The sequence below is a fragment of the Rutidosis leptorrhynchoides genome, chromosome 3 (genome assembly GCF_046630445.1).
Source record: "Rutidosis leptorrhynchoides isolate AG116_Rl617_1_P2 chromosome 3, CSIRO_AGI_Rlap_v1, whole genome shotgun sequence".
Lineage (NCBI taxonomy): Eukaryota > Viridiplantae > Streptophyta > Magnoliopsida > Asterales > Asteraceae > Rutidosis > Rutidosis leptorrhynchoides.
This window is the reverse complement of record NC_092335.1, coordinates 610,441,331-610,513,419: the sequence shown is the minus strand read 5'-3', so window position 1 is coordinate 610,513,419 and position 72,089 is coordinate 610,441,331. Positions and strand designations below refer to the sequence as shown.

The 72,089-nt window shown below is 34.3% G+C and overlaps 1 protein-coding gene across 1 annotated transcript; it reads left to right on the top strand.

The window, feature by feature from the left end:
- Positions 1-49,799: 49,799 nt before the first annotated feature.
- Positions 49,800-52,700, top strand: LOC139902248 (protein NRT1/ PTR FAMILY 5.5-like). Its single transcript, XM_071884892.1, has 5 exons — positions 49,800-49,827; positions 49,978-50,177; positions 50,449-50,966; positions 52,088-52,289; positions 52,578-52,700. Exons 1-5 carry the CDS (start codon positions 49,800-49,802, stop codon positions 52,698-52,700), a joined length of 1,071 nt encoding a protein of 356 aa, XP_071740993.1.
- The last annotated feature ends 19,389 nt before the right edge of the window (positions 52,701-72,089 follow it).

The following is a 72,089-nucleotide window of genomic DNA, read 5'->3' as shown; positions in this document are numbered from 1 at the left end:
TTTGACCAAAATTATGTCGCATTCGTTTGAAACGTACAAGATTTACAAAGTTTAGTTTACCACACGGTTCGACAACAAGTTTAAATTTACAAAAGTAGTAATGTATAAATGAAATAACTTGCGACAAAATTAGTTGAAAATAACGGTTGCTATAAATAGCGTAATTATGTAAACATTTGTTTAAATCCAAAGGTGCTATCACTAACGTATGCATGTATGCTTGACTCCAAGCAAGTAATCAAAGTGTATGCATGTATGCTTGACCCCAAGCAAGTATGAGTGTACGCGGAAGCATGTATCAAATAGCCATTCATGAACCTGAGAAACATATAGAAAACTGTCAACGAAAAACGTTGGTGAAATCATAGGTGTATTTGTAAACGTATGTTTTTGAACCACAAGATTTTGTATTTACATAACGTTGATTATCTGAATTGTTTGCATTCCAAAAGTATGATTGCGAGCACCCAATTATCAAGACTTAACTGTTTTGTACCCTGTTACGTAGTGTTAGAACATACACTAAACCCGAAAATATATTTCATCCGCTGACGGTAGTGAACCGTCCGAATGAGGATCGTCAAGCCCATGTGATCACATAATATAAGTTCTCGCTTACACCCTGCAAGTGTAACTAATGATAATTGAATTGAGGCTTTTTGTTTTAACTCGCTGTGGAATGTTTTTTTCGTACTTGTGTTCAAAGTATAAAAGTATGTAGTATAAAACTGTATATGTTTCTCATCCCATGATTTAAAAGTATAAAAGTTGTTGAAAGATGGGACTATGATCTCACCTCGAGTGCATAAGTATAAATGTACTTCACAAAGTAAACGTGTGCATGAAAGTTGCTTGGCCTTGACCTAAACAAGTAAGTTGTATCAATTAACCGGTTACGACACAAGGTCGGGCGAAATGTGTTCAATTAGTCCTACGGCTCGTTACGACTCGAATAGTATAGCATGTGAATCACGTTGTCAAGTTTCATGCAAGAATCAAGTATAAAGGCACGTTAGAACGATTGCATAAGTGTTTGGTTAAGTTTGACTAAAAGTCAAACTTGGTCATTGCATAAGTGTTTGGTTAAGTTTGACTAAAAGTCAAACTTGGTCAAAGTCAAAGTCAATGAAAAAGTCTACACGTTCGGGTCGGGTCCCGAACTATTTTCCTAAGCTTAGAAATCATATATGAGCATGTTGGCCAAGTTTCATGTCAATCGGGGGTGCGTAGCATAGCTAGAATTAAACGAAAACGGACATTTTTAGGAAGTCTGCCTCAGATGCGCCGCATCCAAGGCAGATGCGCCACATCTGTGTCTGGTTCAGCAATTCTGGGGCAGTTTAACACTTTGACAAATCCAACTTCAAACAACCATAACTTATGAACCGTGAACATTCAAAACACGTATCTTATATCGTTGGAAAGGTATTTTGACGAGGAATACAACATTTCATCAAACAAAAACATCATTTACAAAAACAAAAACTTCGTCGAATGATCGTTAAACGTTCAAAATCAAAGTTTCAAGTTCATAATATGTATTTCTTGACTCGGAATCCAATCTACACATACGATAGGCCGTTTCGAAGGTAATTAAACATACAATACAACTAAACACTTACTAATAACATTTCATGGCATTCAAAGCATAAAAAGTTCATCTTAAAAGCTATCAAACCCTTACCAAGAATCACAAAATCAATAATCATGTTAGTGATGTTTTCCAAATCAACTTACACATCAAATTGAAGCTTATGGTGCTAGTAACACATTTAATACATGAACTTTAGCATTTAAACAATATTTAATCATCCAAAATTCAAGATTAAATAAACCCATTTCAAGTTCATGCTAGTTTATGCAAAACAACAAGATCGAGCAATTAAATCATATATTCATGTTAGACACGAGCCATAGACACTAACTAACACCATTTCAAGTCAAAAACACGAATTAGAGAAATCTAGAGTTTTAGAAATGTTACCCAAACGAGATGAAATTGGTACCAAAATATAGAGGATGATGAGAGGATCACGAATATGTAATTTGTTTTGATGTTTGCTTGCTTGAATTGATTTAGATGAAGATTCTTTGAAGATGTTAAAAATGGGTTCTTGAGTTAGAGAGGAAAAAGAAGGAGGGAGGTGGAAGTATGAATGAATGGATGAGATGGGGTTGACTAGTTGACCTAGTCAACTAGTTTGGCCCCTTGGCAACTTCGGTCCCTCGAGTTTGAAAGCGGGTGCGTGAATTAACCGAATGAATATTTTAAAAAAATGCTAGAGTAACTGGGAGATGTTATAATCAAATAATGGAAATATTTAGAATGTTAGTCAACGAAAGGTACGAATTTAGATAACGAAAGATGTTATCTAAAAAAAAAGACGGGCGTTAAAATAATTTAACGGAAAAATGCGGGATGTTACATTACCTACACCTTAAAAGAAATTTCGTCCCGAAATTTAGTTAGAAGTAGTATCGTTGTTTCTCCCTCGAGATCTTGCGTTGTCAATTCTACAAATAAGTGAAGGTACTTCCTTGGGTATTTCAACAAACTTCGAAAATCGGGGTTTTACTTTGTTTCAAAATTTGGTTTCACGATTCATAGTTTCTACCGGTCCTCCTAGGAAGTGAAGTTTATCATCGATAGTAAGTTCATCGAAGAGGATAACAAGTTCTTGTTTCGCAAGGCACGTCTTTAAGTTTGATACACAGAATGTAGGGTGAACGGAATTTGTTTGAATTGGGAATTCGAAACGGTAAGTAACGGGTCCAATACGCCCCAAGATTTCAAAAGGATTAATGTATCGCGGATTTAGCTTCCTACGTTTCCCGAAACGGATTACACCTCCTCAAGGTGCGACTTTTAACGTTACGCGGTTTCCCACTTGGAATTCGAGAGGTTTACGTCTAACAATTGCATGGCTCTTTTGGCGACTACGGATCGTCTTGGGCCTCTCTTGGATTTGAACGATCTTAACGGTTATTTCATGAATGAGTTTGATTCCGGTGTTTTGATTGTTGCCTACGTCGGCCCAACTAATTGTAGAATGATAATTGCGGTCATATAAAGTTTAGAAAAGGTGCCACGCTAATACACGAAAGAAAATTTTTGTAGTAAGAGAATTTGACTAAAGGCAAGTACTTTTCCTCAAGTATTTTTGAAGTCGATAACACGAACTCGTATTATGGTTTCCAAGGTTTGAATCATATGTTTGTTTGGTCCTTCGGGTTGTGGTTGATGTGTTGTACTCAGGTCTAAACGTGGTCCCGAGGCTTTTTATAAGGCACCCCGAAATTTAGAAGTGAAACGAGGTACAGTTCTTTTAAGATACATTTGAACAAGCTTGTTAGGACCTGAAAACGTTTGTTGGAACAAGTTTCTTTTTCTCAAGAATTTCGCGCTGCGGAAGATTTATCGGTTTTCGAAAACGTTTGTTAGGACTATTCTCCCTCGTGGTGAATACTAGTATAATGTGAAGAGTCTCTCTCTCAATTGAGAATTTAGATAAAATATTTCCTTATACGGAAGTACGAGTGTAATGCGAGAGAAGTTTTAGCCTCGATATGAGCATACCAAGCATTCTGTAGCTCGTCGATAAAATTGCGCGAAGACGAGATAGTATACACGTATAACGTATGTTTTGAAGTTGAAAGAATTTGTCATTCATTCGGAAGCATAAATATGGTTAGACAATAATCGACGATGTGTCCCGGGTATGGTTGTTATCAGTATTCTCGGAGTTTTCGGATGTCCAACAAGAAAAATGAAGTCATGTACATGGCACATGGTGGTGATTAGGTTGATCGAGTCCAATCACCATCACGTGTCATTAGAACTTTGGTATGACTTACTATAATATAATCACGTTGATCGAGTGTCGTTATATTATACTAACTCATACCTCTATTCCCACATCACTCCATAGATTCAAGTTCGTGTAATCGTGAAGATTTATAAATGAACAAAGTGTAACGACGTCTCTAACGTGACTCGTATCCAATCGAAAGAATCAGTGCAATCCTGAAGATGCGTTTCCCGAGGGAAATGTATAAATGATGGTTCACGTCAATGCGGTTCAAGTCAAACAATAATGTCCTAAGGTATGAAAAGAGCATCGAATTATGATAATGAGTAGTACGAAACTATAGTGATAAGTAGTGATGACGATACTCTCCTAAAGTAGTGATAGTAGTAACAAGAAATGGTAGATAGTGAAGAACACCGGTGTGACACCTATAGTGAGTTGAAACGGTGGAGAATAACAATCTGGGAGACAGAGTTCCCGAACAAGTGTGACTAATGAAATCGTCGTCATCCTTACGCGTATGAATCTTGAATTTACGTGTGTTACCAGAAAGTGGTAGAATACGGATTCGTATGATGAAAAACTTGGTACCATTAAGAAGTTTGCCTAAGAATGATTCAAGTATAATGCACAAATAGTCAAGTAAGTGCTATCTATAGCAATTATATGTCAGTATGCAATGATTAACTATCCGGTTGTAGTCTAGATTCACTAATTCGTCCTAACGACTCTGTCAGACACACTAATGCATATCCTAGTTCCCTACAACCAACGCTCTGATACCATCTGTAACAACAGATGGGGTAGAAACCCACCCAGTGCCTTTCCAGCTAACCGCTTGGTGACCACTGAGCGTACCTCAGACACTGATTTTACGGCCCTCATTTCTGCCAAACTGCCAACCCTCCTACAAAGGGACCGCAAGGGGTAAGAGCCAATGATTTGTCACAGGTTACACTGTAAGAACACCCTCTACAATTAACCCGCCAAAAATCATAGTCCGTTCGGGTGCCCGGCGTGACATCCGGCGCGCGTGACTACCTTTACGGCTAAGGTTAAACCAGCTCTGATACCATCTGTAACGACCCGACAAAATCGTCATTGACGGCGCCATTAACTTAGGTCCCGTTGCGTAGTCACAGTCCCTAAATGAGACGCGTTTGACCAAAATTATGTCGTACTCGTTTGAAACGTACAAGATTTACAAAGTTTAGTTTACCACACGGTTCGACAACAAGTTTAAATTTACAAAAGTAGTAATGTATAAATGAAATAACTTGTGACATAATTAGTTGAAAATCACGGTTGCTATAAATAGTATAAGTATGTAAACATTTATTTGAATCCAAAGGTGCTATCACTAGCGTACGCATGTATGCTTGACTCCAAGCAAGTAATAAAAGTGTATGCATGTATGTTTGACCCCAAGTGAGACGACCCGACCTTAACCATAAGGACGAATACAATAACATATGATTTCATCGCGAGGTATTGACCTCTATATGCGACATTTTTCAAATACTGCATTTGTTTTTACAATACAAACCATAGCTTTTATTACAAATACAAGGTTTAATTAACTTAATAATGATTATCGTTTAGCGATAATCTTAGACTTACAAACTTTACATGTGATAATAACAATACGACCTCCAACATATTTTACATTACAAATCCTCCGATATGCAGTTTTATTTTTGACACAAATATGCATACTCAAGATCTTGCTTAAATTCAACATGTTGCAGCGGAAGCTTTTAGTTATCACCTGAGAATAAACATGCTTAAAACGTCAACATAAAGTTGGTGAGATATAGGTTTAATGCCGGCAGCGTTATAAATATAGACCACAAGATTTCATATGTAAACATTTTAATAAAAATATTCTAAGTTGTTGAGCACTTGGTAACCATACTTAACATTTAATCAACGTCGCATATTCTCTTTATTATGAAATCTCCCTACACCGTACCAAGTGTAGTAACGAAACGAAGTACTGTGCAACCGTTAAATACTGGTCGTCCAGTCCGGTTGGGGTTGTCAGGCCCGATAGATCTATCAACAGGATTCGCGTTTACAATACCCATGTAAATTGTAGTTACCAAGCTACAGAGAAATATGCCAGTGGTACAACTCAACGTAGAATATATATTTTTAGTCACTTGTGTCTATAACGTAAATCATAAAATGCATGTATTCTCATCCCGAAATATTTAAAGTTTAAAAGTGGGACTATATACTCACTTTTGTCTTGAAGATAATAACACGACTTGGTCTCCGATTGATATCACGAACCTAACCATATGTAATATATCAATATATTTTCTTTTTAAGAAATAAACGTTTCATATATATACTTTTAATACTTTTAATATTTTCTTGGTCCGTAGTTAGCAGTCCAATGTTAGTAATCCTCAATTAGTTGCTTAATAAAATAAATAAAGACCCCATCGTATTCATATTGATCGAAATTAATCTTGACCCACGGTACCGTGTTGTCAAATGACGTGTTGCGTACATAAAGTACCGGTGTTGTCAAATGACGTGTTGCGTACGTACATGAGGTCTTATGATTAATCTTTTCGTGTTGTTTACGGGTGGTCCTGAAATATATAAAATTAAATCATGAGTAAATATATATGAAATATCATATTAATTAGGAAAGATATGATTTATTTAATTTTTCTCCAATTATTTTCGTTGTTAAACAAGCTTTGGACACCCGATCTTATTTTAGTCGTAGTTTCTTCGTTACAACTCTGTTTTTGTTGATTCAACTTGCCATCTCCTTAGATCGAGTCAAAATTTAAGAATATGAACTGTAAATATCATGGTTTATATTCGGAATCACAGGTTATAGTCCAAACTCTAGGTGAATCTTATGAAAGTAATCATTTTTGTTACAAAAACATCATTTAATGTTTTTCTAAAAATACTTATACTTTGAATTAAACCATGAAATTTTTATGTGTTAACATATTTATAAGAAATATCATTTTTCCAGAACATGAACTTCTAATTCAAAGTTCAAGATGGTTTTTAATTATCCAACCCAAAACAGCCCCCGGTTACACTCCGACGACATAGATTCAGTTTTAAGATATTCTTTGTAAAAACAAGTTGTATCTTGTTAAGTTAACATATCATTATGATATATTACAGGTCTTGAAGTGTTTTAAAAGTTAAGTTAGAAGGATCTATTTAGTTTGCGAACAAGTTTGAAATCATTCAAACTATGTTCTTGTTGTTAAAATTTTATATCTCAAAATAAGATAGCTATATAAATTTGAATCGAAAAAGATTTTTAACAAAGTTACTACCTCAAGTTACTTGGACAAGATTTCTGTAAAAGATGAGTAAAATCCTAGAACCAAAAGAGTGGTGAAGTTGGATTAAAAGGTTGGTAGTAAACTTATAAATTTGGAAGGATTTTTGAAGTGTTTTTGGAAGGATTTTCTTATGGTATTTAAGTGTTGTTTTTATGGCTAGATCTTCATGGATACTAGCTGAATGGTTATGGGTTCCTTATGACTTGTAAGTAGGTGTTTTTAGAGAGTAATTTGGAAGTGAGATGATGAGCTAAAAATGAAATGATGGAGAGCCTTTAAAAACATGAATGGTAAAAACAAGGACAAATTTTTATGTTGTAATCTTGTGAAATTAGTCAACAAACTTCCAAATTCCAATTACCTTATACATAAGGCAATAACATGGCTGATTAAAAAGGTTGATTTGATGTGTATATACCAATAGTAAATACATCTAGAAGATGGGTATGATACGGGTACCTATACCCTAGGTGTACGTATAGAAATCTTTGAGAAAACGGAACGAGGATTCAAATATAGCTATCTTTTGTAAATATACTTATATTGTTTTATGTATGTAAGCCCTTTAAAAGTGATAAAATACATATCTATACAATGCATGTATAAATATTATAGGTTATAAGTATTATTTCGAAAAACGTTACGTATAGTTATCATTTTGAAAACTTAAGTTAGTAGTTTCAAAATATACTTATAACTCATTGTTATTAATACACAATGGGATGTTAAAACATTCTTAGATCATGTTGAATATATATAAATACATATATATACACAAACGTATAATTATCGTATGTTATATAGTTCGTGATATCATCGGTCAAATTGGACGGTCAAACGTTGTGTAAAACTCTTTTCAAAAACATAAATCTCAACAATTTAGATTGCTTATCATGTTGGTAAGGTTTAATTTATCTAAATATTAATCTTATAAGTGTAAAACGATCGGAAAAATCCGGGTCGTTACACCAAGCAAGTATGAGTGTACGCAGAAGCATGTATCAAATAGCCATTCATGAACCTGAGAAACATATAGAAAACTGTCAACGAAAAATGTTGGTGAAATCATAGGTGTATTTGTAAACGTATGTTTTTGAACCACAAGATTTTGTATTTCCATAACGTTGATTATCTGAATCATTTGCATTCCAAAAGTATGATCGCGAGCACCCAATTATCAAGACTTAACTGTTTTGTACCCTGTTACGTAGTGTTAGAACATACACTAAACTCGAAAATATATTTCATCCGCTAACGGTAGCGAACCGTTTAATGAGGCTCGTCAAGCCCATGTGATCACATAATATAAGTTCTCGCTTACACCCTGCAAGTGTAACTAATGATAATTGAATGGAGGCTTTTTGTTCTAACTCGCTGTGGAATGTTTGTTTTCATACTTGTGTTCAAAGTATAAAAGTATGTAGTATAAAACTGTATATGTTTCTCATCCCATGATTTAAAAGTATAAAAGTTGTTGAAAGATGAGACTATGATCTCATCTCGAGTGCACGAGTATAAATGTACTTCACAAAGTAAACATGTGCATGAAAGTTGCTTAGCCTTGACCAAAACAAGTAAGTTGTATCAATTAACCGGTTACGACACAAGGTCGGGCAAAATGTGTTCAATTAGTCCTATGGCTCGTTACGACTCGAATAGTATAGCATGTGAATCACGTTGTCAAGTTTCATGCAAGAATCAAGTATAAAGGCACGTTAGAACGATTGCATAAGTGTTTGGTTAAGTTTGACTAAAAGTCAAACTTGGTCAAAGTTAAAGTCAACTAAAAAGTCAACACGTTCGGGTCGGGTCCCGAACTATTTTCCTAAGCTTAGAAATCATATATGAGCATGTTGGCCAAGTTTCATGTCAATCGGGGGTGCGTAGCATAGCTAGAATTAAAAGAAAATGGACATTTTTTGGCAGTCTGCCTCAGATGCGCCGCATTTGTGTCTGGTTCAGCAATTCTGGGGCAGTTGAACACTTTGACGAATCCAACTTCAAACAACCATAACTTATGAACTGTAAACATTCAAAACACGTATCTTATATCGTTGGAAAGGTATTTTGACGAGGAATACAACTAAACACATTTCATCAAACAAAAACATCATTTACAAAAACAAAAACCTCATCGAATGATCGTTAAACGTTCAAAATCAAAGTTTCAAGTTCATAATATGCATTTCTTGACTCGGGAATCCAATCTACACATACGATAGGCCGTTTTGAAGGTAATTAAACATACAATAGAACTAAATACTTACTAATAACATTTCATAGCATTCAAAGCATCAAAAGTTTATTTTAAAAGCTATCAAACCCTAACCAAGAATCACAAAATCAATAATCATGTTAGTGATGTTTTCCAAATCAACCTAAACATCAAATTGAAGCTAATGATGCTAGTAACACATTTAATACATGAACTTTAGCATTTAAACAACATTTAATCATCCAAAATTCAAGATTAAACAAACCCATTTCAAGTTCATGCTAGTTTATGCAAAACAACAAGATCGAGCAATTAAATCATATATTCATGCTAGACACGAGCCATAGACACTAACTAACACCATTTCAAGTGAAAAACACGAATTAGAGAAATCTAGAGTTTTAGAAATGTTACCCAAACGAGATGAAATTGGTACTAAAATGTAGAGGATGATGAGAGAATCACGAATATGTAATTTGTTTTGATGTTTGCTTGCTTGAATTGATTTAGATGATGATTATTTGAAGATGTTAAAAATGGGTTCTTGAGTTAGAGAGGAAAAAGAAGGAGGGAGGTGGAAGTATGAATGAATGGATGAGATGGGGTTGACTAGTTGACCTAGTCAACTAGTTTGGACGCTTGGTAACTTCGGTCCCTCGAGTTTGAAAGCGGGTGCGTGAATTAACCGAACGAATATTTTAAAAAAACGCTAGAGTAACCGGGAGATGTTATAACAAAATAACGGAAATATTTACAACGTTAGTCAACGAAAGGTACGAATTTAGATAACGGAAGATATTATCTAAAAAAAAAAAGACGGGCGTTAAAACAATTTAACGGAAAAATCCCGGATGTTACAGAAAGATAACTTTTGCACAAAGGGAACGACATCTCATTACCTTCATTGAGGTCTTAAAGCCTGAAAATGGTTCCTTCAAAGAATGATCATTAGTCTGATAAAAAAGACCTGCACATTTACATATAATTATTGTCCGTTTATTTCGATAGAATTAGTATGCAGTTAATCAGTGAGTATTTCTGCTTTTTTTTTTTTTTTTTAAGTATGAAGTTATTCAGAGAACGTTTACATTGATGAAAACATGTAATGAAGTAAACTATTATGTTATGTTTGTGTTTGTTTCTGGATATTGAAATGTCCCGTTCATATCGATTTATAAACGTTCCATATTAATTGATTTCGTTACGAGGTTTTGACCTCTATATGAGACGTTTTCAAAGACTGCATTCGATTTTAAAACAAACCATAACCTTTATTTTATCGATAAAGGTTTAAAAATATTACGATGATTATCAAATAATGATAATCTAAAATACAGCGTTTTCACACGATTATTACATAATGGTTTACAATAATATTACACATCAATTTAAGTCTTCGAATGCAGTTTTTAAACAATATTATACAAGCATGCTGACTCTAATTCTTGTCCATAAATTAGCATGCAACAGCGGAAGCTCTTAATAATCACCTGAGAATAAACATGCTTTAAACGTCAACAAAAATGTTGGTGAGTTAAAGGTTTAACCTATATATTTATCAAATCGAAATAATAGACCACAAGATTTCATATTTCCATTTCTCATAAACAACATGCAATCTGCATAAAAATCATTCATATGATGAACACCTGGTAACCAACCTTAACAGGATGCATATAGAATATCCCCATCATTCCGGGACTCTCATCGGACATGATAAATTGAAGTGCTAAAGCATCCGTAACTCGGATGAGGCTTGTTGGGCCAAATAGATCTATCTTTAGGATTCGCGTCAATTGGTGGCAATTATAATAAACACCAATTCTTAGGCTACCAAGCTAAAAAGGGGCACATTCGGTTCGATAATTCAACATAGAATGTAATTTTGATCACTTGTGTCTATTTTGTAAAACATTTATAAAACTGCATGTATTCTCATCCCAAAAATAATAGATTTTAAAAGTGGGACTATAACTCACTTTCACAGATTTTTCCTTCGTTGGAAATAAGACTTGGCCACTAGTCGATTCACGAACCTATTGAAAGGACCCGTTCATATACATTATAAACGATTCACAATAGTTGATTACATTGCGAGGTATTGACCTCTATATGATACATTTTACAAACATTGCATTCGTTTTTAAAAGACAAACTTTCTTTACATCGAAAATTGACAGACATGCATACCATTTCATAATATCGACTATCCAACTATAAATTGATTTAATAATAATCTTTGATGAACTCAATGACTCGAATGCAACGTTCTTCGAAATATGCTATGAAAGACTCCAAGTAATATCTTTAAAATGAGCAAATGCAAAGCGGAAGATTTCTTTAACACCTGAGAATAAACATGCTTTAAAGTGTCAACCAAAAGGTTGGTGAGTTCATTAGTTTATCATAATCATTTATTTCCATCATTTTAATAGACCACAAGAATTTCATTTCCAGTTCTCATAAATATACGTCCCATGCATAGAGACAAAAATAATCATTCATATGGTGAACACCTAGTAACCGACATTAACTAGATACATATAAGAATATCCCCTATCATTCCGGGATCCTCCTTCGGACATGATATAAATTTTGAATTACTAAAGCATTCGGTACTTTGGATGGGGTTTGTTAGGCCCAATAGATCTATCTTTAGGATTCGCGTCAATTAGGGTGTTTGTTCCCTAATTCTTAGATTACCATACTTTAATAAAAAGGGGCATATTCGATTTCGATAATTCAACCATAGAATGTAGTTTCAATTACTTGTGTTTATTTCGTCAAACATTTATAAAAGCGCATGTATTCTCAGTCCCAAAAATATAAAGGGTAAAAAGGTAAATGAAACTCACTATACTGTATTTCGTAGTAAAAATACATATAACGTCATTGAACAAGTGCAAGGTTGGCCTTGGATTCGCGAACCTAAATTAATTATATATATTTATGTGTTGGTCAATATTTGTCTAAAAAATTAGGTCAAGTCATAGTGTACCACAATCCTAATGCTCGAGACTAATATACAAAAGTCAACAAAAGTAAATTTGACTCAAAATAATTTCCAAAAATCTATACATGATTAATATATAGTTTAAATATCGTTGTTTTATATTTTTAAATATTTTTAAAAGATTTATTAGAGTAAATAATATAATTTATTTATTAATAAATAAAATTTTATATTAAATTTATATAATAAAATATACTTTTATATATATTAAGTAATAAAATTTATAGGGTTCATTTAATATCATAAAGATAATATGATATGTATTATTAAAGTAAGTTATTACACGTAGTAAAATATGTTTGTATCACATATTTATTTGATAAAATAATATCTATAATGATAGTAAGTAAATGTTGTATTATTTTGTAATAATAATTATTATTATAAAAATATCAATATTTATAATTACTAAGATGACATTATGATAAAACGATAATTCTAATTATGATAACTTTAATATTTACGATAATTTTTAATATTATCTTTAAAATAATAATTCTATTTAAAATAGTAATAATAATAATGATATTTTATAGTAACAATGACATTTCTATTAAAATGATCATTTTTGTTAAAATGATAGTTTTAATACTAACGATAATAACGATAGTAATAAAAAAATAACAATTTTTAATGATAAATCCCTTTTATTGATAAAGATAATAATAATGATAATAATAAGATAAAACTAGAACGACGATAAAAACGACGATAATAATAATCATTTTTAATAAAAATATCAAAAATTCAATTGATTATAACTTCTAATCCGTTCATCGAAACCATTCGATATCTAAAGGAAAAGTTCTTAATTTTTCGCTAGCTTTCCAAGGACATTCATATCTTATACCTTATCTCAACCGCAAGTGTAACTAATTCAAGATTCAACCTAACCTGTCTAAGGGCAATATCAAAAGTACAAGCATGCATAATCCTAAATACTTGAGCACTAGTCAGGGATACACTATTAGTATGTAAAAGTTAAATTATGAGTACTCACGTATCAATATTGAGATTCAATATTGCAGGAAAGGTACGTAGACCCAACGGAAATGATAAACACTATATTGACCTCACGAGCATACCCATGAACCATACTCAATCACCTCCATAGCTATAACCCATAATTTCCTTAATCCTATCCTACTCGAAAAACAATTTTGAAATCACTCGGACAGCACTCCGTCGTAATATTTTATGTATACTAATAATATCTTGAAGTAATACAGAGTAAATATATATATGTAAATCGATTGAGAGAGTTTAGAGAAAAATATTTTCAAGTTTCTATGAAATAATGAAACATATTGAATTCTATTTATAATCGATTTTTGAATTATTAAAGTGAATTATTAAAGTATGAATTATTAAAGTAAATTATTAAAGTATAAATTATTAAAGTGAATTATTAAAGTATGAATTATTAAAGTGAATTATTAAAGTATGAATTATTAAAATGAATTATAAAAGTGAATTATTAAAGTTAAAGTAAAGTAAAAATAAAGTAAAGATAAAGTTTAAGTATAGTAAAAGTATAAAACTATGTACGTATAATACGCGTATAAATATATATAATATTAATTTAAATCGTTTATATATATTTAATAAAATAAAATATAAATATCGTTATCTTTATCATACTAGTTAAGTAATGAGTTATTCCAAGTGGTTCTAGATATTTATAAATTTTTATACGTTTTAATAATAAAGTTCTTTTTAAACTGAAAACGTTTTTGTACGTTTGAAACTAAATAGATCAATCGAGTCTTTATGAGATTCAATCTTCCACTATCCTTTGTCTAGTTTTCAATGATTGACAATTTGTTCTTATTTATAAATCACTTTACCATTTTCCGAATATTGTTAAAATGGAAAGATTTCTCAAATCAACGTGGGCCTTTCAACAGAGACTTGTAATCATAATTCAATATATCTGATAATTCAATCATTTGATCTTATCTTCTAATTCCATTGATAAACATTTTGAAACAGATACAATCATATAAAGTATTTAATCTAATATTTTGTTTACGTTTCAAGTTATAATATATATACACATATACATATATAATCATATTCGTTTAATGGTTCGTGAATCGTTGGAACTTGGTCGAGGTTGAATGAATGTATGAACATAGTTTAAAATTCTTGAAATTTAACTTAACAAATATTGGTTATCGTGTCGGAAACATATAAAGATTAAAGTTTAAATTTGGTTGGAAATTTCCGGTGTCGGAAACATATAAAGATTAAAGTTTAAATTTGGTTGGAAATTTTCGGGTTGTCACAGTACCTACCTGTTAAAGAAATTTCGTCCCGAAATTTGAGTGGAAAGGTCGTGAATGATAATAAGTATGTTTTCATGATGCATACGGGCTGAAAATTAGAGTTTTATCATCAGCGAATAATTTGGATAAACAATCCATTTATATGAAGAGTACGAATGAAGCTAACATAGAAGAGTGAAATGAGTAAGTGTAGATTCATCTTATCATTTGACATAGATATGATTGATTCCCAGATTTCAAGGGATTTGAAGAAAATCTTCTTAATAAGATTTGACTCTCCGATAATCAAGGGAATTAGGATCCGCTTTAAATGTGATAGTCCATTTTAATTATTCTGTCGGAGATTTTCTTATAAATTCACCTCCTTCGTTTCCTTACAACTCACACCTTCTGTTGATGCATTTTATGCAAGTCCCTAAACATCTACCCACGTCCATTGTAGGTACAACAGTTTACAGGCCACCATGATTGCTCGTTATTATCCTATCCGTGTTTGTATGTGGTTACCGGAACTGCAGGAATGAGATTTAGATGTTTGACTATGTTAGACTTAGTCAGATGTACGAGTGAAGCCTCACTAGTACAGCTGACAGGCTCATACGCACGGTTGATGCTGAGCTAAGTCACAATTACAACCTAAATGAGAAGACACGAGTGAGTGATAACCCGTACGGCTGATGAAGCCAACTCGTACGTGTGATGAATGAATCGTATGGGTGAGTCAACAGCAGGGGTATATAAAGTCTTATGTTCTTCATTTTAGGTTAAGCCTCTCATTTGTTACACACACTCAGATCTAGTGAGCTCCTTCGATTCTCTCTCAGTCCAAATCACCCAGGTGGTGAATAATAGCTCTAGGTGTTGATCTAATCACACTTGATTTAGTTGTGGTTTGACTAAATTAATCAAAAAAAAAAAAAAAAAAAAAAACTTAACCTATTCACTAGAGGGTTTGATTCACTTATTCTGCCATTGTGTGAGTTAAATCTATTGATTTCTAAGTTCCTAGTCATGTTTCATCACCTTCTATTCTTTCCCCCTCAACTCATATTTTAAAGTATTCATCAATATGCTCCATCCAGTTCTGATTCTTGATATACTTCTAACTTTCATATCGGTCATTCTTCTTTTTCATCTACCGCCAGAAGAATCTATTTACTTCTACTATACTCTTGGGTTTATAGTGTTTCTAGTTCTCCCGTGTCTTTATATTGCTATATGCATCGATATATATGGTTTATAATTTCTGGTTTGTCGTTGGGCTTTATATGTTCCCTTATATTTCAAAGTCTCTGCTTCTATCTTCTATAATCATTATCATTCACAGTTAATGCTCTCTTTTATTTGCTGCAATTTATACCCCCAATTTCTATTTCGGAGTTTTGTCATTTCGTTTCTTCTTCTTGTGATTAAGCACCGCTTGTAATGGTCCAGAATTCACAGATATGAATTTCGGAATGAACATTGTTAATGTTCTAGGAAGGAAATTGTGATGGCACGATCTTGACTTGTCAAATTACTAGAATACCTTGGAAAAGGCCGAATCATCAAGAAATATTTTCTTGATATTTTAGAGGTTAAATAAAATACAAGAGTCGTATAACATGGCACATGATGATGTTATGATCTGTGAATCATCACGTTCCATTTAGAAACTTAGCATGACTTACTGTAATATAATCACATTGATCAAGTGTCATTATATTATACTAATTCATGCTTCAGTTCCCAACACTACTTCAAAATATTCCTATTTTAAACTTGAATGTTTCAGAATTTAAAAACTAAAATAGTTTCTTTTATGATGTAATACAGATAGCGCGAAGAGGTAAATGATTTCAAATAAGAAAAATTAAGAAAATATCTTCAGAAATATGGAGGATATTTATAATGAAAGATATGATGATATTTTAGAATTTCTAATATCAGAGGATGATGAAGAATATTGTCCGCAGGGGTTTAGAGTCAGGAGCAAGGTATTCGTTAATGACTTCAGTAGGTACTGAATTATTTGGATCCTTTGAAGTCAGGTTCAGTCTTTGTAATTTGTCCACAGCCTCCTTCCTACTTTGCTCAATCCGTTTTCCAGTTCCAAAACTTCTCTTTTTCTGCGCTTTGCCAGCACACTTCATCATTATCATCCAGATTTTACCGTTTAAAGTCGTTTATAGTTTTTGCTGCTTCATCAGCATTTTTTCCATTTTCGGAGAACCAATTCGTAGTTCGGAGTGTTTTTCAGAAACTTCACATTCAAATTAAGTCCAGAAGATAGACGTTATACATACACATATAACTGTTGGCGTAGACATGCTGCGAGATTTCAAAATACTGATTGCTAATTCCCAATGATTCGTATGGCAATTCTCATTACAAGATGCGAATGAGTAAATGATGAAGTTTCAATGAATAATTATAATGACTTTTTGGAGAGGCTAAAGTCAAAGGGTAATGAAGTTGTTGGTACATCTGCTAATAATGTGGTGGAATGTAAAAGGTTCCCTGGTAACGATGGTGTATATCTCAAGGTTATAATAAGGTTAGTCTGATTAAAAAGTCGAAGTTGACTTGCTGGAGCTGTGACAAAACTGGCTACTTTGAATAGGAGTCGCAAAGTTATTTTTGCTAATAAATGCCAAAGAATCTGATGCGGTTACGTTGTTTAAACTTTTACTTTGGTTTCAAGAGTTTTTTTTTTGTACATAACTGTGGGTAACATGTGGTTGGATCATCATCTCGATTGCTCATCATTCGAAGTGTCTTCAGAAATTTTCGAAGGGTTTAAACACAGATTGTAATCGTTAACATACATTTGATATTCTAACACAGTTTTGAAGTCAAAATATAGCTTGTGAAAGATGTAAGGATCTAAGAGTGATGATTTTGGTCATATCTCAAGTTGAATTTTGAGATTTCAAAATCAGAATATGTAATTAAATTTTGAATGAGTATGGTTGTTTTGATTTCTATAAAAGAATGTATATTGTTGTGAAAGTAGGGAGTATAATGGATGATTTGCTGAATCAGATTCGAAGAATGTAACATATTAATTGTGAATTTATATATCTCTCGGGTATTACCTACCCGTTAAAAAAATTTCACAATTAATATTTTGTACAAAAGAATTTTATTACAGTCTTTATGAAAATATATATATGTATATTTTCTTCAGATGTAACATAGATTTAACAAGTTAATGTTAAATTAAACTCATTTGATTTACGGTTGAAACTAGAATTGAATATTCCCTAAAGGCTTTAAAAAGTACATAACTTTTACGCATTATTTCTTGAATGACATTGAAATTATGAATCAATACTTCGTTATTTGTTGATGTATGATGTTCGGTTCGTGGAATTCTTGTGAATTTCGTAAAGTACGAATGATGTTATCTGAAAAGTTTCGGGTACATCGATGAAGAAAGTGTAAAATCAAATACATACTTGATTTATTATGAATTGGAATTTGTTGAATTGCGACAGAGATTGTGTAAAATCCAGTCCTTATCCTCCTGGACGAAATCTTCAACATCTGGTTCCATTGCGATGATCGACTCCAAGTACTGTCCTTAAAATGAGCAAATGCACAGCGGAAGACTTAATTTGTACCTGAGAATAACATGCTTTAAAAGGTCAACAGAAAGTTGGTGAGATATATAGGTTTGATGCTAGCAGCGTTATAACTATGGACCACAAGATTTCATATGTAAACATTTTAATAAAAATATTCTAAGTGGTTGAGCACTTGGTAACCATACTTAACATTTAATCACGTCGCATATTCCCTTTAATATGAAATCTTACTACACTGTACCAAGTGTAGTCACGAAACGAAGTACTGTGCAACCGTTGAATACTGGTCGTCCAGTCCGGTTGGGGTTGTCAGGCCCGATAGATCTATCAACAGGATTCGCGTTTACAATACCGCTGTAAATAATAGTTACCAAGCTACAGGGAAGTATGCCAGTGGTACAACTCAACGTAGAATATATTTTCCAGTTACTTGTGTCCACAACGTAAATCATTTATAAAAACAGCGCATGTATTCTCAGCCCAAAAATATTTAGAGTTTAAAAGGGACTATATACTCACCTAATGTATTTTGTAGTAAAAATACATATAACATCATTGAATATATGTAGGGTTGGCCTCGGATTCACGAACCTATATCAAGTATATATATTAACACATATAATGGTAACCGAACGAATTTATTTATTATTATTGATATACTTGTTCTTTTAATAAATTATATAATTCATTAATACTTAATTAGATATATTTATTTTTATATACATTAAATAGATAACTCATTTTTATTACAAAATCTTAATATTATTTTGTTTTATGTTAATAATATATTTTATATAGAAAATTTTTATTTGATATGTTAGTAATACTAGTAGTAATAATGATAAAAATAATGATAGTTAAAATTTAAATTAAAATATTAATTTTAATGTTAATAATGACAATAATAACAATAATAATAATAATAATAATAATAATAATAATAATAGTTTTTAATATGAAAACTACCTCAAATAAGCCTTAATATTATTTTGTTTTATGTTAATAATATATTTTATATAGAAAATTTTTATTTGATATGTTAGTAATACTAGTAGTAATAATGATAAAAATAATGATAGTTAAAATTTAAATTAAAATATTAATTTTAATGTTAATAATGACAATAATAACAATAATAATAATAATAATAATAATAATAATAATAGTTTTTAATATGAAAACTACCTCAAATAAGCCTTAAAAAGAAATCTGTCACGAACGGGACTCGAACTCAAGACCTCTCGCATAACCCAAACACCCTCACCATCTGAACCATCACGTTTTTCTATCTTATGCTTCGTTTTATTTTGTTTTAACTCGTACGTTACTGTTTCCATTTCGGCTCAACAAACTAACTTGTATTCTCGGCCCAATAGAGAAATTAAATCTCGGCCCAACATGGAAACAGAAATATTCGGCCCAACAGCTTCTCATTTAAAAAAAAAAATTCATGCAGCAGGCAAGATTCGATCCTTGTACCTCTCGCTACCCAACACTTCGCCTTAACCACTCCTCTACTATATCATTTCGGTTTTAATAAACGATACGTATAGTATAACCTGTACGTAGCTGTTCCCTTACAACTTCCATTATCCCGTCCAAGCCACAATAATAAACAAGTTTAATTCTTTATTAATTTGTCTGCCACCCACTTGTATACTATTTCGAGCTTGACTTAGATATCAATATATTGCGTTTTTTTTTTTTTTACATCGGATCCAGATAATAGGTTGTGGGCTTCGGCCCAAGTTTAACAAGTATACAAATGAGCCCGTTGTAAAACGAATCCAGAATAGTAAAAAGTCCAGTTCCAAAAGATATAGATAGCTGATAATTTAAGAATCCCTTGTCGGCCATTAAGAAAGAATATTACACCTAAAAGCAGTTTTGATCTATAACTTTATTCATAGACTACATATTTAAATATATTGGCTGTGAGTTTAGAGCTTTGAATAAGAATCGAGAACAGGAAGATGACGAGTATCAAGAGTTCATGGGTTGTTTGTTCACGATGAAGTTTTTAAACCGAACAAGAAAGTGGTCGTGAGGTGACCTGCGGTATTGGGTTTGAGTTGTGGTAGTTTAGGGTGGTGCTAGTGATGATGATCGTGTTCCGGTTGCAGAAGAAATAAGATAGAAACAACAGCAGTAAACAGGTTGATGGAAGCATGGTTGTAGTGATTCTCGTTTAACTGTAGCGGCGAACAAGGAAGGTTTAGAAGTTCAAATTGCAGATTAGTAGCAATCCGAAGATATTAGTAGCGGTCATTAAAGTGGTTGGAAGGTTGTTACATGAAAACAAAACAGAAATTGATGTCGGGGGTTGTGAGATGGTTTAATGGCGAAGAAAGGAAAGATGATGTTGGGTTTTGGTGGTCCTTGATGGTGATCGAAAATAGAAATCAGTGGGGGTGATTCGATGGATATTGAAACAGAAAATTTACAGACTTTATAGTTAGACAATCTTTAACAATATAAATTTCTTATTCTGTTACAAAATTAGATTGTTGGTACCTTCACTCAAGGACAGAGAACAGGCCGGTTTTCTTTTGTTTATCTTTTGATTGCTGTTTAGTATTGATTTATATCGCTAGATAATCGACAGTAATGAATCATTGAAATAGTCTAAACTCTTGTTATTTAGTAAACATAGTCAACAAAGGATCTGTACAAGAACACGAAAAGCAGAAAAAAAAAAAATAGAAGGACAGTTGGATGTGGATTGATAAGCAGAACTTTTGGATATATATGCTTGTTTCCGAATTTTTTTACAAAATCATAGATAGGAGAAGATTCGTTGAATTGAGGTGTTAAATAGACTACATATTTATTTTTATATGTATAAATAAGTATTTGTGTATTTATATATATTATATATATTAGGTATATGTATTTATATATGTATATAATTATAAATATAATAATAATACTTTTAATATTATTAATAAATCAAAATAATAATAATAATCATGCTAATAACAAATATAATAATAATAACAATAATAATAATAATAATAATAATAATAATAATAATAATAATAATAATAATAATAATAATATTTAAGTCATAATTAAATTATAACTCCAAATTAAGATCTATATATATATATATATATCTATTTATAAATAATGGCTCGTGAATCGTCGGGAATGGTCAAAGGGTAACTGATTTTATGAATATAAATTTCAAAACTTTCGAGACTCAACATTACAGATTTTGCTTATCGTGTCGGAATCATATAAAGATTAAGGTTTAAATTTGATCGGAAATTTCCGGGTCGTTACAGTACCCCCCCGTTAAAGAAATTTCGTCCCCGAAATTTGGTAGAGGTTGTCATAAATAACAATAGGAATGTTTTCATGACGAATATGAGGTATTAGTAGAGTTTTATCATTATTGGAAAATATGGATAAAACGATTCGATCCTATGAATCGCACGAATGAAGTTATCATAAAAGAGTGAAATGAGTAAATATGGATTCGTTCTAACCGATGACGTGGTTATGATTGATTTCCGGGATTTAAGGGTTTTAAAGAAAATCTTATGTAATAAGATTTGGTTCTGCGGCGATCAGGATCTTCTTTGATTTAACGCGGCAATCTGTTTTGATTTCTTTGTCGGATATTTCACTATAAATTTACCTCCTTCCCTTTCTTACTTCCCACATCTTCTATCCCCAATTCATACCTTAGAGTATCACCCCATTCTGATCCTTGATATACTCTAAATTTTCACCTCTATTATTCTTCTTTTTCATTTACCACCAGAAGAATCTATTTACTTCTACTATACTCTTGTGTTTATAGTGTTTCTAATTTTCCCGTGTCTTTATATTGCTATTTGTTTCGATATACATGGTTTGTAAATTCTGGGTGGTTGTTGGGTTTATATCTTTCCTTATACTTCAATATCCTTGCTTTTATTTTCTGTAATCATTGTCATCCACAGTTAATGTTCTTTCCTAGTTGCTGCGATTTTTACTACAATTTTTATTTCAGAGCTTCATTCTTTTTCTTTTCCTCCTCTTCAACTAAGCATCTTTTGTAATGGTCCGAAATTCGTAGATATGAGATTTGAAATGAACATAGTTAATGCTCTTTAGAAAGAAATGGTATTGGTACGATTTTGATTCGTTAGATTACCAAAATACCCTAGAAAAATAGAACTATCAAGATGATATGTTCCTAATATGTTTGGAGATTGAATAGAATGTAAGAGCCGTGTAACATGGCACATGATGACGGTACTGAGAATCATCATGCCTCATTAGAATCTCAACATGGCTTAATGTAATATAATGAAGTTGATCAAGTTTCATTATATTATACTAGTTCATGTATCAATTCCCAACACTACTTCAAAACATTCCTATTTTAAACTCGAAGGTTTCAGAATTTAGAAACTAACACAACTTCTTTTATATTGTAACGCAGATATTACGAAGAGATAAATGATCGCAGATAGGAATAGTTGTGAAATTATCTCCAGAAATATGGAGAATATGTATAACAGAAGATATGAAGATATTTTATAATATCTAAGATAAGATGATGATGAAGTCAGCATTTCAAGAACTACTTCATAGTTCAAGGTGTTTTTCAGAAACTTCACATTCGGAATATGAAATTCTTGGGGATAGATGTTATAAGTATAACTAGAGAGGTTCTGCTAATTTTCAAAATACTGATTGCGGGTTCTGCCAAAGAGATAACGAGCTGTTGGTACATCTGTTGACGATGTCGCGGAATATGAAAAGTTCCCTGGTAACGATGGCGAAAGGATAACGTATATGTCGAGGTTATAATAAGACTAGTCTTGCTGAGAAATCGAGGTTAACTTGCTGGAGCTGTGACAAAATTGGCGACTTTGAAAAGGAATCATAAGGTTGTTTTTGCTAATGAATGGTAAAGGATTCAACACGGGTACGTGTTGAACTAAGAATTTAGGTTCGAGAGTTTTTCAGTTGTATAACTGTATGCATAAATCTTTCTTCCGTAAACGAGGTGCGGCGAGTTCAACTTCTCGATCGAGGTGTTTTCAAGAATCATGAAAAAAAATTTGAACGAGGATTATAATTGTCGAGGTACAAATGAGGTTTAAGATGAAATCAAGTGGCAAGCTTGAAGAATTATTTAGTTTCATATGTTATAATCAATATTTTAATTTAATTCATTTTAATTGTCCAAAGTTAGCAGTCTAATAGTCTGATGGTTCAAGGATTCATATATAATTTAATATATAATATTCGAATTAAATAATACGTATCGTGACCCGTGTACCGGTCTCGGTGTCGATCACAACTCAAAGTATATATATATTTTGGAATCAACTCCGACCCTGTATAGCCAACTCCCACCTTCACATATAGAGTGTCTACGGTTGTTCCGAAATATATATATAGATGGGTCGATATGATAAGTCGAAACCTTGCATACGTGTCCTGTTATTTAAAGTGTGTAAAAATAAATAACAGAAATTAAATGACGATAAATAAAATTGCGAGAATGTAAATTGCGATAAATTAAATTTTAATCAGTTAGCTGGGAACAGTTATCCGGAACAGTTAGCGTGAAATCCTATCACAATTCCAATTAATTAATTCGTTTGTTTCTAACACTTTTTATTTTTGTCCAATGTTTTTCTTCGTTATGCCACTTGTTGAATTTTGATAGATCAAAATCCAAATATGAAATTTGAATGAAAATGGTTATTCTGCGGTGAACGGATTTGAATATTGGTGGTTGTAAGTAGGATAATAAATGACCGTTGAATCAATTTCGAAGAATATACAGTGTAACTTGTTAATGTGAATTTTAAATATTCCTTGGGTACTACCCACCCGTTAAAATATTTTCATCATTAACAGTTTGTACGAAAGAATTTTTAATTACGATCTTTATGAAAATATACTTGCATATATATTTTCTTCAGATGTAATTATGGATTTAATGAGTCAATAAAATTTTATACTCATTTGATTTATTGTTAGCACTTGATTACATGAGCTCTAAAACTTTAGAGATTACATAATTGCCATGCCGGACAAAGGTAAATGAGGTAAAACAATACGTAGAACGAAATTAATCGATGTAGGATGATATGTAAAACAAGGAGTATACTTGAAGTACAGATGATGATATTGAAGAGTGTAATGTTGATATTCGAGGTACAGGTGGTGATGTTGAGAGTTACGACGTGATTGCGATTGGGGTGATAAGGATACTGTCGGCGTTAATGATGGTGGTACTGATTATGCTGCTGGTGCTGGTGTTTGTAACCTTCGCACCGTGTTCTCCAAAGCCGTCATGCGAGCGCGAAGTTCGTTAATTTCTTCTAGTACTACGGAATGATTGACGGTTGAGACGAGCGGTTGAGTAAGATTCGAAATATAGGATAATATATAATTGTGACGGGATACTCTAGAAATGAGAAGGTAAATGGTTTCTCGAACAAGTTTGCCGTTAAGTGCTTTCAGGTTCATCGCCAGCAAGGCAATTTGAGAAGAATCTTTAACGTGAAATGATTTTCGAATATAGAATGATATTCTAACTTCATAGAATATCTATAATAATAAAGATTTTGTAGCCTACAGAGGATCTTACGGCATATGTCAAGCAAGTCTACAGATGCACTAAGATATGAATTTCGTCTATACACTATCGATGCACTAAATGCAGTAGGACGTGTCTAGACTTGAGAATGATAGGCAGGCAATTTCCTAAGGATGATAAGCAGATGATTTCCGACTAGAAATGATAAGCAAAACTTTTGACAGGCAGACACGGTCAAAGTCCAGACTCACTAATGTATCCTAACAACTACCAGTTAGACACACTAATGGGAGACCTGGTTCGCTAAGACCAACGCTCTGATACCAAATGTAAAATCCAGTCCTTATCCTCCTGGACGAAATCTTCAACATCTGGTTCCATTGCGATGATCGACTCCAAGTACTGTCCTTAAAATGAGCAAATGCACAGCGGAAGACTTAATTTGTACCTGAGAATAACATGCTTTAAAAGGTCAACAGAAAGTTGGTGAGATATATAGGTTTGATGCTAGCAGCATTATAACTATGGACCACAAGATTTCATATGTAAACATTTTAATAAAAATATTCTAAGTGGTTGAGCACTTGGTAACCATACTTAACATTTAATCACGTCGCATATTCCCTTTAATATGAAATCTTACTACACTGTACCAAGTGTAGTCACGAAACGAAGTACTGTGCAACCGTTGAATACTGGTCGTCCAGTCCGGTTGGGGTTGTCAGGCCCGATAGATCTATCAACAGGATTCGCGTTTACAATACCGCTGTAAATAATAGTTACCAAGCTACAGGGAAGTATGCCAGTGGTACAACTCAACGTAGAATATATTTTCCAGTTACTTGTGTCCACAACGTAAATCATTTATAAAAACAGCGCATGTATTCTCAGCCCAAAAATATTTAGAGTTTAAAAGGGACTATATACTCACCTAATGTATTTTGTAGTAAAAATACATATAACATCATTGAATATATGTAGGGTTGGCCTCGGATTCACGAACCTATATCAAGTATATATATTAACACATATAATGGTAACCGAACGAATTTATTTATTATTATTGATATACTTGTTCTTTTAATAAATTATATAATTCATTAATACTTAATTAGATATATTTATTTTTATATACATTAAATAGATAACTCATTTTTATTACAAAATCTTAATATTATTTTGTTTTATGTTAATAATATATTTTATATAGAAAATTTTTATTTGATATGTTAGTAATACTAGTAGTAATAATGATAAAAATAATGATAGTTAAAATTTAAATTAAAATATTAATTTTAATGTTAATAATGACAATAATAACAATAATAATAATAATAATAATAATAATAATAATAATAATAATAGTTTTTAATATGAAAACTACCTCAAATAAGCCTTAATATTATTTTGTTTTATGTTAATAATATATTTTATATAGAAAATTTTTATTTGATATGTTAGTAATACTAGTAGTAATAATGATAAAAATAATGATAGTTAAAATTTAAATTAAAATATTAATTTTAATGTTAATAATGACAATAATAACAATAATAATAATAATAATAATAATAATAGTTTTTAATATGAAAACTACCTCAAATAAGCCTTAAAAAGAAATCTGTCACGAACGGGACTCGAACTCAAGACCTCTCGCATAACCCAAACACCCTCACCATCTGAACCATCACGTTTTTCTATCTTATGCTTCGTTTTATTTTGTTTTAACTCGTACGTTACTGTTTCCATTTCGGCTCAACAAACTAACTTGTATTCTCGGCCCAATAGAGAAATTAAATCTCGGCCCAACATGGAAACAGAAATATTCGGCCCAACAGCTTCTCATTTAAAAAAAAAATTCATGCAGCAGGCAAGATTCGATCCTTGTACCTCTCGCTACCCAACACTTCGCCTTTACCACTCCTCTACTATATCATTTCGGTTTTAATAAACGATACGTATAGTATAACCTGTACGTAGCTGTTCCCTTACAACTTCCATTATCCCGTCCAAGCCACAATAATAAACAAGTTTAATTCTTTATTAATTTGTCTGCCACCCACTTGTATACTATTTCGAGCTTGACTTAGATATCAATATATTGCGTTTTTTTTTTTTTACATCGGATCCAGATAATAGGTTGTGGGCTTCGGCCCAAGTTTAACAAGTACACAAATGAGCCCGTTGTAAAACGAATCCAGAATAGTAAAAAGTCCAGTTCCAAAAGATATAGATAGCTGATAATTTAAGAATCCCTTGTCGGCCATTAAGAAAGAATATTACACCTAAAAGCAGTTTTGATCTATAACTTTATTCATAGACTACATATTTAAATATATTGGCTGTGAGTTTAGAGCTTTGAATAAGAATCGAGAACAGGAAGATGACGAGTATCAAGAGTTCATGGGTTGTTTGTTCACGATGAAGTTTTTAAACCGAACAAGAAAGTGGTCGTGAGGTGACCTGCGGTATTGGGTTTGAGTTGTGGTAGTTTAGGGTGGTGCTAGTGATGATGATCGTGTTCCGGTTGCAGAAGAAATAAGATAGAAACAACAGCAGTAAACAGGTTGATGGAAGCATGGTTGTAGTGATTCTCGTTTAACTGTAGCGGCGAACAAGGAAGGTTTAGAAGTTCAAATTGCAGATTAGTAGCAATCCGAAGATATTAGTAGCGGTCATTAAAGTGGTTGGAAGGTTGTTACATGAAAACAAAACAGAAATTGATGTCGGGGGTTGTGAGATGGTTTAATGGCGAAGAAAGGAAAGATGATGTTGGGTTTTGGTGGTCCTTGATGGTGATCGAAAATAGAAATCAGTGGGGGTGATTCGATGGATATTGAAACAGAAAATTTACAGACTTTATAGTTAGACAATCTTTAACAATATAAATTTCTTATTCTGTTACAAAATTAGATTGTTGGTACCTTCACTCAAGGACAGAGAACAGGCCGGTTTTCTTTTGTTTATCTTTTGATTGCTGTTTAGTATTGATTTATATCGCTAGATAATCGACAGTAATGAATCATTGAAATAGTCTAAACTCTTGTTATTTAGTAAACATAGTCAACAAAGGATCTGTACAAGAACACGAAAAGCAGAAAAAAAAAAATAGAAGGACAGTTGGATGTGGATTGATAAGCAGAACTTTTGGATATATATGCTTGTTTCCGAATTTTTTTACAAAATCATAGATAGGAGAAGATTCGTTGAATTGAGGTGTTAAATAGACTACATATTTATTTTTATATGTATAAATAAGTATTTGTGTATTTATATATATTATATATATTAGGTATATGTATTTATATATGTATATAATTATAAATATAATAATAATACTTTTAATATTATTAATAAATCAAAATAATAATAATAATCATGCTAATAACAAATATAATAATAATAACAATAATAATAATAATAATAATAATAATAATAATAATAATAATAATATTTAAGTCATAATTAAATTATAACTCCAAATTAAGATCTATATATATATATATATATATCTATTTATAAATAGTGGCTCGTGAATCGTCGGGAATGGTCAAAGGGTAACTGATTTTATGAATATAAATTTCAAAACTTTCGAGACTCAACATTACAGATTTTGCTTATCGTGTCGGAATCATATAAAGATTAAGGTTTAAATTTGATCGGAAATTTCCGGGTCGTTACAGATTGTAGTTAACGCTGGTTAAGTTGCAGCCGAAGGACGTACATTATTGCATATTTGTAATATGAATTAACCGAGTAGTTAAGATTCACACACAATAGCTTAGTACTGAAAGATTTATTTCAATATATATATATATATATATATATATATATATATATATATATATATATATATATATATATATATAATATACATATAATTTCTTCAGAGGGAATGAGTTAATTCTTCATAACTCGTTGATACAATATACACGTTATTGATTCGTAATGATGTCCACAGTGATTCTTGAACTGACGAAGTTTGTGATGTTATCGGTGTTGTTGATTCGGATGTTGACTGTACTGATGATGCTGGTAACGCTGACGGTACTGTTGATGCTGTTGGTAAAGCAAGTTCAGCTTGTTAATCACACACCATTTTTGTCAGGGTTTCTACTCTTCCTTCTATCATTTTGGTTCGCTTAACTGATTTATGGTTAGGGCTAGATTAGATAATCTCTAAGACTTTAGATATTACATAATCGTCGCGGAATGTTTCTCCAATGAAGTTATGAATTAATACTTCGTCAGTTATTGTTGTTGGTACTCCTTGGTATCTATGATGCGTATGACGTTGATGCTCGTGGGACAGATTGTGAAGTTGAGGTTTACGATGCGGTTGTGGTTGGAGGTGGTAATGGTACTATTGGCGTTGATGATGGTGGTACTGGTTATGCTGCTGATGCTGCTGCTGGTGTTTGTAATCTCTGCACCATATTCACCAAAGCCACTACCCGAGCGCGAAGCTCGTTGACTTCTTCTATTACACCGGGGTGATTGTCGGTTCGGACGAGCGGATAAATAAAATCTAAAATTTGATGTAATATATAATCGTGACGAGATACTCTGGAAATGAGCGAGAAAATGGTGTTTCGGACAGGTTCGCCGGTAAGTGCTTCAGGTTCTTTGTCAAGAGGGCAATGTAGTGGATGGAAGGGATCACCTTCTTCTTATCTCCAATGATTGAGGAGGCTACGAACCCATCCCCAATTCATCCAGAATAGATGATGACTGATTGGTTAATCTATTCTGGTCACACTGCTTTCGGAGCTTGAATGAGATTCCATTTCGGAATCTGAGTGACTTGAACTGATGACGAATTCCATTTCGTACGATTGGATAAAGGATTTTTTTTTTCGATATGAAATGATTTTGGCTAACGGATGGTATTCTAATTACATAGAATATATATATATATATATATATATATATATATATATATATCAAAAGATTTCATAGATTACGGAGGACTTTGCGGGATATGTCAGGCAAAGTTTAAAGTAACAGATACGATAAGATATGATTTAGCAGATATGCTAAGATATGAATTTTTGTCTATATACTATTCATGCAATCAATGCAGCAAGACGTGTCTTAGACTAAAAATGATAAGCAGGTAATTTCCTGAGGATGATAAGTAGTTAATTTTCGACACAAAATGATAAGCAAAACTTTTGACATGTAGACACGGTCGAAGTCCAGACTCACTAATGCATCCTATCGACTTATTAGTTAGACACACTAATGCAGACCTGGTCCGCTAAGACCACCGCTCTGATACCAACTGAAAGGACCCGTTCATATACATTATAAACGATTCACAATAGTTGATTACATTGCGAGGTATTGACCTCTATATGATACATTTTACAAACATTGCATTCGTTTTTAAAAGACAAACTTTCTTTACATCGAAAATTGACAGACATGCATACCATTTCATAATATTCACTATTCAACTATAAATTGATTTAATAATAATCTTTGATGAACTCAATGACTCGAATGCAACGTTCTTCGAAATATGCTATGAAAGACTCCAAGTAATATCTTTAAAATGAGCAAATGCACAGCGGAAGATTTAATTAACACCTGAGAATAAACATGCTTTAAAGTGTCAACCAAAAGGTTGGTGAGTTCATTAGTTTATCATAATCATTTATTTCCATCATTTTAATAGACCACAAGAATTTCATTTTCAGTTCTCATAAATATACGTCTCATGCATAGAGACAAAAATAATCATTCATATGGTGAACACCTGGTAACCGACATTAACTAGATACATATAAGAATATCCCCTATCATTCTGGGATCCTCCTTCGGACATGATATAAATTTCGAAGTACTAAAGCATCCGGTACTTTGGATGGGGTTTGTTAGGCCCAATAGATATATCTTTAGGATTCGCGTCAATTAGGGTGTCTGTTCCCTAATTCTTAGATTACCAGACTTTAATAAAAAGGGGTATATTCGATTTCGATAATTCAACCATAGAATGTAGTTTCAATTACTTGTGTCTATTTCGTCAAACATTTATAAAAGCGCATGTATTCTCAGTCCCAAAAATATAAAGGGTAAAAAGGCAAATGAAACTCACTATACTGTATTTTGTAGTAAAAATACATATAACGTCATTGAACAAGTGCAAGGTTGGCCTCGGATTCACGAACCTAAATTAATTATATATATTTATGTGTTGGTCAATATTTGTCTAAAAAATTAGGTCAAGTCATAGTGTACCACAATCCTAATTCTCGAGACTAATATGCAAAAGTCAACAAAAGTAAATTTGACTCAAAATAATTTCCAAAAATCTATACATGATTAATATATAGTTTAAATATCGTCGTTTTATATTTTTAAATATTTTTAAAAGATTTATTAGAGTAAATAATATAATTTATTTATTAATAAATAAAATTTTATATTAAATTTATATAATAAAATATACTTTTATATATATTAAGTAATAAAATTTATAGGGTTCATTTAATATCATAAAGATAATATGATAGGTATTATTAAAGTAAGTTATTACACGTAGTAAAATATGTTTGTATCACATATTTATTTGATAAAATATTATCTATAATGATAGTAAGTAAAAGTTGTATTATTTTGTAATAATAATTATTATTATAAAAATATCAATATTTATAATTACTAAGATGACATTATGATAAAACGATAATTCTAATTATGATAACTTTAATATTTACGATAATTTTTAATATTATCTTTAAAATAATAATTCTATTTAAAATAATAATAATAATAATGATATTTTATAGTAACAATGACATTTCTATTAAAATGATAATTTTTGTTAAAATGATAGTTTTAATACTAACGATAATAACGATAGTAATAAAAAAAAAATAATTTTTAATGATAAATCCCTTTTATTGATAAAGATAATAATAATGATAATAATAAGATAAAACTAGAACGACGATAAAAACGACGATAATAATAATCATTTTTAATAAAAATATCGAAAATTCAATTGATTATAACTTCTAATCCATTCATCGAAACCATTCGATATCTAAAGGAAAAGTTCTTAATTTTTCGCTAGCTTTCCAAGGACATGCATATCTTATACCTTATCTCAACCGCAAGTGTAACTAATTCAAGATTCAACCTAACCTGTCTAAGGGCAATATCAAAAGTACAAGCATGCATAATCCTAAATACTCGAGCACTAGTCAGGGATACACTATTAGTATGTAAAAATTAAATTATGAGTACTCACGTATCAATATTGAGATTCAATATTGCAGGAAAGGTACGTAGACGCAACGGAAATGATAAACACTATATTGACCTCACGAGCATACCCATGAACCATACTCAATCACCTCTATAGCTATAACCCATAATTTCCTTAATCCTATCCTACTCGAAAAACAATTTTGAAATCACTCGGACAGCACTCCGTCATAATATTTTATGTATACTAATAATATCTTGAAGTAATACAGAGTAAATATATATATGTAAATCGATTGAGAGAGTTTAGAGAAAAATATTTTCAAGTTTCTATGAAATAATGAAACCTATTGAATTCTATTTATAATAGATTTTTGAATTATTAAAGTGAATTATTAAAGTATGAATTATTAAAGTGAATTATTAAAGTATGAATTATTAAAGTGAATTATTAAAGTATGAATTATTAAAGTGAATTATTAAAGTATGAATTATTAAAGTGAATTATTAAAGTGTGAATTATTAAAGTGAATTATTAAAGTTAAAGTAAAGTAAAAATAAAGTAAAGGTAAAGTTTAAGTATAGTAAAAGTATAAAACTATGTACGTATAATACGCGTATAAATATATATAATATTAATTTAAATCGTTTATATATATTTAATAAAATAAAATATAAATATCGTTATCTTTATCATACTAGTTAAGTAATGAGTTGTTCCAAGTGGTTCTAGATATTTATAAAAGTTATATACGTTTTAATAATAAAGTTCTTTTTAAACTGAAAACGTTTTTGTACGTTTGAAACTAAATAGATCAATCGAGTCTTTATGAGATTCAATCTTCCACTATCCTTTGTCTAGTTCTCAATGATTGATAATTTGTTCTTATTTATAAATCACTTTACCATTTTCCGAATATTGTTAAAATGGAAAGATTTCTCAAATCAACGTGGGCCTTTCAACAGAGACTTGTAATCATAATTTAATATATCTGATAATTCAATCATTTGATCTTATCTTCTAATTCCATTAATAAATATTTTGAAACAGATACAATTATATAAAGTATTTAATCTAATATTTTATTTACGTTTCAAGTTATAATATATATACACATATACATATATAATCATATTCGTTTAATGGTTCGTGAATCGTTGGAACTTGGTCGAGGTTGAATGAATGTATGAACATAGTTTAAAATTCTTGAAATTTAACTTAACAAATATTGCTTATCGTGTCGGAAACATATAAAGATTAAAGTTTAAATTTAGTTGGAAATTTCCGGTGTCGGAAACATATAAAGATTAAAGTTTAAATTTGGTTGGAAATTTCTGGGTTGTCACACCTATAACAAATATGTACATATATATCAAAGTATGATTTAAATATATTCACAACATTTTTTATTACGTTTTTATGATTTAAGTTTGTTAAGTTAGCAGTCCTCGTTAGTAACCTACAACTAGTTGTCCACAGTTAGATGTGCTGAAATAAATCAATATATAATATCTCGAATCAATTCACGACCCAGTGTATACAAGTCTCAGGCTAGATCATAACTCAAAGTATATATATTATTTTGGAATCAACCTCAACCCTGTATAGCTAACTCAAACATTACTGCATATAGAGTGTCTATGGTTGTTCCGAAATATATATATAGATGGGTCGATATGATATGTTAAAACATTGCATACGTGTCTATGGTATCCAAAGATTACATAATATGTATAATACAATATAAATTAGTTAGGATATGTTTAGTCTAGATTTGTTACAAAATTTTCGTAGCTAAAACTAGCAAATTTATCCAATTTTGTTTTACCCGTCATTTCTTCGTTTCAAATCCGTTTTGAGTGATTCAAGTTGCTATGGTTTCATAATGAAATGAAATTTATGAAACTAAACAGAAAAAGTATAAGTTTATAGTTTTTAATACAGGTTACAAGTCATTTTTTAAAGAGGTAGTCATTTCCGTCGAAAGAACGACATCTTGATGACCATTTTGAAAAACATACTTCCACTTTGTGTTTAACTATGATTTTTAGATATAGTATCATGTTCATATGTAATATCATTTTTCTAAAAAACAAACTTCCAATACAAAGATTAAGATAGTTTTTATTTTTCTAACCCAAAACAGCTCCCGGTTTCACTACGACGGCGTATGTCCGGTTTTACGGTGTTCTTCGTGTTTCCAGGTTTTAAATCATTAAGCTAGCATATCATATAGATATAGAACATGTGTTTAATGGATTTTAAAAGTCAAGTTAGAAGGATTAACTTTGTTTGCGAACAAGTTTAGAATTAACTAAACTATGTTCTAGTGATTACAAGTTTAAATCTTCGAATAAGATAGCTTTATATGTATGAATCGAATGATGTTATGAACATCATTACTACCTCAAGTTTTGTGGATAAACCTACTGGAAAAGATAAAAATAGATCTAGATTCAAAGGATCCTTGGATGGCTTGAAAGTTCTTGAAGTAGAATCATGACACGAAAACAAGTTCAAGTAAGATTTTTCACTCGAAATAAGATTGTTATAGTTATAGAAATTGAATCAAAGTTTGAGTATGAGTATTACCTTGAATTAGAAAGATATATAACTGTAAATAAGAAAGATTTCTTGAGATTGGATGATCACTTGAAATGGATTTGCAAGATTGAAAGTAAGCTAGCAAGTTTGAAAGATTTCTTGAAGTGTTCTTGAATGGTTGTTTTTATGATGATTAAAGCTTGTAATTGAAGCTAAAAGATGGTGAAAATGCTTGGAGATGATCAAGTATGATGTTAGGAGTATTTTGAGAGAGAATTTGAAGTGTAAGTATGAGAAAATGGAATGGAAAAATTGGGTGAAATCATAAAAACGGGATTACTTATTATAAAGAAAAAAAAAAGATCCTTAAGTTTGTTTTTAGCTCATTAGTCATACAAGTTGTTAAATAATGGTTCCACATATTTTTGACTCTAAGATGGCTGCTAAGAATGAATGATTAAAGGTGTATATACCAATAGTAAATACATCTAGAAGCTGTGTATTGTACGAGTATTAATACGGGTACATACGAGTAGAATTGTTGATGAAAATGAATGAGAATGTAATTGTGAGCATTTTTGCTAAGTAGAAGTACTTTGATATGTGTTCTGAAGTCTTTCAAAAGTGTACTAATACATATTAATACACTACATGTATATACATTTTAACTGAGTCGTTAAGTCACCGTTAGTCGTTACATGTAAGTGTTGTTTTGAAACCTTTAAGTTAACGATCTTGTTAAATGTAATTAATCCATTGTTATAATACTTAAATAAGATGTTAAATTGTTATGTTATCATAATAACATGGTGTATAAATATATCTTAACATCATATATATATATATATATATATATATATATATATATATATATATATATATATATATATATATATATATATATATATATATATATATATATATATATATATATATATATATATATATATATATATATATATATATATATATATATATATATGTTAAAATACTATTACAACGATAATCGTTACATATATGTCTAGTTTCGTAATCCTTAAGTTAGTAGTCTTGTTTTTACATATGTAGTTCATTGTTGACACACTTAATGATTTACTTAATTATCATTTTATCATGTTAAATATAGTGTAACAATACCTTAATATGATATATATGTATTTAGTAAGACGTTGTTATAACGATAATCGTTATATATATCATTTTCGAGTTTCTTAAATCAATAATCTCATTTGTTTGTATATAACTCATTGTTAACATATTTATGGAGATACTTACTTAACATAATCTCATATTAACCATATATATATCCATTTATATAACATCATGTAGTTTTTACAAGTTTTTAACGTTCGTGAATCGCCGGTCAACTTGGGTGGTCAATTATCTATATGAAACTCATTTCAAATAATCAAGTCTTAACAGGTTTGATTGTTTATCATGTTGGAAACATTTAATCATGTAAATATCAATCTCATTTAATATATATAAACATAGAAAAGTTCGGGTCACTACAGATATACTACAAGTCTAAGATTAATTGAGTGCAAAAACAATTATAGCATACTATGAAAAGTCGTATTATATTATGCCACTATGAAGGATTAATAATTGTGACCATCTTTTGGTCACTAATAGAAAAATAGTGACCACCTTTTGGTCTCTAACATGTGACCACTTTTTGGTCCCTAAATTGTAACTACTTCTTGGTCATTATTGAAAAAAAGTGACTACTTTTTGGTCACTATTGGCAAATTTTAGTGACTATTTTCTTTTGTCACTAATATTAGTGACCATAAGTAGTTGGTCACTATAGTGACCAAATAAGAATTTTGGTCTCTAACATTTTTTGTGACGGACCTATAGTGACGAGAAGTGACCAATTTATTTTGGTCACTAATTTGACTTAGTGACCATATTTGCACACTTAGTGACCAAATAGCTCTGGTCACTAAAGGCCTTTTTTCTTGTAGTGGTGACCACATGAGGAGTTACCAGCAGTCACCCATCTTAGTACTACTCCCGCTCGAGCACGCTTAAATACATAGTTCTCATGGGATACGATGTGCTTGTAGCCCCAAAATGCGTTGTGTCTGATAAGAAAGAGATTTCACTTATGAATGCAAGATCAATCATGCCCATGGCTAATGTGGGATTTGTCTAAGGTGTTACCCCCCCTGGACTCATCGTCCTCATTTTTCCCCACCATCCGGAATGGTACATGAGTCGCTTTGATACCAAAAGTAACATCATTCCTTACCACAACCAAATATTGTCCAATTTGCTCGTAGGCGCACGATTTTTTCTTGGAAACTACACGAGGACCTCCTGGAGGTCACCCATCCTATTACTAATCTCGCTCGAGCACACTTGAATGTAGAGTTCTCATGGATCTGCTGTGCTTGTAGCCTCAAAATACGTTGTGTCTGGTAAGAAAGAGATTTACTTATAACTCCAAGATTACTCATGCCCACAGCCAAAATGAAATTCGCCTAAGGTGATACAACCGAAATTGTTTCTGGTGGTCCCAGGACATCCTTTCTTTCCTTTACTTTTCCTTTCTTCTTGTTCTCATTCTTCCTCTCTCCCGGTTCCAACGAGTTTCCAGGCCTGAGTCACTTTTCTGGTCACCTTCATCTTCGTTAGGAGACGAATACTTCTTTGTATTATGGGGTTTTTGGTGGTGTTGATTCGAGTGTTTCGGTCCATCTTATTTGTCTGGTTTTCTTTCTCTCTCTCTCTGGCGTTATTCGTTTTTCTGACGTGACCTATCCGTTTTCTTTTTCACATCGGTCCCTTTCCTTTAACATTTGGATTTCATTTTAGAGTGGTTGTGGTTAGTGGTGGTTGCGTTGTTGTTTGTTAGATGGTTGTTGGATTCCCCGGAGTTACACGTCATGTGAGTTTCAACTGCTGACTTGTGGTCATCGGGATCGGTACGAAATTCGATCTCATCAGGGATCTTTCTAGTTAGTCTGTTCCATGCCTAGACCCTACACAACTTTTTTTTATCTTTGATCGTCAACATTTTATGGTTTCGGCATCCCCTCTTCGATGGCCCACCTATGGTGTATGCTTCCCGTACCGCTGCACATCCTCTTTGATGCTACCCTTCACCTGGTTCTCTAATTTGTGGTTCCCGTTTCTCCATGTTGGTGGTTGTTCGTGGTTCTCAAGGGTGGTGGTTGCATAAGTTTGTCAGTGTACTTTCCGGTGACGGTGGTCTTTTTTCCGATAAGCTTTCCATGAATCTCTTATCTACTAGTGTTAATTGGGTTGTGTGGGAGTTTTTTTTGGGGTTTCATGGGTGTAGTTGGGGTGACTCCTTTTTAAAGTTTCGGTAGTTGTCCGTGGTGTTGTTATCTTGTGTTTTATCTGTTTTTTGCATGTTTTAAGTCTTTGTGATTGTTGGAATATTGTTATTGGAGGTGTAGGAGTTTGGGGTTCTTAATTAGTTATGCTTCTAAGTGATGGTTTTGTTCAATATGTGTATGAAGTTGTTTCAATGTAACGTGGGTTTTCACTGATTTGTTAGAGAGTAATAGAGTTTAGGTCAGTTGTTGTCACACAGATTATTAGATCTTTTCTAATTAGATGTTTTAGCTTATGATACAATTGTAACATTATAATATCTTATGATTTATCAATTTAAATTTCTTGAAAACTATGAGTCAGCTAAACTAGTCTATCATCTAATAAAAAAGAAACTCAAGCCCATAATTAGGCTTGAGCCAACCTAGTGTATCATCTAATAATAATAAATCTGTAATATTGAAAACAAACACCGATAAAGATTATTACATACCTCTCCGGATCTTGGACTTGCTTGAGTAGAGTTTGATACCTTTTTGTGGTAAGGTGAGTAGTATAATTTCACATTTGATCAAAACTATAGCTTATAATTGAAATACTACAAATAATTAACTTTCAAACGCTAATTTACATGATAAATCAATTTAGTTTAATTAAACTAAGAAAATTACCTTGATGCACCTTTTAGGCCTATTGCAACGCGCATGCTTAAAGTTTTTTTTTTCACCAACACGCCACCAATATGCCATTCCGAGTTGGTGGGTCTTCATCGTCGGCGTGCTAGCCAACAACACGGAGAAGTATCAAGCGTGTTGGACATGCGTAGCACTCTGATTGGCCCATTTTTGAATAAGTCGACTGTTTACAAAAAGACATAATGCAACAGATATATTATTTAAAACGGTTGCAATATAAATATATATAATTAATATACCCAACTATATATAAGATATATTTCTCACAATTTTTATACAAACTCAATTCTTTTTTTATCTCATTTCTCTCTAATTTATACAACTTCTCAAACACAAATTCTCATCAAACACTATAAATGGCTTCGATTTTTGTTTCAATGGACGTACATTACCTGGATAATGTAGGGTATGATTGGAAGTCATACGCTGGTGGAAAAAATCATTTGATGATTTCGACGTTACCGACTCCGATTTATCATAGTTGTACAACTTGCTCCAAGAATTCGGAGTGTATTTCTACGAAGATGGGAAAGAATTTACGTTTCTCTTTGGGGATAACAGATGTGATGCTTAAAAAGAACGAGTCAAGATATGCTATTCTCGATTTGAGTTATATCATGTATGCTTTGAAAATCCCTTGGGTAATTCGATTTAGATGAGAGTCCCTTCCGAGTCGAGTAGTCTTAAGTCAGGACTCGATGGGAAAATATTAAATTTATTTATGTAATCGTATTATTAACTTTCAAGACTTTAAATTCTTGTAAATTATTATTTTTAGGACTGTCTTAATTTTATTTTATTTTTAGGACTTTTAATTACATGTAATAGTTTTATTAATTGAGTGTGTTTTATTAATTTATTTTTTTTTAATTTAATATTTATAATATAATAAATTAACTAATTAAACAATATAAAAATTATATTAAATTATATTAAAAGAAAAATGAAAAAGAAAATAAAAATACCCCACCTTACCTCCAACACGTCAATCAACACGTCACATCGTTACCTTCGAGTTTACCAACAAACCTGCCACGTCAGCATCAACCACCTCACCCCACCCCACCCCACTCATCCACTTCCATTGAATGAAAGGGTATATGTCAAGTGCATAAATAAGTTATCTATTTCTTCTTCATCCGATGAGTCCCTTTGATCGCTATTATGTACATTTGTTTCTTCGCAAGTTCGATGCGGACTTTGATTTGCACCCTAAAAAATCTCCCCTCACTCATCGTTGTGTACAACCGATGGGTGTGTCGGGCTATAGCCTGACTCTGATACCCCTAATAAGATCGATAGTCCAAACAACATGTCCTACACATATGCTTAAGAGTCCCTTAATACTCAAACAATTTGGTTGTAGACTTATATGCTTACATTTATTTATTTTCATGTTCGATGTGGGACTTTGGTTTGCACTCCAACCTTAACAACAAATTGATCGTCTATCAAACGTATCTTATTTTGTTAGTTTATTTTGTTAGTGAGTACTTTTCTTAACGGCTAAAATACAATATATGGAAGATGCTTATAGCAAGAATATATGATTTCGTGATTCGTAATTGCTAACTCAGTATAGTTTAAAGGAATAAGCACCCAAATGTGAACCCTATAAATAACAAGGACAAGATTAACTTAATTACCCAACTGGAGTGTGTTGAAGATGCACTACAAAAAATTAAATCATTTATTCATGCATATATGTTCACGCTTATAAAAAAATGTAAACTATTTATTAAATTTATCACATTTGTAAGTGTGTGCAAGCTTGTTTCATGTATAAGTGTTGAACTATTTATTAACATATGTGTTTTTATTATTGATCTTCATTGTAGGTGAAGATAAATTATTGAGAAATTCTAGGAGAGGCCCGGAGGGAAAAAAGTAATTGACCGATCAGTGTCCAGGATCTTCAGGGGCTCAACTTTTCTTTTTATATATAGTTATATACAGATATATTATGAGATTTGAGAAAGCAATGAAACTAGGAAACTAAACCAGCGAAGGCTAAGCACAGTAGACTCAAAAACAACAATTAAAGGCCACAGGAAAAAAAAAAGAAATCAAAAGTCCACTAGCATTCTAGCAAGGCCGAAAAAACGTTTATTTAAATAGTTTATATTAATCGTGTAGACCTAATGGCTTTTCCCACCTCGTTCTATGTACTTAAATTCTCGGGACCGGCTCTGACGAATTTTATATTAATATGATATCCATCGAGTAAATTATTTTTATGTTGCTAGTAGGGATGAGATCAGTTCCGCAACCGGTTAGTATCCGTACCGAAATTGGGTAAAATGGAGAACCGAAACCGTACCGAAATTTCAATACGGTACCGATTTTGGTACCGGTATGAGACCGGTATTTACGGTTTTTTACCCACTTGGTACCACATTTTTTTGACAATGGTGTAGATACCACGAGTGACGTGTTATGATTCATTTGGATGTATCATATTTATCTGTTTGGTAAAATTGATGAAAATGTTAACACTTTTTTTTAACGCCAGAAATTTTATTTAACTAAACTAGCAAGGAGCTAGAAATACAGGAAAAACAAAGAATTACAAAGAGTACAGGGGTCTTGCAACCACTTTTTCTAATTAATTCTAGACTTTTTAAATCTACAGTATAACCAATCAAACGCGTTGACCACTATACTATCAAAGACATGAGCTTTCTTGAAAGAGGCGCCGTTAAAAACAATGTTATTTCGGAGTTTCCATATGTTCCAAAGAGAAGCAATAACAATGGATTGAAGAGCGATCTTTTGGTTTTCTTGAAGATGGGAACCCAGAAGCCATGACCAAATATGTTGAGCCGATGACCAAGTAGCAATGGACCAAACATGTAACACTTAATGTACTTATATCAATTGCATTAGTGTGATTCTTTTCGAAAGTTTGATGACGATCATGAGTCTGAAAGTTTGATACTTACGCTTTTGGTACCAAACAATTTACATTTATTCGATGAGGATCGATGATTTATTTGCATCATTGATTCATGCATATTAGATTACAAGGAGAGTATATATATATATATATATATATATATATAGTAATTGTTGTAAAGTTTGAAAACAGTGAATATTTGGTTTGTTCCTGTAAAAAGACTTAGAAATACGGAGACTGTCATAGTGTGTTTAGCAAAATACAAATCAAGATTCAAGATTAAAAAAAAAAAAAAAAACTAGAAAAATGGCAATACTTACAAACATCACTATTTGTAGTCACATTACCATACTTCTTATCAAAATAATTGCATACAGTGTTTGTTTATAAAAAAAAAAAAAAAATTCAGCAAAAATTCATGTAAGCATATATAGGAGTTTCCTGCGTGGGATAAAGACACCCGTATTGTTTATAATTCTAGTTGGATTAAAGGTCAAAGCTTAATTGGTAACTAGAGCTTTATGGAGTATATAAGTTATATGATATGGGTCTATTAAAGAATAAAATCTGGAATGTTAAATTTCGTACCAAATACCGATTTCTCGAAAAAAATACCGGAACTGTACCGAAACCGAAAACGTCCAATTCCTGGAACCAAAACCGATACTGAATCCCTTTCGGTTCGGTTTTCGGTACCGGTACCGGCTCAGTACCGGTTCAGTTTTGGTATTTCGGTTTATTTGATCGGGCCTAGTTGCTGGTGTTCAAATTAAATCACACAATTTGAACTTGAAGGTTTAACTATGGACGAGTTAAATCACATAGTAATCTCTCATTTAACTGTCGAGCTGACTTTGACTTATTTGTCTGATTCCGCATTACATAAAACGCGGTTCTCGGGTAAAGATTTATTGCCCATCTCTTAACCCCTATATTTTGATAAATAACAAAGTGATACCTAAACTATATGTCTTTAAGTATATCTATTTTGTTTGGAAGATAGAATAATATCGGGAAAACATTTTTATTAGCAAATACAATATACAATGATTAAATTATATGAATAAAAGAGATCTAGTTGTGTTATATATGAATGAGACGTAAGTGTGTCTGAGTTGACAAGATCCTAAGATCTATCATATTTGACATCTCAATTGAAACTAGACACTATCGTCGAATGCTCTCCTTTGTCACTCACACACACATTAGGAGAAAACCCAATGTGCGACGATGTTGACAGTACCATCAAAGGTTGGAAACCCCTTGCTTGGAGTGAGAATCAAACATGAGTTGGTAGTACCCAAGTTGAATCTCACCCCTATATCACGCAAGCCAAACTTCGGTGGTAGACACTACCATCACATTGAACAAACTACTTGTAAATACATCATTGAATCTTATCAATCATCTAACACAAGTTAAATCAAAGACGACAATCACCACCACAAATCGCAACCAACACTTGTCAAGGAATCACCCAAACTACTCATAAACACCACATGTCACACTCAATGCCTGTCAAACTCGAAAAGAAGCATAACAGAGAGTTGAGCCTAGTTGGTATACACTTAATATCGTCGGGCAAAAGCAACATGTAAATGGATGCCGATAAACATTCTTGAGCCACGAACACCAACAAACCGAGTAAACAACAACACCGCGATACGAAATACGGGAAGGAGGTAGCTTGTTGGAAGCTTTGACGAGCCCAACACACCCACTATAGAGGACCTAGGTTATACTCACTCACTAGACCAACACTTTGACGTTGGTTAGCCTTTAATTTTATAAATCCTTAGTGCACAATAATATTTAGGCGACAGTGTCGACCATATATCTTTAGGCGGTATAACCGACCATGTATTACTTAGGCGGCAGAGCCGACCATATAATAAAAACAACAAAAGTGCACTAAGAACTTAAACACAAACTAAGGCTTGATTGGGAAACTTAACAAAAACACTTATATTAAATTACAATTACAATATTACTTACAAGCTTTCTTTTCTCTACTTTCGCTAACTCACTCTCTTCTTCTCTTCTTCACAACTCACTTCTTATTTCACTCTCACAACTTCACAACTTACTTCACACTTACAAATGAAATCCTCACCCTTATTTATACTACTCCATGAAAGTTTCTAGAAACTAGATATTTCCATAGATATATATAAATATCTAGATATTTTTATACATATAAATATCTAGATATTTCTTACACACATAAATATCTAGATTTTTCTTTACATTTTAATATCTAGATATTTTTCATATACATATTAATATCTAGATATTTTACCCATATACATATACTAATTCCATATTATTCTAAATTTGCATTGTATTTTAACACTCCCCCTCAATGCAAATTTTCTTCCAACGATGTCTTGCAGACCATTCCAAGTGCTTCTCTGAATTTTGTAAACTTCGGTTTACTTAGGCTCTTGGTGAATATATCTGCTACCTGTTCATCTGTCTTTGTTGGCACCATCTTGATCTCCCCTTCAAGGACCTTCTCGCGAACATAGTGATAGTGTACTTCTATATGTTTTGTTCTTGCGTGAAAGACTGGATTCTCTGCTAGACGTATAGCTGATAGGTTATCGCAGAAAAGCTCTACTTGATAGTCTGTTGATTGATGAAGATCTTCCATTAGTTGTTTCAACCATGTAATTTCTTGTGTTGCTGACGATGCCGATCGATATTCTGCTTCAGTGCTTGACAAGGATACTGTTGGTTGTCTCTTGCTGCACCATGATATTACTCCTGATCCAAGACTAAACATGTATCCAGTTGTTGACCGTCGTGTATCATAGTCTCCAGCGTAATCAGCGTCACAATATCCAGTCACGTGACATTCTTTTGTTTTCTTGTACAAAATGCCAAAGTTAATAGTGCCTTTAACATACCTTAAGATGCGTCGTACAACATCAAGATGAGGCTTCTTTGGATTGCTCATGTATCGACTAACCACTCCAACTGCATAAGATATGTCTGGCCGGCTTAGTGTGAGATAAATAAGACTTCCGACCATCTTTCGATACATGGTAACATCTTGAAGACTTTTTCCTTCATCTGCTCGTAGTTTTGTATTCGGATCCATCGGAGTTGAGATAGGTTTGCAATTAAGCATTCCGTACTTTTGTAAAAGATCTCGCGCATATTTCTGTTGTCCCAGAAATAATCCTTCTCTTTTCTGCTCTATTTCGAGTCCAAGAAAATGTTTGAGTTCTCCAAGCTCCTTCATACGAAATCTGATAGACAGATTCTCTCTTATTCTTTGGATCTCCTCATAGTGATCTCCCGTGATGATTAAGTCATCCATATATACTAGCACTATGGCTAGTTTTCCTTGATCTTGTTTCACAAATAAACTAGAATCTGAAGGAGCAACTGTGAAACCACTTTGTACCAAGAACTCGCCAATCTTCCCGTACCAAGCTCTTGGAGCCTGCTTCAAGCCGTATAGTGCTTTCTTTAATTTGCAGACATGGTCAGGATGGGACTTGTTCTCAAAGCCTCTTGGTTGCTCCATATAAATGTCTTTGTCAAGTTCTCCATGTAAGAAAGCGTTCTTGACATCCATCTGCCATAACTTCCAAGATTTGCTAGCAGCTAAAGCTAGTAGAGCTCGAATTGTTGTGATCTTTGCCACTGGACTAAACGTTTCTTCATAATCCAGCCCATATTGTTGAGAAAAACCTCTAGCAACAAGTCGAGCTTTATACCTTTCAATGGAGCCATCTGATCGAGTCTTCACCTTGTAAACCCATTTACAAGGTATTGGTTTTACATCTTTTGGCTTTGGAACTAAACTCCATGTCTGGTTTTCTTTTAGTGCATTAATTTCTTCTTCCATCGCTTTCTTCCATTCTTGACTTTGTGCTGCTTCTTCATAAGTGGAAGGCTCAATAGGTATTGATTCATCCACATGAGCAGCATTGGCATACCTCGGATTAGGTTTCCTCGACCTTGTTGATCTCCGTAATTCTTTCACGTGCTCCTCGGCATCCATTTGGCTTGGACGAACCTCTTCGGATGTAGATTGATGTACCCCAATTTTTCATGGACTCGTTTCCTTAGAGTACGATCCATCTCCTTCTTTAATTGGATCAGATATGTGCTCTTTATGTTCTTCTTTTTCTTCTGGACCTTCTTCTAATCCATGAGATTCTGGAAGCTCTATCTTTTGAGGTGACCACCATGAAGACGCTTCATCAAATACCACATTTCTTGAAGTATGGCACTTTCCGGTATTTGGATCACAACATCTCCATCCTTTTCTTGATTCATCATAACCGACAAAAATGCACCGAATTGCCTTCTTCTCAAATTTGCTTCGTAGATGATCTGGCACGAAGACGTAGCATACACATCCAAAAACTTTGGGATGGTTGACGGTTGGTTTGATCTTCCATAATCTTTCATATGGTGAAATATATCCCAACTTTGTTTGTGGGAGTCTGTTAATCACGTACGATGTCGTCCTCATACATTCGGCCCAAAATCTGCCTGGTTCATTCTTACCATGAAGCATACTTCGACAAGTTTCGGCAAGGTGACGATTCTTGCATTCCACCACTCCATTCTGTTGTGGAGTATTGGGGCAAGTTAATTGCCTTCTAATCTTGTGCTTCTCAAGATACATATTGAACTCAGTCGATAAATATTCTCTTCCATTATCTGTGCGTAAGCACCGGATCTAAGTATTGAGCTCACTTTCTACCTTGTTCTTGAACTCTTTAAACTTCAGAAAAGTCTCCGACTTCTCCTTCATGAAGTAAACCCAAACATATCTTGAGAAGTCATCAATGAATGTCACCATATATTTCATACCTCCAAGTGATGTTTGTTTCACTGGGCCGAAGACATCTGAGTGTATGAGCTCTAGTGGTGTCTTGGACTGATGCGCTGACTCCTTGAATGGCAATTGGTGAGCTTTGCCAAATTGACATCCAGCACATATTGTATCTGTTCGGATATCAATTTGAGGAAGCCCATTTACTATGCGTTTCACCATCATCTCCTTTAACTTATTGTATCCCACATGCCCAAGACGTTCATGCCACAGATTAGCCGTCTCATTCTTTCGAGTCTTATCCACATATGCTGTTTCAGCAGATAGTACATAGACCGACTCTATTCTTTTTCCTTGCATAATTGGATTGCCAACCACCTTCACTCTCTTGAATACAGACACATCTTCTGGTCCAAAGAGCACATAATTTCCTTCTGCTGTCAATTGTGGTACTGACAGTAAATTCTTCTTTAGGCCAGGGACAAGATACACCTTCTCGAGTTGGAGCTTATGAGAGTCACCTTCACTTGGAATTATTGTCTTTCCAATGTGAGAAATAGACAACCTTGAATTGTTGGCTGTCAACACGACTCTTTTTCCTTTGTAATCCTCCATTTCTTGCAGCTTCGTCTCATCATTGGTCATATGATTTGAGCACCCAGAATCAATGATCCAATCATCTTTGTAGTTTATTTTTGACTTTAAGGTTGCTGCAAGAGCTTGATCATCCATGTCAGCTTCAACAGAGAGTCCTGCTTCTGCATCCCATGTTTCCTCATTAATGGTTGCTTCGAATGTGACCTCTTTCTTCTCATCTCTTGCGGCGGCCACATTTCCTTCGAAAGTTCGCCTTCTGGGGAATCTACATTCTCGAGCAAAATGACCCTTCTTGCCACAATTGAAGCATTCACCATTCTTTCTCTTATCATTTTCCCCGTATTGTTGGCGATGATCTCTTCTTCCTTGTTGAGCTCCCCCTGAAGCGTTGCCTTTTGATTTTGGGTGACCCTTCCACCCATATGTCTTACTTTCTTTCATCGCCTCTTGTCTTCGAGATGTTGCTTTCTTTTTATTGGTGAAGAGTGCATCTTCTCCGTCTTTTACGGTTACTTCATTCATCTGCTTGGCTAATGCCTCTTGATTTGCCAATAAATTCTCCAGCTCTATTAATGATGGTTGAGTAGGACATCCTCTCACAGCGGCTATAAATCCATTATACTCGGATCTTAAGCCGTGGATGATAATTCTCTTCATCCTTGCATCACTCACTTTCTCTTCAGGAGCAAGTTGAGATATCTCACGGCAAATTGATTTCACCTTGGTGAAATACTGAGAAATAGACATACTTCCTTGTGAGATACCCGCGAGCTCATTTTCCAAGAGCTGGAGGCGTGCTTCATTCTTCTTTGAAAATAATTTTTCAAAAGTTTCCCAAGCTGCCTTTGGTGTTTTCTCGTCACGGATGTGCTCCAATAGATCCTCCTCGACTGTAGTCTTAAATATAAATAAAGCCTTCCCGGCCTTGATGTTCCATTTTCTCAAGGCTTCAGCATTTTCTTTCGGTGGAGGCGTTGTGTCACTGCCAGCAACTATTTTTCATAAATCATGTCCTTGTAGGTAGGATTCTATGCAAGTCCGCCAATAACCATAGTTGTGGTTATTGAGACTCTTGATTCCACTGCTCGTACTTGCAAGATCTGCCATCATGACGTCCAACGTCCAATAAGCTTGGTCCCTGACCGATGAGCTTTCACAGTTCCTAACTGTGCTCCGACAGAATCTTCCTTAGAGCCTTGGTGAAAACAAGCCGATGTAAACGTCCAACGTTTACCGATTTCCTCCACTAGAAATGGTCCCGAACGACCCGATCTGATACCAATTGTTGGAAGCTTCGACGAGCCCAACACACCCACTATAGAGGACCTAGGTTATACTCACTCACTAGACCAACACTTTGACGTTGGTTAGCCTTTAATTTTATAAATCCTTAGTGCACAATAATATTTAGGCGACAGTGTCGACCATATATCTTTAGGCGGTATAACCGACCATGTATTACTTAGGCGGCAGAGCCGACCATATAATAAAAACAACAAAAGTGCACTAAGAACTTAAACACAAACTAAGGCTTGATTGGAAAACTTAACAAAAACTCTTATATTAAATTACAATTACAATATTACTTACAAGCTTTCTTTTCTCTACTTTCGCTAACTCACACTCTTCTTCTCTTCTTCACAACTCACTTCTTATTTCACTCTCACAACTTCACAACTTCACAACTTACTTCACACTTACAAATGAAATCCTCACCCTTATTTATACTACTCCATGGAAGTTTCTAGAAACTAGATATTTCCATGGATATATATAAATATCTAGATATTTTTATACATATAAATATCTAGATATTTCTTACACACATAAATATCTAGATTTTTCTTTACATTTTAATATCTAGATATTTTTCATATACATATTAATATCTAGATATTTTACCCATATACATATACTAATTCCATATTATTCTAAATTTGCATTGTATTTTAACAATAGCGACTAGGTGGAACAACAAGATTATATTTAACAAGTGTAATGATTTATCATCCTATAATTTCTTTCAAAATAATCATCCTATTCAATAGCATAACCTAAAGGGACACTAATGGACAGCCAAACCCAAATTAACACCATCCAATAAATCTATCACTAAGACCATTATACCAAGCATGATCTCTTAATACAGTTATTAAAATGCATCTCCATTTATGACCTGTTTCTGATTTCTATGCCACAAGCAGTTCAATCTGATCCAATTTTGTACCTTTCAAATTGAATTTGATACCAAATTAAACATGCACTTATTTGACATTAAGCATACTTTTCCATTCAAAATGTGAATATGATCTTGAAAGTCTTCTTTCCACCTCATGTCATATATACAGTAATCAATTACTATCAAGAATCCTTGTTGACTGCAAAAGTCAACCGAAACACACATTTTCTTAGTTTAAACTGCAGTCTTTAATAATATGTCAAAATAGTAATCCATTGTTTTTTAATTCAACCACATAACATGACTAAACTTTGATATCTAAAATCATTATATTATAAAATGTCACAATTCTGAACATATAGTAGAATTCAAAATAACATTGGACTCTAAAGACATAAGTTAAAAACCTTTGGACCAAATCCGCCATTCATGTATACACATGGACAAAATTTACACTACATAACATACACTGCATCTATATATTATTATTTAATTATTTATTTAATATAAATTTAGAGATTTTTTTTTTGTGTAAATTGCGTTGATAAGTCAACTAAAAGAAGTCGTTGTGCAGCAGGCCCAATAGTCCCCATATGCATATTCAGTGAAATAATAGATGTTCATTAAGTCAATAAGCCTTCATTTACTCAAAAGATAAACTTGAGCATGATGATATCAACCATTTTAATTTGACTTATTATTTATCTTCCTTGTAATTCTTTATTTATTTATTTTTATTTTCCTTCTAGCTGCTGGAAGTTAATGCAGTAAACATCAAAGCCCACCAAAATGGCCAACTTTTTGGATGCTCTTTGCAGTAAGCCACCTTTTCTTGTGTACTCACTTGTTCATGTGATACTAATATAACAATTAACTGTTTATTTAATCAGAATGTGTATATCTGTATATGTACTTATATAGTTTTATGTTTATTTCAATTGCCTGCGCGCAGTTGTACATATTGCAGGTTTAGTTGAAAGATTAGCAGTGCTTATGTTAATCAAATATGTAACCGATGTTTGGGAAACTGGAATTACATACGCTGCTGGTCTGATAAACATCTGGGTGGGGACCACTAAAGTCTTGCCCTTGGTCTTTCTGTTTCTTTTGGATAACTATATCAGCAGTTATTGGATGCTCATCTTCTCAACCACTGCCTCTGCACTGGTTAGTCATTTTATTTTAATCTTGTGATTATCAATATATTAAATATATTTAAATTAATAATGGCAAAATGGGTGAAGTATACGACCAATTTCAATCATATCCTAGTCACCCAAGATATGCTTCTAGTGAAGTTTAAACCTCAGACATTTTGTAATGATATCAAGTCCAACCATTGGGCTATTTTAGGATGGTTTATCTATAAGATTTAATATACGAGGAACTTGTATGTAAGATTTGGCGAATTTATGAACTTGTTTGGTTTCTTGAATAGGGAATGGGGCTTATGTCGATCTCAACTCCATCATGGCTATATAGACTTATTACTGGATCATGTAGCGAATACAAAATGAAAAGCGTTAGCGAAATGCAACAATCTTTTTTCTATCTGGCTCTTGTATTGATAATGATAGGAAGATCTTCTCGTGATGCTATCATGGAAACAATGAATTACAAAGGCGATGCAAATGAGCAGAAGTCAACGAGGGAAATAGTAACTCGTGGAGGTGATTATATAGCGCTGCAAGTTAGCGTTTTGCTTGTAGCACCTTGGTCAATCATTTTCGGGGTTTCTTCAGTTTATAGCTCGGTGGCGCTGTTTCTCTTGATGGGAAAATCTTGGTCGCACAAATTGTACATCGATAAGCCTGTAACAAGTCAGGTTACAACTATTTTAAGAGTCTTTGTGGCCTCTATTTCAAACATATCCCAAAAACTCCCTTACGATTCGGTTGGTTTCTACCAAAAAATTAAAATAGATGATTCGCCCCTACATTGCAGCTCTACTCTCAGGTATGTTGGTGATTTTAGTGTTATCGACAATCATTTTGGTTAATTGCGATGTACTTGAAAGCAAAGGTTCCACTGATCCACCATAAAACTAGTTTTTCTTTTTAACGGCGATTAAGAAACCCCCACGACAAATCCATACGAGTATCGCGTGTGGTAAAATTCATCGGATTAGGCTCAAAAGCGGACGTTCGATACCTCCGAGGCCCATGAAATGTGCGGGTACCACAAGAGATATATATTTTTACAGCACATGAGAGTTACACCGCGGAAGTCAGGTTACCACCAATGCACCAACATACATATATATATATATATATATATATATATATATATATATATATATATATATATATATATATATATATATATATATATATATATATATATAGTAGAGGGATCAAATGAGAACTTTTTTGGTGTGAGAACCCTGAGAACTCAAAAATACACTGAAATTCGAGCAAAAAAGGGAAATTCGAGCAAAAAAGGTGAAATTCGAGCAAAAATGGGACACGGACGAACAAAAAAGTGATATTCGAACAAAAAATTGGAAAGTCGAACAAAAAAAACACGGCCGAACAAAAAAAAAACACGGCCGAACAAAAAAAAAGAAATTCGAACAAAAATGTGTTCTACATTTTTGTATTCGAACAAAAAATTGTAGAACATGCTGGTAGTCGAACGAAAAATTTGATATTCGAACAAAAATGTGTTCTACATTTTTTTTCAAAAAAAAAAAAAAAAAAATTTTTTTTTTTGCTCGACTATGATTTTTTGTTCGTCCGTATTTTTGAATTTTGCTCGAATTTCCTTTTTTTTGTTCGTCCGTGCCCCTTTTTGCTCGAATTTTAGTGTATTTTGAGTGTTTTTGGAGTTCCTAGAGTTCTCACACTAAAAAAGTTCTCACTGAATCCTCTCCCTATATATATGTGCGTGTGTGTATATATATATGTATATGAGATATGTATATATATAGGTTACAACATTTAGTTTTTTAGTTTGTAATTTCTTCAATCAGCACCTTGCGGTTACAACATCTAGTTTATTAGTTTGTAATTATTTCAAATGTGTTTCCAATTACTAGATCTCTTTTTTGTTGTTTAACTTGAGTCATCGTGTTGCAGGTTCTTAGAGAAAGCTGCAATTCGACCACCAGTTGACTACGAAAGGCAAAACAGATGGAGACTTTGTAGCATTCAAGAAGTCGAAAATACAAAAACAATTGTAAGGATGTTATGGATGGGGGTTGTCTTCGTTATCCTTTTCCCATTAAGTTCAGTCGGTAGCAATTATTTCATTGAACAAGCAAAGTACTTGAAACCCACGGTAATATTCGGCTTTGAATTCATTAACATATCATACCTTTTTAATGTGTATATTTCTACAAAGAATCAATACCATGAAGAAGCAAGAAAAAAAAGTAAAAAACAACATAACGGACGAAAACAAAGAAATGCTTCATAAGGCAGTAACGGATGCTATATCTACGCTACAATTTGTTATTCGATAGCTGCATTAGTGGAAAAATCAAGATTAGGATTGCTAAGATTACATGGTTTTTCAAACAAACCAGGCGAAATCATCCCAATGTCAATGTTTTGGCTATTTCCACAGTTTTTGTTTCTTGGTTTCGTTGATGCAAGTTTGGAGCGAGTTATTCATTTGTTCTTGGCGGAAGATACGTCTTTGGCTATGGAAAATTTTAAGATGTTTATGGTTGAGGCTGTTGGTCAATAATCCCGAGTTCTATTAGTTTTGTATTTCGTATTTCAGTCATGTTTGAACATCGTCATTAATACTTTGTATGTGAATTGCTTAGTATAATGTCGTGAAATGGTTCAGAGCAGTTGGTTGGCTGCTCAGACCATCGACCGATGGTAGGGACCATCGGTCGAGGGACTCTCACCATCGGCCGTAGGTCTTAGACCACCGGCCGATGGTCACTGAAGATATATATATACGGGTTTTGTGGTTTATTGTAAGGTTACACACCAAAAACCCTTTAGCCGTCGTATAACTCTGTGTCTATCGTCCCAGACCAATCCCCAACCGAATACAAGGCTCTAGGCATCGATTATATCAACTATTTGTTGGTTAGATTGATCCCGATAGTTAATTAAGTATTCGACTCGCCCTAGTTATCGTTTCCGCCGTTAATCTAGGTTAATACGTTTGATCTAAGGTCCCTAGTTCGTCTGCAAAGTGGTATCAGAGCGTAGAGTTGCTGATCCAAACGTATTGGAGTCGATTTTATAGTTTTTTTCTTGTTTTAGGGTTTTGGTCTAAACGGGTTTTCAATCAAAAGTTGAGATTTTTACGTTTAAATCTTGTGTTTTCGAGTCTATTTTTGTTCAAGGGTGTTTTTCTGAGGTTTCTGTCGATTTTGTTTAAGTCTAGAACGTCAGATTTGATCAAGATTGAAGTTTTTGTCGAAAAACCCTAGTCTTTTCTGCCCAGAATTCGTAAGAACTACCCTCGGCCGATCGTCCTAGACCATCGACCGTTCGTCACTACCATCGACCGTACGTCAGACACCATCGACCGATCGTCTATCAGTGAACCAGAGGACTGTCTTTCATAACTTAGAACCGTTTGACTTAACCATCGTCCGTTCGTCTTTTGTCCACCGACCGGTCATCTTTTACCATCGGCCGACTGACTCTTCCATCGACCGAAGGTCCTTACGCTAAGATAGTGATACTCAGTTTTCACCATCGGCCGTCAGTCTTAGACCTCCGACCGATTGTCACAGTCCTCCGACCGATCGTGACGTCCTTCGGCCGATCCACTTTTGAGACAGAATCTTTTAATTGAACTTAAGTAATCTTAATCAATTCTAATCAGTCAAAATGTCTGACACTAATGAACATATGACAAATGAATACAGCGCGTTAGTAATTGCACCTGGACTACAGAAACTGTTACTTAACGAAAGTGAATCTGGATCGACAAATAAAGTACCTCCACTTGACAATCTTAAAGACTTCTTGGACTGGAAAGTTAGGTTTGTTATTTACTTAAATGGTGTTGACTCTAGACTTTGGGAATGTATTGAGAATCCATTTGTTTGGCCTTGTGGAGGTGATGGTGAGCCCAAAGAAACTCAACAGTTTAGTCCTACAGAGCGTGAACAATATAATCTTGAGTGTAGATGTTATGCTCAGCTAACGCAGGCGTTGTCAAAAGACATTTTCCAGCAGTTCAAAAACCGTAACAAGACCGCGTATACTCTTTGGTTGGCTCTTCAATCTGCAACAGAGGGTACTGCTACTTATCGGGCAACAAAAGGTAAGGTCTTGAAGGATGAATGGAGGGTGTTTGCTGCTCTTCCTTCAGAGTCACTGGGCCAAACTTTGGAGAGATATCGTTTACTGGTAGCAGAGATGGCGGATTATGGGATTGATGTACCTGATGATAAGGCAGTCAGGGTGTTGAAAGATGGTCTTCCAGAAAAGTGGGACAATGAGATTGAAAAGATTCAGAACATGTACAGCACATCAGGTCGTACGTTAACATTGACAGCTTTTACTTCTAAGTTGATGGAGAAGGATATACAGGTAGAAGCTAAGAGGAAGAGACTTGGTTCGATAGTTGCTTCTGCATCCACTTTAGCTTCATCTTCTGGTCATGCTCCATTACAAACAGCCTACACTACAGCAAATGCTTCTCAAATGTCTGCTCCACAATCCCAGTCTGGCTACTTTAATGTTAAATCACAAGCTCAGACTCAGAATTCTCCTTCTCATCAGACTCAGACTCAGACTCCTGTGTTTCAAACTGAGAATATCAAGAAGAGACCCATCGAATTAATTCAGGAAGATATGGCATTGGCTGCTATTGTTGTTAATTCATACAACGATATGATTAGTGGACAAGTGATAAATAGTCATCTTGAAAATGAAGACTATGATCAGATTGATGAGGACGATATTGAAAGGATGGATATACTTTATTGCATGGGTAGCATTGTTAGACGGACTAGGAAGTACTTGAAGAAAACCGGACAGAGGTCTTTGAGTTTGAATCGAGATTCGAAGTTAGGTTTTGATATGTCAAAGGTTAGGTGTTTCAATTGTGATGAGCTTGGTCATTTTAAGAAGACTTGCACGAGGCCACCCAAGACTGGTTTTTCTGATCCTTTTCACAATACAACCATTTCAGTTACTCCACAACATGTTATTGTTGAGAAAGAATCTTCGGGGTCTACTCAATCTAAGGCCTTTACGACCACGTATGCTGATGAAGTGTGTGACTGGTCCATCACGGTAGATACGCATCAAGCTAATGTTGTGTTTGTAGGTAGAACTGAAGCTGAAATTGAAGAAGAAAGAATTGCTAGGAGAAATGCAGGTTGTACTGGAAAAGATAATCCGAATTGCACCTGCTATGTGTGCAAATGTGATGCTAGAATGAAAAGAGTTGAGGAGATTATGAAGTTGTACCTCAGAAAGAGGATTAAAGATCGACTGTATGATAAGTTTCGCCAAGCTCGAGACCTATCAGATTTTGAGTTTACGACTGATTCTTCCGATGAGGATGAAGAGAGAAGTTGTCATGTTGGTACTTGGTTCAGACAAGAGTTGGGACACTTGCTCAACTGTGATCTTAAGAGTGGTGACAAGAAGATTGTTACAGTTCAGAGTCCAGTGTGTTCAGACGAAAGCGAGAACAAAGGAGGTTATGAGGCTGACTACGCGGACAGTACGAGTTCAGAGTCTGAATCAGAATCAGATGAAGACACTCAGGTTGGAAGAAATACCTATGCATTTATGGCCAACACATCCGGTAACGATAAGGTATGTAATGATTCAGTTTCTAAATGTTCTAGATGCGTTGATTATGAACAGGAAATTGAGAGGCTCGAGTGTGTAATTTCAAAGCTTAATGAGATATCTGTTACATGTGAGACCTGTCCTAAACTTTTAGTTGACCTTAAGGATCTTAGATTAGAGAATCAGACTAATAAAAAGAACTATGATGATGCACTTTTCTACCTTAACAAACAGAAAGACTATGTTGATGTTATTAAGTCTTTAGAGAATCAGGTAGGTCACTTAAAATCAACTGTTATAGATGATGGAAAAGTGATTACTATGTATTTGGGCCAGATAGAGACTCTTAAGGCTGAAAGAGATTCATTTAAGTTGAAATACGAGTCTGAAAAAGCTAGGATCGACAATTGGCAGAGGATGTCTTATGTGAAACAGACTTTGAATCCTCCTAAACAGCAGGGTTTAGGTTATAACCAGGTTGCCCCGCCACTTTTAGGTGAGTACATTAACAGACCAGTTGAGAAAAGTAAGGGTCATGTTGTAGAACTAGAATATGGTAAGCCTAAAGAAGCACCTGTTGAGAGCACTGTTAAGATAGTTGAGTCGAAGAATCCTTTAGATGCTGTCTATGAAACAGAGTCAGATACTGATATCGACACTGAAAAAGACAGCAAACCATTTGAGCTTGTCACTAAACCAGTTACCATTCTGAAAAATCCAGTTAATGCTAGTAAGATGACTCAGAGTCAAAAGGCTCAGTCTAAGAAAACTGTGAGTCCCAAACAGAATAAGAAGAAGAACACCCAGGGAGTGTCACCTAAGTTTATCAGTAAGGGTCGAATAGATGAATCAGGTCCTAAGGTATAACAATCACCAACAGAGGCAAGTTCCAAATCTGAGAATGTGTCCAAGTATGTTCCGCCTGGTCGTCGACAGACTGTTAAGCAACAAGTCTCGTCATCCCCTACGACTAGACAACATACTGAACCACCTAGAAGACAGTTTTCACCAATTAGACGCAAAGTGTTTAATTCTCATGATTTTGATAATATTAACTGCTTTAATTGTGGGAGGTTGGGACACAGGGCTATGAATTGCAGACCCATTCGACAGACACCAAGAAGTAAGGTTGATCTTAGTCCAAATTAGTTCTTTAATAGGAGATCACCATCACCGGTGTTTAATTCTTTTTCAGTGCAAACAAATGATAAAAAGGTTTTTCAAACTAATGATTATTATAGAAAACCATTACCGAATAACACAGTTTGGAAACCTAAATCAGAAGTTAAAAGTGTTCAGCATCCTGAAGGTCCTTCTGGATCTAAAGGACAATGGGTGGAGTTGCCAGTTGTTGGTGTTGATGGGAAACCCACTGCCATGGGTGGCCCTTTCTAACTAATCCTCTTACTTTAATGTGCAGGTCGCCTACAATCCACGCTGCAGTACTTGGATTGTTGATAGTGAGGCGTCTAGGCACATGACAGGGAACTTGTCTTTGCTTTCTAGTGTGAAAACAGTAGATGGAGGACCAGTTTCTTTTGCAGGTAGTGAAGGAGGATTTATTACTGCTTATGGTGTTATTGCTAATGAGAATGTCAGCTTTGATAAAGTTAACTATGTAGAGCAGATGTCGAACAATCTGCTTTCTGTTTCACAAGTTGCTGATAAGAAATATACTGTTGCTTTTGATGATAAGTTTTGTTATATTTTAAGAAAAGAGTTCGTAATTCCGGAGGACATGATTCTGATGACTGCTCCAAGGTGTAAGGATCTCTATATCCTTGATATGCATAAGGCTCATGTTAAGGCAGCTACAGGCCATCAGGCTTTTGTCTCTAAAGCTACTGAACAGGAGTCGATTATTTGGCACAAGCGTATGGGTCATCCGAGTCTGAGGAAGATGAATAATCTAGTCCACAATGGATTAGTTGATGGTTTAAATGTTAAAAGTTTTCATATTCCTGAAGTTTGTCTTCCGTGTAAACAGGGGAAGCAGACTAGAAAGTCACATACTACCAAAAAGCATCATTCTGTCAATATTCCTTTGGAGCTGTTACACATGGATCTCTTTGGTCCAGTTAATTGTAAAACTCTCACTGGAGAATCATATTGCTTGGTAGTTACAGATGAGTATTCCCGGTTTTCATGGGTTGTGATGTTGAAACTCAAGTCAGACACGTTTGAGCATATTAAAGTGTTGATTCTGAAGCTTGAAAGTCTGTATAACTTGAAGGTAAGAAAGATTCGTACTGATAATGGTACAGAATTTAAGAACATTCAGATGCAGCTGTTTTGTAATGAGAAAGGGATACAACAACAGTTCAGTCCGGCTTATACACCTCAATCAAACGGTGTTGCTGAACGAAAGAATAGGACTCTAATCAAAACCGCAAGAACTATGCTAGCTGATTCATGTCTTTCAATTGTTTTCTGGGGAGAAGCCGTGAGTACTGCGTGTTATGTGATGAACCGAGTTCTGGTGGTAAAGAGACATGGTAAAACGTGTTATGAGCTGTTGCACAAGAGAAAGCCTAATATCAAACATTTTAAACCTTTTGGTGCTCCTTGTACTATTCTGGTACGAGACGCTGGAGGGAAATTCAATTCAAAGGTGATCTCTGGTATCTTCTTCTGATATGGGAATCCAAACAAACGAGTATATAACACTGAGTCTAGGCGTGTGGAGGAACGTTATGAGGTGGATATTCTGCGCAATGCTCCACCTCGTGTCAGTAAAGGGTTCGCTTGGCAGTTTGAATATGATAAATTATTTGATTCCTTCAATCTTCCACCCGATGCTACAGAGGAGGAGATTTTAACTCAGGTCTTGTTTGATTCTCAAAACTCAACTGAGAATGTTGTTACTATTCCATCGCAGATTCAGAATCCAGTTTCTTGCTTGCAACCTAGTCCACAGAGAGTGTCAGATGCTTTTGATTCAAATGCGGACGGGGTAGTATATACGGATGACGATAGTGATCTTGAAGATGATGAGGAAGTTAACCGATCACGATTGACAGAGGAACATCTTAATCCTCTATATAATCAACCACCAACTGTGACAGTACCTGAACGGCTAACTGAAGCAGGAGGGGTGAGAAGATCCAATCGTGTTATTTTACCGCCTAAACGTCTACAGGATTATTATGTGGACGCACGTGGAATTCCTCATATTAATATTCCCCAGAGTACGACAACAGAGGCATCAACTTCTGAGGTTTCGACCACATCAGAGGTCCCTGTGATTAATAATAGTTCAACAGCAGCAGATGATGTTCAGACTGAAAGTGCGAATGTGGTAACAGCATTTTATTCTCCGCTAAATAAGATAGGTAGGATATTTGTGCATGCTCACTCATGCTATGTATGTCAAATTGAACCGAAAGATGCGTATGAGGCACTGAAGTATGATGAGTGGGTTAGTGCAATGCAAGAGGAGCTATTACAGTTTAAACATTTGAAGGTTTGGAAACTAGTCAATCCACCGCATGGTTGTGTGCCCTATGGTCTTCGATGGGTTTTGAAGAACAAGAAGGATGAACAGGGTATAGTTATCAGAAACAAAGCTAGATTGGTGGTAAAGGGATATCAACAAATCCCTGAAATTGACTATGATGAGGTTTTTGCTCTGGTTGCACGACTGGAAGCAATTGGATTTTCTTGGCATTTGCATCCTTCATGGGATTTAAAGTTTTTTAGATGGATGTTAAAAGCGCGTTTTTGTACGGAGAGATCAATGAAAGGGTGTTTGTTGAACAACCACCTGGTTTCGAAGACCCTCATTTCTCAGAAAAGGTTTATAGACTTGAAAAGGAACTTTATGGTCTTCACCAAGCTCCTCGAGCGTGGTACGCAACGTTGTCCAATTACATGATTGAAAATGGTTTTCGGAGAGGTGTCATTGATCAGACACTTTTCATCAAAACGAAGGGACAACATCTTATGTTAGTGCAGGTTTATGTTGATGATATCATATTCGGGTCAACAGATCAGGGTATGGTTGATGAGTTTGAGAAGGTCATGCAGCAGAAGTTTAAGATGAGTTCAATGGGAACGATTAAGTTCTTCTTGGGTCTACAGGTAGCTCAGACAGATAAAGGCATCTTCTTGCATCAAACCAAGTATGTTGCTGATATTCTAAAGAGGTTTCAAATGGAAGCAGAAAGACCGGCTAAGACTCCGTTGTCTGTGAACCATGGTATTTCACCTGAGTGTGAGGGTGCTGCAGTGGACCAAACGTTATACAGGGCTATCATAGGTTCTCTAATGTATCTTACAGCTTCTCGACCAGATATCATGTTTGCGGTTTGTCTGTGTGCTCGTTATCAGGCAAATCCTAATGTTCATCATATGTTAGTGGTTAAGAAGATTATGAGGTATTTGAAAGATACACCGAGTTTAGGGTTATGGTATCCATGTGAGGATGGGTTTGATCTCACAGCTTACAGTGATTCTGACTATGGAGGATGCAAGAAGGATTTCAAGTCAACATCAGGAGGTTGTCAGTTCCTTGGCAGCAAACTAGTTACATGGCAGTGTAAGAAGCAGACAGCAGTGGCTCAGTCCACTTGTGAAGCAGAATACATTGTCGTGGCCAGCTGTACATCACAGGTCATCTGGATTCAACAGCAACTACGTGACTACGGTTTGCAAATTTCTAACACTCCTATTTATGTTGATAATACTGCTGCCATAGCTGTCACTAAAAATCCCGTAAATCATTCTAAAACGAAACACATAGGGATTAAATACCATTTCATTAGAGACTGCTATGAGAAAAAGTTTATAGATGTTGTGCAGATAGACACTATGTTCCAGAGGGCTGATCTTTTCACAAAAGCTTTTGATAAACCGCATTTTAATTACTTGTTAAACGAAATAGGTATTAAATTGCTTTCTGATGTGATCCCTGAAACGGAGGTTCCTAACACAGAGGAGCCAAACCAAGAGACTGAGTTGTGAAGGGTTTGCAACATCTTGTATAGTATGTGTAGCATTGCATGGTCGTTGGTAGGTCATTTGCATGTTTACTTTTCATTTGCATGATAGTTTAGCTTTGCTGATATTTCTGCATGTTTGTTTATGTTTTTTAGATAAATTTATGCGTTTGTACAGAGAAAATCAAAAAGTCATAAAAAAAATAGAAAAATCGAAAAACAAATAAAAATTGAAAAATTGAAAATCCATAAAAATCGAAAAACCTGAAAATGAGTTTCTTATTATGTTTGAGGGGAAGTGATTGCAATACTGAACCGACATGTAAGTTGTATAAAACAAGTAATGCATGATGATTGATAATGTGTTAGTAGACTTTATTGACCTAACTCTAGATAGAGATGATCACACGAACAAAGCGTAAATATCATGATAAGGAAATCATGGAAAGGTTTACAGCGGTTGAGGGTAGTCACCTACTTATCACTGAATATGTACTGATAAATGGTTGTTCAGAAACTCAACAGACGGTTGAGGTCTCCTCTACTACGATTTATACTCGGTAGCAAAAGGATAATTTTGTGAGTCTCCAAGGTGAGCATACTTTGTCTAGGTTGCATACTTGTTTCTATTTACCTTTATTACTTGGACCGAAATCCAACAACGTACATATCGGATACCCAAAGGGAGGTGTTTTATCTTGAAGGGTTGAGAAGTGCAGTCCTGTATCACAGACATAGAATGATGTGTATATTGCAATGTCATCGGGTTCTAGATTTCAATATCAGAAGATTGGTTTTTCGTGCAGTTACTACTAACGTCAAATAGAGTAGTGCATCATCATCATGTATAGTTGTATTTACTTATTTATTTTGTTTGTTTTATTTATGGAGAAAAGGCAACATCAGAAAATCCAAAAAAAAAAAAAAAAAAAATTGCAAGTTATGGTTTGTTTATGTTTATTCATTTAAAGTTGTAAATAATCTGATGCACCACCTAGCTGCAAGGGAATCATGGATCAAGAATTGAACAAAGCTTCAGAGATTCCCCGGTTTTCTAAGTCTGCGATAACATATATTCCAATCGGAGACTTATTATGAATGATTTAGTTATCTACATCCGAGGGGGAGAATTTATCAGATCATCAGATATAGAGAACTTAAATCATTCAGTTCACATCTCAATTAGTGAATTTTACTTCTTTTGTCCGTGGTATGGAATTGTGCCTATTGACCTGGATGAGGGAATATCTTCTGGAGGATATCTTAGCGTTCCATCACTGAAATATATTTATCACTTCCATCCATCAAACATCATACATCATACGATTTCCGTTTAAGTATGGGGTTTATAGCGGTCGGTATGCGTCTTTTCAAAGTATGCAATAAATTTGAGATTCACAAGGTTATCTGAAACTAAAGGTGTAAGTTTAAGGTAGAAGCTCATGGCTGACAGGGTTGCTAGAAACATCGTGAGATGGTTCTGTTCAATCAAATTGAAAGTACATTGATGTGATAAGAGGACAGCGTCAACATGTGCTCAATTGTTCTACCTGAAACATCGTGTGATCTCAAATGAGGACTGACTTCGTGATCAAAGTCTAACATTGAAAAGTGTTAAGGTAATTAATATAACGTGATCATCGAAGTCTGGGGTGAAAGTTGATAAATGCTTACTGATATATTTGAAAGTTGTTCTGTATGTGCTTTATCAAATCAGTTAATGAACGAACTGTGAAAAATATGTCAATGTAGTTCAGTTCTGATCCCCGAATCAAAAGATTTAATCAATTTAATGTGTCAACTCACAAAAAGATGTGTCTTACTTCTTGAAGTGTGATTCATGATAAGCAGATTTATCTGTTCCTATGCTGATAACATCATATATTCTTCTTATGCTATTGTTTAATGAAATTGATGTTAGAAGTTGTTTTATTTCAGATCTAAAAGGTTAATTGTTACTGATTATGTCTGTTATAATCAGTAACAATTATTTGCATGACACACTAGATCTTGTACAATTATTTGCTTTGTGTATTTGCATGAGCATGCATATCTGAGATAGTTTGCATTTACAGATTAGTTGCATGAGCATTTTTGTTTATGGTTTAAGCCAAACAACTCAGTTCTCGGAAAGGTTTACTGTGAAAGGAATCCAATGTTTTTCATTAAATTTGAAAACAAGTTGTTTAAGAGCTTAAAGGAACAAAGCGTGTCTGACTTATACTGTGGAGATCAGTCCCAGGGGGAGTAAATGTGATAAAAGATGAATGCAAAAAGTGTTAAGTTTTTAAGTTTTTCAAAGCATAGACCACCGGCCGAATGAAATTACCCTCGGCCGAAGGACTACGACACTCGACCGAGTGTCTGGACCATCGGACCGAAGGATTAGACCATCGGCCGATGGTCACTGACAGGGTATAAAAGGACCCAGAGTCCAACGGGTCAGTCACTTTGTGCAAATTGTGTGATTTTACCATCGATTTTCAAGTTTGAGGAACGAGCTTTTGATTTTAAGTCGTAGATACAGCTTTTTATTGTGATTCTAGCACCGTTAACGAGGTAATCTAACTCGCTTTGATTCAGTTTTAAATCGTTGATTGTAGATTCGTAGTTTGTTTTTTAAATCGATTGTTTTTTGCTCGATATCTGTTGAAATTGTTGATATATATATGTTAATTGGCCCCTTTAGCAGATATTGTGACTAGAAATCGAACCAGAAACAACAGATTGATCGATTTGAACTTTTTACAGAAACAGATCTGATGAACTACCTCCGGCCGATAGTCTCTGACCATCGACCGATGGTGTCTCACACTCGGCCGGATGACCCTTCACTCGGCCGTAGGTCCCATCTTGATCAGTTTGTAGATGTGCTTTAGACCAACTGCCGTAGGTCTAGACCATCGGACCGATGGTCCAGTCCATCGACTGATGGTCCCTTAATTGAGCCGATGGTGGATTTTTATGTTATATTTGAATGAATTTTTTGGTCTCTGGTAATTTCTGCTGTGCTTATCTAATGCTAGTGGTTGTAGTCTGTATTAGGATGTCAGGTGGATCCTTTGTTGGGCAATGGATGTTTAACATTGACCGTAGGAGAATTTTAGCTAGTGGACGACCCATTTTAGTGGAACAAAAGGTCATTGCTACTCGACAGACCTATAGTCTTTGGGAACAAATTGGATGTCAAGCATTCTTAGACATTGGGGATTACTACTGTCCTGAATTACTGTGGGAATTTTATGCCAATGTTGCCTTAGAAGATGGTAAGAAAAAGTTTGTGCACTCAGGTCTATTTGACCATCAGTTTTAGTGGACTATGGAGGAATTTTCAAACCTATTGAATGTCCCGCACACTGGGGTTAAAATTTTGTATCCTAGCAAAGATATACGAAAGATTCCCAACAGATTCAGACTATCTGACATAGTTGCAAGGCTATGCAAGCCAGGGAAATTAGTTAATGCTGGTAGGGTTGAAATTAGTGATGACGAGGTATCACAACAACATGAGATACACTTGAGAATCATCAAAAGGAATGTGACCTTTAGGAATGAAGGAGATAATTTGTTGTCTGGTACTGAAGCTATGTTTTTGTATTGCCTGCTAGAAGGTATTCAAGTGAATATGGGCCATTTTCTCATTCATGTGATGAAAGATTTTCTTGAGATGGAAGAACCATTTCCATACGCAGCTTTACTATATACCTTGTTTGAGAAACTTGGTGTAATTCAACATGAGGAAAAGCTAGTGCCAGAGGATTCCATTATGGGATGAATGATTCTGAATTTATGTTTATGTGTTTGTTTATTTTCAGCTTGTTATGTAATTTGATAATGCTAGCTTGTTAGCATTAATACACTATTCTATGTCTGTATTAATTCTACTTTAGACATGTAATCGTGTAACTGAGATCCTGATCTATTAGTCTTTATAATGTAATATCTTCTGTGATGATCATTTTGTGATATTGTCTTTGTGATGATGATTTGAATTGTGTTTGCAGTTATTTTCATAATGTCAGGTGTTCAAGCTGATCCAGAAAACATTGCACATGAATCCGATACTGAGTCATCGGGAGGTCCATTTTCTATTGATCTTCCAGGATTGAAAGCTAACAGTGGCTCTAATCTCACTGCATGTCTAAATGAGAAGGGTCCTAATGCTGGTAAGTACAAGGGGGTAATTAAGTTTCTGAAACGTTCAAGAGTATTTGCAGCTATCTCTATGCCTTGTACAGCATATTACTCACATCAGAGAGAGTTCTGGGAACGTGCAAGAGTTTAGACTGTAGATGACAGGAAGGTAATTATAAGTACTGTTTGTGGTCAGTTAATTCAGATTTCTGAAGATACAATTCAAAACACTTTCTTGTTTGAGGACGATGAGAATATGCCGAAGAAGTTGTCAAAGACAAAGATTACTGGATGTGTGTTAAGATGCAAGTATTCTGGTGATATTACGAGAGCAATGATTAAGAGAAGTGGATTCACACCGCCGTATAGAAGTAGAGAAACGAAAACAGTTTATCTGATCGAGAGCCTGATTCTGAGGTAGCTAACAGTGATGAAGAAGTTGATCAACCTGTGAATACTCAAGCTGCAGGTGGTTCAGGTGCAGAAGGTTTAGTTAATGAGATTGGAAATATTATTCCTGATGTTGGTGAAGAAGCTTCAAGGGGATCAAAAAGAAGAATAGTTGAAGATGAGAGTTCTCAGGTTTCAACTAAACTAAAATTGAAAAGAAGGTTCAAGCTGGTTTATAAAGATGCTGGTGGATCTTCAGCTGGAACTCAACCAGTGACACCGATACCACAGACTCAAGGACAACAAACTTCACAACAACAATAACGTCCGTCAGTGCAACAGTCACCACCCGTGGTTCAGCAGGTTTCTCAAGAGACTGTTTCTACTCCAATTCCTAGTGCTCCATTACGTACAGGGGGAGAAGGAGGTGTTAGCTCATCTACTCTTCAGAATTTGAATGATTTATATGTTCAAGCGATGGCTGACAACCTGAGGTTGAGAAAGGAAATGGATGAGAAGGTTGAGAATTTGAAGGAAGAGAATCGTGTGAAGTCCAAGGACGTTACTCGGTTAAGTATGCAAGTTGAATTGCTTCAGAAGAAGGTTGGTGATCAGTCGTTGTTATTGACTGATACGAAAAGAGAGGCTTCTCAAGCTAGAAAGTTGGCTGAATCTGCTCTAGCAAAGGTTACAGCTTGGGAAGAAAAGTTTGATTTGATTGAATTGCCTGAGGGAGAGACTGATAATCAAATGGTGGAGGCACCTGGTTCCTCCAAAGCTACAGCACTGTCAGTAATTCCTCTTAAAATTGATTATAGTTTTAGTGATTTCTTTTCTAAACAGGATGAGCTCAAGCATTCTGTTGTTTATGATGATTTAGAAGAGGGAGAGATCCTTCACAACTTCACTAGAGCTGAGCTGGACGAAATGGTGCGTCTAGAGCAAGAAGAAGCTAAAGCTGCTGACGCACAGTCCGATGATCATTCATCAGAGGATGATTCTTTTGGGCCTGAGATTTCTGAAGATCTTGATGATCGGGATGTTGATGATTTAGTTGAGGATGTTACTCATGAAGATTTTCCTATATATCAAAATGATAAGAATGAAGATCTTCCGGGTTTTGAGAAGTTGTTTAGAACTGATGATGAGATTTTGAATAGAATGTGTAAAGAGAAGGAAAGGACAGAGGTTTTGCCTGAAGGTTTCTTGCCAATTAAGTATAATGATGAAGTTGTTGAGAAGTTAGAAGCTGATTGGCGTGATATATTGAGAATCAGAAAATACTGTGAGAAACCGAAGCTTGAGCCAAAGTATTTGAAAATGATTAATTTGAGAAAGAGTGCGAAAGGAAGAATTCTTGCCTGGGCGTACATTGAGAATTCAACATGTTTGCGATTAAGAGAGAGTTTGGTGTTGATTATATTAAACATGGTCACGAATTCAAATCACTATCGTATTTTGAGCTAATGCAGATTGCCAGGTTAAGAATGTTATATTGTGGATTTGGTGATCAATCTTCGTTGCTGGTGAAGAAGATCCGAATTGCTTTTAATTCAAAGAATTGGGAAGGTTTTAGGCCACAATTTCCTAGGATTAGTTTCAAGGTTAATCCTTGAACTGGTGAATCTTGAAGGATTGTGAAGTATAAGCGAGCAAAGACTATGAAGAAGGTACCTTTAAAGAAGTTGCAGCAGAATTGGAGTCAGAGATTCAGATGGTGGTTTTATGATGATCGTTCAGAAGAAGCTGTGATTGTTTTGGATAAGCTGAAAGAAGATGATATTGATTGCATTCGTGTGTTGGATCCGATTTGGTTAAGAAACTATACCGAGGCTGATATTTTTACATTGTATTACAATCGTATGCTGTATCGTCGTGAGAACAGGGTACAGGCTGAACAGTATGTGAAAGTAACTAAGCTGTGCTACTTGAACAACATGGTAATCGATCCGTACGAATGAAGGAAATAATGACTGAAGATTTTTGAAATAGAACTAGGTCTTAGGGGGAGTTTGTTGGTGCATAATCCCGAGTTCTATTATGTAATACGTTCTATTAGTTTTGTATTTCGTATTTCAGTCATATTTGAACATCGTCATTAATACTTTGTATGTGAATTGCTTAGTATAATGTCGTGAAATGGTTCAGAGCAGTTGGTTGGCTGCTCAGACCATCGACCGATGGTAGGGACCATCGGTCGAGGGACTCTCACCATCGGCCATAGGTCTTAGACCACCGGCCGATGGTCATTGAAGATATATATATATATATATATATATATATATATATATATATATATATATATATATATATATATATATATATATATATATATATATATATATACGGGTTTTGTGGTTTATTGTAAGGTTACACACCAAAAACCCTTTAGCCGTCGTATAACTCTGTGTCTATCATCCCAGACCAATCCCCAACCGAATACAAGGCTCTAGGCATCGATTATATCAACTATTTGTTGGTTAGATTGATCCCGATAGTTAATTAAGTATTCGACTCGCCCTAGTTATCGTTTCCACCATTAATCTTGGTTAATACGTTTGATCTAAGGTCCCTAGTTCATCTGCAGAGGCTTTCATTGGGGTCGGGTACATGAGAAGCGTGTTAGTTGTGTATATAGTTGGAAAGGTTAGTGAAAGAGGGGAGATTGAATTGGTTCTAACATTATATGGAAAACAGTCGATTGGACTTGTTTTATTGTTCGTTAACTGCGTTATGTTTGGTTGCTTTTACCATATGGTTTTTCGGGTCCTGTTACTACAACAAAAGACGGTATCCTAATTCTCATCAACGACAGTTGGTTGCCAACCCAGATGTGGCGATGTATAGGAGGAAATGGGACTAATTGGCTGTGAAATAGGTTTGATTTGAAATAAAACATCTGTTTGAGGTTGGTAAATAAGCAGAGTAGTTAAAGCATTTATGTAATGAACATATATCACAGTATTTAAACTATTAATTTAATTTTAAAATGTGTTGAGTATTGTCACTGTAGGATAGTAACTGATAGAACGCCCTGCATTACTTGCAACTTTGATCTAAAGATCAATTCTCTTATGCTTTTCCTAGTAATGAGATATGTGTAAGTGCTAATTGGATCTTAGATCAAACGTAGAACCTAGATTAAAGGCGGAAAACAAAAACTAGGGTGAATTGAATACGAATTACACTTTCGGGATCGATCTAACCAACAATATGTTGATACAAACGACGCCTAGATGATTGTATTCGGTTGGGATTTGGTCTGGGACAAGGATCACAGCAATAAACAACGGCTAGAGGGTTTGGGGTGTGTAAACTAATAATGAAACCCAAAACCCGTATTTATATATAATCACAGTGACCATCGGCCAGTGGTCTGGGACCTTCGGCCGATGGTGATAGTCCCTCGACCGATGGTCTCTACCATCGGTCGATGGTCTGAGCAGCCAACCAAACTGCTCGAACCATTTCACGTCATCATCTTAAACAATCCAAACACAATGTATTAATGACGTAATCCTTACATGACTGAAATAGAAAATACACAACGAATAGAACTCATTACAAAATAGAACTTGGGATTATGCACCAACAAACTCCCCCTAAGACCTAGTCCTATATCAAAAATCTTCAGCCGTCATTCAATTCATTCATACGGATCGATCACCATATTGTTCAAGTAACACAGCTTAGCTACTTTAACATACTGTTCAGCCTGCACCCTTTCTCTCGACGATAGAGCATACGGTTGTAATATAACGTGAAAATATCAGCCTCGGTACAGTTTCTCAACCAAATCGGATCCAATACACGAATGCATTCAATATCATTCTCATTCACCTTATCCAAAACAATCACAGCTTCTTCAGAATGATCATCATAAAACTACCATCTGAATCTCTGACTCCAATTTTGCGGCAATTTCCTCAATGGTACCTTCTTCATAGTCTTTGCCCGCTTTTACTTCACAATTCTTCGAGATTCACCAGTTCTAGGATTAACTTTGAAACTAATCCTAGGAAATTGTGGCCTAAAACCTTCCCAATTCTTTGAATTAAAAGCTATTCAAATCTTCTTCACCAGCAACGATGATTGATCGTTCATTCCACAATACAACATTCTCAACCTGGCAATCTGCATTAGCTCAAAGTACGGTAGTGACTTGAATTCGTGACCATGTTTGAAATAATCAACGCCAAACTCTCGCTTAACTGCAAACATGTTGAATTCTTCAATGTTAGCCCAGGCTAGAATTCTCCCTTTCACACTCTTTCTCAGATTAATCATCTTCAAATATTTCGGCTCAAGCTTCGGTTTCTCACAATACTTTCTAATCCTCAAAATATCTCTCCAATCAACTTCCAACTTTTCAGTTCTTTCCTTGTGATATTTGACTGGCAAAAATCCTTCAGGCAGGACTTCAGTTCGTTCTTTCTCTTTACACTTTCTATCCAAAAGTTTATCATTTGTTCTAAGCAACTCCTCAAAACCAGGAAGATCCTCATTCTTATCATTTTGATATGTAGGAAAATCTTCATGAGTAACATCCTCAACTAAATCATCTAAATCTCTATCACTAAAATCCTCTGTAATCTCAGGGCCAAAAGAATCATCCTCAGATGGAGAATCGTCAGACTCTGCGTCAGCAGCTTTAGCTTCCTCTTGCTCTAGACACACCAGTTCGTCCAGCTCTTCTCTAGAGAGGTTGTGAGGGATCTCTCCCTCTTCTAGTTCATCATAAACAACAGAATGCTTGAGCTCATCCTGTTTAGAAAAGAAATCACTAAAACTATAATCAATTTTAAGAGGAATTACTGACAGTGCTGTAGCTTTGGAGGAACCAGGAGCCTCCACCATTCGATTATCAGTCTCATCCCCAGTCATCTCAACTAGATCAAACTTCTCTTCCCACACAGTCATCTTAGTCAGAGCTGATGCAGCCATCTCCTTAGCTTGATAAGCTTCTCGTTTCACATCAGTTAATTACAACGATTGATCACTAACTTTTCTTTGCAACATGTCAACTTGCAACGATAGCCTTGTAACATCTTCAGACTTAACACGATTCTCCTCCTTCAACTGCTCAATTTTCTCATCCATTTCTTTCCTCATTCTCAAATTATCGGCCATAGCTTGAATATACAAATCATTCAAATTGCGAAGAGTCGAGGAACTAACACCTCCTTCAGTTCCAGTATGAATCAGAGCTTTCAGAGTAGGAGTAGAAACAGTCTCTTGGGAGACCTGTTGAACCACGGGTGGTGACTGTTGCGTTGACGGACGTTGTTTTTGTTGTTGTGAAGTTTGTTGTCCTTGAGTCTGCGGTATCGGTGTCACTGGTTGAGTTCCAGCTGAAGATCCACCAGCATCTTTATAAACCAGCTTGAACCTTCTTTTCAATTTTAGCTTAGTTGAAACCTGAGAACTCTCATCTTCAACCATTCTTCTTTTTGATCCCCTTGAAGCTTCCTCAACACCAACATTTGGATTAACATCACCAATCTCATCAACTAATCCACCAGTACCTGACCCACCAGCAGCTTGAGTATTCACTGGTTGTTCCACCTCTTCATCACTATTCGCTACTTCAAAATCAGGTTCTCGATCAGATAAGCTATTTTCATTTCTCCACTTCTTCCCTGGAGGACACTGATAAGATTCTTTTGCAAGATGACATACAAGCTTGCCATCATTAGCACTCTTCATCTGATTCAGTCGATTGAAAGTAAGATCTGTCATATGCTTCAACTCAATGACATCTTTCCTCAATCTAGGTAAATCAACAGTTTGACGATTGATCATAATTTGTAAGAACCTCGGATAAATCAGATATGACTTGCTCGTCACATTCTCCACCAGTAGATCAAAGATAACTCCTGAGAAATTGAAATCAGCCTTCAAAACCAAAGCAGCAAACATTCCTTGATAAATCTCGCTCAGTTCATCAAACCCTCCTTGCAATGGGCTTAAGCACCTCAGCACAACAAGTGACAGATATCTATACGGTGGAGTGAATCCACTTCTTTTAATCGTTGCTCTCGTAATATCACCAGAATACTTGCATCTTAACACACATCCAGTAATCTTTGTCTTTAACAACTTCTTCGGCATATTCTCATCGTCCTCGAACAAGAAAGTGTTTCGAATCGTATCTTCAGAAATCTGAATCTCCTGACCACAAATAGTACTCATAATTACCTTCCTGTCATCTACAGTCTCAACTCTTGCACGTTCCCAGAACTCTCTCTGATGTGAGTAATATGCCGTACAGGGCATAGAGATAGCTGCAAATACTCTTGAATGTTTCAGAAACTCAATTACACCCTTGTACTTACCAGCATTAGGACCTTTCTCATTTAGACATGCAGTGAGATTGGAACCACTGTTAACTTTCAATCCTGGAAGATCAATAGAAAACGGACCCCCTGAAGACTCAGTATCTGATTCATGTGCAATGTTTTCTGGATCAGCTTGAACACCTGACATTATGAAAATAACTGCAAACACAATTCAAATCAGCACAGAGTTTTCATGACATATTTAGACATCACATGGTGGTCATAACAGAATATATTACATCATTCAATCTATGATACCAAAGTCACAATACCCTATCCGAAGTACGATTATTACAGACATAGAATAGTGTATCAATGCTAACAGACTAGCATTATCAAATTACATACTAAGATGAAAATACATAATAACAAAGACAAACACAGAAACATAAACTCAGAAACACTTATCCCACAATGGGATTTTCTGGTACTAGCTTTTTCTCATATTGAACCACACCAAGTTTCTCAAACACATTATGCAATAAGGCTGCATACGGAAATGGTTCTTCCATCTCAAGAAAATCTTTCATCACATGAATGAGAAAGTGGCCCATA

Coding starts and splice junctions, on each gene's coding strand:
- LOC139902248 (XM_071884892.1), top strand. CDS start 49,800: ATGGCCAACTTTTTGGATGCTCTTTGCA. Junction 49,828..49,977: donor CTTTTTGGATGCTCTTTGCA/GTAAGCCACCTT, acceptor TACATATTGCAG/GTTTAGTTGAAAGATTAGCA. Junction 52,290..52,577: donor CAAAGTACTTGAAACCCACG/GTAATATTCGGC, acceptor CTATTTCCACAG/TTTTTGTTTCTTGGTTTCGT.